We start from the raw sequence: 70,751 nt of genomic DNA on the forward strand, positions 1-70,751 counted from the left end.
CATTTCCTTCTCCAGCTCATTTTACAGATGAAGAAAAATGAAGTAAAGAGGGTTCAATTCAGATTTGAATTCGAGTCTTCCTGTCTCTAAGCCCAGCCTTCTATCTACTGTGCCACCGAGCTGCCTCACTCATTATAGGATTGTATATTTTAAGTTGGAAAGGGTCCCAGAAGTCATCTAGTCCCAAGATTCATTCTACTGGTAAGGAAACTGGGACTCAGAACATTTAAGTTCCTTGACTAAGGTCACACAAGTAGTAAGGCTCAGAAGGAAGGTTAAAACCTGGTTCCACGACACAGTAAACACTCCTTCTACAAGGCAATGCTGAACTTATATTAGAATATAGATAAATGAAATATTTATTACTGCTCTTTTTGTATTGACAAAGAGTCGAAATCGAGGGGATGTCCATCCATTGGGGAATTGCCAAACAAATTGTGGTACATGATGGTGATGGAATAATATTGTGCTATAAGGAATGATAAACAGGAAGGTTTCAGAAAGAGCTGGAAGACCTATATGGACTGATGCAGAGTGAAGTGAGTGAACCAGGAGAACATTATTACAGTAACAGCAATATTTTGGAATGATCAATTGTGATAGACTTTGCTACTCTCAACAATACAGTGATCCAGGACAATTCTGAAGGATTTAGAACAAAGAATGCTTTCCACCTCTAGAGAAAGAACTGTTGGCATCAGAATGCAGTTGAAAATATATGATTTTTCAGTTGGTTATTTGGATTTATGTTTTGGGATTTTGGTTTTATGACATTACTCACAAAAATGATCAAAATGGGAAAAAATAAAATAAATGAAATAAAAAAATAATATAGGTACACCTGATGTTCAGGGACTTCGTAACCAAAACTCCATTAGGATCTTAGGAGAAGCTGAAAGTGTCTAGCTTCTCAGTTCTGAAGTCCCTGTGCCTTCCTCAATTTTCAGTAAAATATGTATTCCCTAAAGCCAAAAATTGTCTTCTTTTGTTTTTGTTTTGGTCTTTTTGCCTAGTATCCAGTGTGCATTGCACATGTGTATAAATGTATTTTTAATTGAAATAACTATGGAGTGGTATAAGTATTATAGTAATGCAAAAAAAAAAAAAAAACTAAGCAGAGCTGATTGCTATTTCTCTATGTTCAGAATGTATTTAAGTGCTTTAATCTTGGAGCCTGCTCTTTCTTCTCTAGCTGCTGTTCCCCAAGTTGCAGTTAAATAGCAACTATTTATCAAGGGCCTAATTAATGAATTAATGTGCTCAGAACTAAGTTAAATAGAGGAAGGAGAGTAAATGGAAAAGTAGGCTCTATAGTGGTAAAATTCAAGTTCCCACCCATCGATAGGGAATTTATATACTAGGGGAAAAATAAACCTCCACCACAACATAAATAGTTAAGGAATGGAAAAGTGAAAAAGCTGAAGAAAAAGAAAAAACAATTTCCTCTTAGGTGAGAAAGAGGAAAAAGTAGACCCCAATTGTTGAGATCTCTTTATCATCTCTGATAATCTGATAAGGACAGTTTAGTTGATAAGGAAATGAGGACTGAACAAGGGAGTTGTCTTTTACCTCATGCTTCCAGCTCTGGCTCCAGGAACATGGAGTTTATTATATATATTTCAAGTCTCATTTCACACAAAAGAACCCCGCCGAAACTTTGCAGATGCGCAGAAGTTACAAAATATGTCACATCAAAACACAAAACATTGGCTTCAGAATAGACCAAGGCCAAGGCTGAATTTTGACTAGGTTCTTATCAGAAAGCCAAGTTGGGGAGTATCCCTCTCAGGGTCGAATTGCCCCCGCTAAGATTTTGGCCTTGGCTATACCAGGCAGCAGCATTCCTTGCTGTGTTAACAGTGTTAACCCTTTAAATTCAGGTTTGATAGGAACATAAAGCTTTTCAATAAGGCCACAATACTTTTCAACAAAAAATCACAAGGATCACAAAAGGGGTCAAAAGAGGAGTCTCAGATTTTTATCTATTCTCTTATTGGCTTCCCACACCCAATTTTCTTTTTAAACCTTTACCTTCTGAAACAGAAAAGTAGTAAGGGCAAGGCAACAGAAGTGACTTGCTCAGGATCACACAGCTAGGAAATGTCAGAGGCCACATTTGAACTCAGGACCTCCCAACTCCAGGCCTGACTCTCCTCTGAGCCACCTAAGCTGCCCCTTGACTCCAATTTTGGGGGTAGGGGAGGAATTAAAATACAAAATTATAAACTTATTTGTATCTGTGGCTTTCTTGATTTAAAAACATAAAAATGTATTTGTTATGACTTTGTTCATAATATTATTTCATATAATAGATTTAAGTGTAATTAGATAATTCCAAATGTTCTTATTCAGTTTGTTTTTTTTTTCCTCCAAAAATTCTAAAGTCCCTCATTAAGGCCTGAAGATGACCCTGGCTTCTGAAAAGGTATATTAACAAAGAATAAACTCTGGATGGGTCTTCTGTCCTGAAGTGTTTGGGTCTACTGTGGGAGTTCTGATCTAGCTGATGCCAATTGGCTCTTTGGTCATGGAAACCAAAGAAAGAAAGGAAAGTTTTTTAAATGGCCCTCTTTTGATTCTGTAATTTCTGGTAGAGTACCAGGAGAGAAGGCAGAGAATGCTAAGTCTCAAACAGTTGTAACAGATTCTAAATGGGTAATAATTAAATTTTAATGTTTGACTAAAATATATGAAAATCAGAAATAATATGGTAGTCGCCAATTCAAAGTATTATTGCTCAAAGTCAAAATGACCTTTAATAGCTTTTATTTACAAAAGAGGTGGAATGAGTGAAAGTAGAGAAATATAAAAGAGTAGAGAAGACATTAGTCTATCAAACTAAATATTGTTCAGGTGCTCAACTTAGCCAGGATTCGTTGACCTTCAACCAGAATTAAACTCTTTCCAGAAGACAGGAAGGGAAAACCAGCTATCTACTCACCCAAGTTCCCTCCAAGAGGCAGGTCAAGACAATGATTCGAGTTGAAGGTGATTCCTAAGGCCAACTTTCTTCCTTGAGCTGACCTTCTTCTTAAAGCTGACTTCCCTCCGGAAGTCCAACTTCTTCTTGAAGCTGACTTCTTTCTTGGAGTCACCTTTTTTAGCCCCAGGAATTCAGAGCCTTTTATAGTGGCTTCTTGTCCCTGCCCCTCTTCACAGGGGCCAATCACAGCTTCCAAATTGTCTAGCACTTCCCAGGGAGCAGTGTTTGTGGGAACCACTTCTTACCTTTGGGGGGGGGGTGAATTCTCATCAAAAGGGTTCAGTTTCTGAGGGTGTGAATTCACTAAGTGGTTTTCGAGCTCTTCCACCTAGTTCAAGCTTTTGTTGATTCAATCAAAAGGTAGACAAAGGAGAGTTAATCCTGTCTTCACAATCTAGGGAGGCACTAAGAAGGGGTAGTTAAGTTATTGTTAACCAAAGTGTTAGCTCCAACTAGGCAAAGAGAATAAAGGATTCCCTTTCACTAGTGTAAACTCAAAGAGAACAAAGAATTCCCTTTTACAAATGTGACTCTCCTCTCATGGCCAGTGAATTGACATATTATTTGAAGAACTGAATCCTATTAATACTGATATTCTCCAGACAATCGAGGCCAAAGGAGAAAATAAATGTCCAGCTAAATGGACGTATGACTCACAGATTCTCCGAGGACAGGCAAAAATAGGAAAGTAGGCTGCTGGGGGCAACACAGCCATGAAAATCCTTTTAGATTTTCCATTTAGATCCTTTTAGAAGTTCTCTGTGAGAGGCAGCCTAGGGGCTCTAAGCTCCAACCCAAATCCTGGGTTCAAATCTGATCTCAGACACTTTCTAACTGGGCAACCCTGGGCAAGTCACTTAACCCCAATTGCCTAGTCCTTACCACTCTTCTGCCTTGGAACCAATACTTATATTGATTCTAAGATGGAGAGAGAGAGAGAGGAAGAATAGAAAAAGGAAGAATCACTGACATGAATCTTTCCAAATAATTGCCGAAAAGAGCATTAGTAACTGCTGATCCAAATGCCTATTTTTCCATCTTCATAAAATCTGCATGAGAATATCTGCAGCATAGATATCAATCAATAGGGTCCTTCTTGAAAAAAGAAGCTAGTTAGGCTTCCTAAACAATTGTGCACGACAGACTATATCTTTACAGTCTCACATTGCCTGAAAGCTACAGAGAGAACAAGGTCATGATGTATTTACTAATACCAAACAACATTGGATTCAGCCAAAATAATAATAATAAATTCTTAAACTGCGAACATTTTTTAGGATGTAAATATTCACTCTTAAATTTTTATTCATCCAATTTTTTTAAATCCTTACTTTCCATCTTAGAATCAATACTGTGTATTGGTTCTAAGGCAGAAGAGCAGTGAGGACTAGGCAATGAGAATTAAGGGACTTGCCCAGGGTCACACACCTAGGAAGTGTCTAAACCCAGGACCTCTTGTCTGTAGGCCTGGATCTCCATCCTAGCTGTCCCCCCCCCCTTCAAATATTTTTCAAAATTTTAATGCTTACCATGTGATGATTATGTTATGTTATGTTATATTATATTATTATACAAAAAAGCACTAAGCAAATATGGATTCCAAAGATGTCACCCTATTACAAGTGCATTTTATAGAGGTTACATTTCAGTTAAGTTAATCCATTGCACAAATGCCTTTCTTCTCTTATATGGCTCTGCATGTTATACAATTATGATTTCAAACTTTTAAATTTAATTTCAATTAAATCTCAATTAAATTTTTTTTAAACCCTTGTACTTCGGTGTATTGGCTCCAAGGCAGAAGAGTGGTAAGGGTGGGCAATGGGGGTCAAGTGACTTGCCCAGGGTCACACAGCTGGGAAGTGTCTGAGGCCGGATTTGAACCTAGGAGCTCCCATCTCTAGGCCTGACTCTCACTCCACTGAGCTACCCAGCTGCCCCTCAATTAAATTTTTAAATTTAATTAACTCCTAAAATATTCTAGATAGATTTTCCAATCTTTTACTATAAAAAAGGAAAGAAAGTATCCAAGAAATGGGTTTTTCTTATTTTAGTCATTGACAAGTTGCTCAAATTTAGTAAATTCTTCTAACACTCTACACAGTGAAAAGCTCCTTAGTCAGCCTGAGTGGGGTGAGTATAGGGCCTCCATCATCAGACAACAACCATGACATTAGATAAAGGCACCTGGCAGCATACAAGGAACTTCTTATGACCACTAAATCAGTCACAGCTCTTTGAGCCTATGTAAAAGGGATAGCTAAATAGCATGGTGTATAGGAGAGTGCCTGTTCTGGAGATAGGAGGACTTGGGTTCAAATCTGACTTCAAATACTTCCTAGGCATATGACCCTTAACCCAGATTGCCCAATCCTGGCTCTTCTGTCTTAGAACTGATACTAAGGAAGAATACAAGGGTTAAAAAAAAAAAAAAAAGCAAGCTACAATTGTTGGCGAGGATGAATGCACTTTTAGTAGATATGTAAACCAGTTCAACAATTTGAAAAAACAGTTTGGAATTATAACCAATAATTCACTAAATGGATGTGTCCTTTGACTGAGCAAAACCACTAATAATTATTATTATAATTTATTAAACTACTACAGCGTAAGGCACTGAAGATACAAAGGCAAAAAAAATGAAATAATCTCTACTCAAAAGAAGCTTTGTTCTGCTATAAGGCCCATACTACAAAGTGTCCAAAGACACAGAAAAAGGACCCATGTATTCAAAACTATTTACAACAACACTTTGCAAAGAACTGGAAGCAAATAGGATGTCTATTAACTGGGAATGGGATGGATAACTTATAGTATATGATTTTTTTTAAAAAATGAAATGTTTTTAAGTGAATAAAAATCCATATTTTTCCTTCCTATCATTAAAAAAGAAAAAGAAAACTCTTGTAGTAAATATGTCTAGTCAAGCAAAACTAGTTCTCATATTGGTCACATCCAAAAAATGTATCTTATTCTGTACTCTGAGTTCATATTATCTCTCTGTTGGGAAGCTGAATAGCATGCTCCATCACTGATCCTTGGGAATTGTGTTTGATCATTGTATTGATCAGAGTTCTTAAATCTTTTTAAAATATATTTTTATTTTGATAAATATTTCCTAATTACATATATATTTTTAATTTAATGCTCATTTTTTAACATTTTGAGTTCCAAATTCTTTCCCTCCCTTCCCCCTTCCTCTTCTCCTTGAGAAGGTAAGCAATATATTATTGACATGAATTAATGCAAAACATTTTCCCGTAATAACCATGTTGCCAAAACCAAGAAAAATAAAGAAGGTGAAAAAAGTTCAATCTCCACTCAGAGTTCATCAGTTCTCTCTCTGGAGGTGATTAGCATTGAAATTCTCTTGGATCATTGTCTTGATCAGAACAGCCAAGCCTTTCTCAATGATCTCCTGATACTGCATAAAACTTATCAAGTTTTTCTGAAACTATCCTGCTTATCATTTCTTACAGCACAATAGTATTCCATCATAATCATTATCACAATTTGTTTATATCTTTCTTAAGTGAGGGGCATCCCTCAGTTTCTGATTCTCTGCCATCACAAAAAGAACTCCTATAGATTTTTGGTACAAATAGGTCCTTTCCTTATTTCTTTTATCTGTTTGGGATATAGACCTAATGATATTTCTGGGTCAAAGACTGTGTACAGTTTTATAGCTCTTTGGACATGGTTCCAAATTGTTCTCCAGGATGATTGGATCAATTCACAGGGAGTTCCTAGAGCTTTTAAAATCATCTTTACTATGGTATAAAGTAACATAATAGAATATTACTGAGCTATAAGAAATGATGAAAGGAATGGATTCAGAGAAACCTAGTAAGACTCACATGAACTGATGCAGAAGAAAGGGAGCAGAACAAGGAGAACAATTTATCAATAACTATAGTAATATATAGGGAATAAGCACTGATATATAAGATCTTTCCTCATCTTCTTATTTAACCTTGCATAAATCAAGAAACATCCTAGTCTCATACTCTCATTTCTCTCAACCAAATACTGCTTTCAAAGATCCCAAAGTAAGACTCTGAACAGTGGAAATAGCAGAGGACACTGTTTTCCATTAATGAGATGTTTCCTACATAACAAGGAAAGTTGGAAAGCTATCTTTGGAACTGCTGTATCACCACCCTATTTGGATAGAGAATTTGGAAGACTATTGTCCTACTCCCAACTCCAACCCTCCTAAGGCCTCAGTTAGTTGCACAGAATGTATATTTTTAAACTCTTACCTTCTGTTTTAGAATCAATCCTACGTACTGGTTCCAACTCCAAAGAGTGGTAAGGGCTGGCCAATGGGGGTTAAATGACTTGCCCAGGGTCACACAGCTAGGAAGTGTTAGAGGCCAGATTTGAAACGAGAAGCTCCTGTCTCAAGGCCTGGCTCTCTGTCTGTCAAGCCACCTAATCACCCCCTGGAATATCTTTTAATAAGTCTTTTTTGGCACATGAATCTTATTTTATATATATATATACATATATATATGCAAAATTCATAATCACTCATTTGGAAAGGTATTTGCCACCAAATAAAGGAATAGAAGAAACTGATCAAGTCTCATTTGAAAACTCCTGGTGCCCTCATTCCTGCTGCAATACAAGGATCTGATTTATTTGGTCACATTTGTTTTTTGCCTTTTCTTTTGTAAGATCTATGTGTGTCCATTCTTCTGACTTCTGTGTGTATTTATTGCAGAGTATATCCCAGATCTGTTTCTACTATGTCATTTTGTTAAAAGGCTTTGTTTTTGTTTTTTTCCAAAACCCTTACTTTCTTTTTTAGTAAAAACTCTAAGATAAGAAGTGTCTAAGATCAGATTTGAACCCAAGTGGTCCCAATTGCAGCTAATTGTGCCCTCTGCCTGACTAGAGAAAATGTAAACACATTGATGGGACTTGTGAGTTTTAGTTTTAGGAATTCATATTCACCTTGAACCAGGGATAATTTCTCCCAGGGGATCCAACCTGCAAGTTGAGTTGGGAGGACAATGGCATTCAGGACCTTTCAGAGCCTGGGGGCATTACACAATGTGGAATCTTCATCTGGGGTTTATCTTGCTCGATTTATGCATTTGCAGGAACCCACTGGAAAGAGGCTCATCTTAAATCTCCTTTTTAGGTGCCTTAATTACAGGATTATAAGAATCCACTGGAGGAAAATCAGTAGTTGGTTTTTTTTTCTTTTTAGGTTTAATTAGTTTTTTATGTCTGTCCTTTCCAACCTAGTCCAGTTGCTTTGAGAAAATTTAAACTGAGTCCCACAGAACTTTGATCCTGTGGTTGCCTCAGTTGCCAGCTCCAGTCAAGCTTCGCTTTACCTGATGGCCATATCTTTACCATTTAGCATGGCACCATACTCTGTCCTACCACCCCCCTTTCCAAGTCTGGAGCCACAATCAAATTGACTCTGCCACTAACCCTCTTTTCCAATTCAGCATATCCCTCCTTTACCACCATTTCCTTATATGTACAGTCTCCTATTGGAATGTAAGCTCCTTAATGAAAGGGAGGAATTTTGTATTTGTATCTTTAGCACAGTGCTTGGCTTACTTGGGTTATGCCTTTTTCTCTATTCAATCTCATATGCAGAAATCTATCTTTTTATCTCATCCATTACAAGCATAGAAATTGATATGAGAACTATGGATGTTGCACCCCTAGAAATCTAGGGCTCAGATATATACTTAGAACATCTTGTGGGGGCTCACCTATATTCATTTATTTTTATGTAAGTTTTTTAAACCCTTACTTTCTGTCTTAGAATTGATAATAAATATTGGTTCCAAGGCAGAAGAATGGTAAGGGCTTGGTGATTGGGATTAAGTGATTTGCCCAGGGTCACATAGCTAGGAAATGTCTGAAATCAGACTTTAAAAAGTTTTTAAGTAGATTTGGACAGATTGTCCTGTTGTGGTATCAGTCCAGATAATGTATCTGAAATCCTTATGAAACATTTCTCCTTAGGATAAAATTTACTGGTTGGCCAAAACTCTTAAGTAATTAGCCCTAAGTACTTACTCTTTTATGAAGCCTCATTCAATTTTGGGACTTCTTTGACCTTGATTTCTTTTTCTTTTTGGACAAGTATGGTTTTTTTTTTTAACATTTACCTGCCATCTTTATTAATTCCAAGGCAGAAAAACAATAAGAGCTAAGCAATTGGGGTTAAATGACTTGCCCAGGGTCACCTAGCTAGGAAGTGCCTGAGGCCAGATTTGAACCTTCAGCCTCTAGAACTGGCTCTCAATTCACTGAGACCCTAGCTGCCTTGGCTTGTGTGTAAATTAGCTTTAAGTAAGGCAGAGTTGTACAAAGTCATCCGCTTCAGTCTCTCTTCCAGTCATCTAAGTCCAGCAGCAAGGCAAAAGTCAAGGCGATTGGTGATGGCTCACAATGCAGTGGATGACCTTGACTTCTTCCATGCCTAACCAAGCTTTAAGTGCTTCACAGTGTCTGCTTCAGGCTCCTTCATAGCCAGTGGAATTAATTTTTCTCATCTCCCCATTCTACCAGGGGAAGTCTTCACTTGCCTAAGGTAGGCAACTCCCCTTAACTCACCAAAGGGTTTGAAGACTGTTGGTTACCTTCAGTCTGGTTTATCCCAACTGCCATGACGGTTTTACTGAGAGATAGCCAGTGCACATGCTACCGCTTTTAGGAGCCACAGGTGAGAGTTGGGTGAGAGGTAGAACCAAAGGTGGATGAGCAGCAGCCTTGAAGAAGGCTCAGCAAAGTGTTTGTCCTCCCTGAACACCCCCATGAGCCCCCAACAACTTGTCCCTCAATGTTGTTTTCTAGTAACATGTGGGTATAGGAGAAAAGATGCTACACCCAACAGAAAACCTGCAAGGAGTCTAGCTCTAGAGTATAACAGAGTGAACAGGGACAAGGAGCAGAAAGTTCATGCATAGTAGTATCAGACTGAAAGTTGATTCCCATGGCAAAGAATTGGAAAATGAGGGAATGTCCATCAATTTGGGAATGGCTGAACAAATTGGGCTACATATTGGTAATAGAATATTATAGTACTATAAGAAATGATGAACAAGATGATTTCTGAAAAAGCTGGAAAGATCCGCTGGAACTGATGCAGAGCAAAATAAGCAGAACTGGGAGAACATTGTACAGGATAACAATAATATTGGAAGATGATTATCTGTGAAAACTTGGCTACTCTCAGCAATGCAATGATTTGGTATAATCCTGAAAGACTTAAGAAGGAGAATGCTATCCACCTCCAAAGAAAGAACTGTTGAAGTCATCTTTCCCATCAGTGTATCTTTGGTTTTATTTTGGGGGTTTGGCTATGTATGAGGGTGCTCTTACAATACTGATCAATATGGAAATGTGTTTTATATGACAATTTAAAAAAAAAGTTGATTCCCAAACTGGAGGCAGTGGAAATCTCAGACAAGCCCTGAAGATTAAGCCTAGGAAGCCTTTCCTATTTTGACTTTTGAGCTTTGGAAAATATATACCCCAGTCACTCTGCCCCCATTTTCTTGCCCTCTGAAATAAGATTGAAATTGTAGAGTTATATTAGGATCTTATGTAGCTCTTTATCTTCATTACTCATGTAATTGTAGAATTGTAGAGTTGGAAGGGACCTTGGTGACCCTCTAGTCTCACCCATAAGGAAAAAGAACCCCAGTATAATATAACAACAGGATCTAGGAGGTGTCTTGGAGGTGCAGAGGCTGAGAGAATCAGTTCCCATTCCATTGGGTCCATACCAAAAAGGCAGCTCTGCATTTTATTTTTTAAGAGCTATTTAAAGTGATGAAGACAGCAGCGTGTGCTCAAGCATACAAAATAAAGAAGGATCCAGAAATAAAGTGCTTTGGGTAGAGCTGAAAGTACTTGGAGGATTTAGCACAATGCTTAGAACCTGAGCCGTTAATAAATGCTGGTTGCCTTCGTCCCCTGCCCTCCACAACAACAGACGTGGAGAATAATTCTCATCATTGTACTTCCACAAAAAGTATCTTTGGAAAACAGGTGGCCTGGCAGCTTAACCTGTCCAGGAAAATTTAATAGCCTCATTTTCTTCGTCGTTAAAATGAATCATTAAGTCTTAAGATCTCTTCCTGCGCTAAATTCTGCAATGGGAGAACCCTACAAACAAGCTCTGCGAAGGAATCTAGTTAGTGTCTCCAAAACAGCACCCCACCCTCTAGGAGGCGCCAATCCCTGGGAGAACCATATAGCCCTGCGATCCCGCATCCTCAACCGGTCGGGAGCGCTATGCACGCTGGGAACTGTAGTTTCTTAGTTCGCATGATAAGCCCGGGCCCGAGAGGCCGGGGACTCGCTTTCCCAGCTTGGCGCGCGGCCCGAGGCGCCGTCTGGGTGATTGGAAACCGGGAAAAATGGCGGTCTCCCTGCGACGTTGAGGCCGCGTTGAGCGGTTCAGCTCCGGTGTGGTGAGTCCCGGGCTCTCTGGGAGCGAGGACGAGATGGGGACTCCAAGGCCCCCACCCACGGGGGGGGTCAGGAACGGGACTGGAGCTCGGGAGGGCGGGGACGGGAGGTCGCTTCCGCCTCGGACGCGTGCTGGGCTCTTCGGGCCGCACGAACGGGGCCCTGGATCGCCCTACCCCCAGCCCTAAAGCCGGCTGGAGTTCATCCTTCCCTCGGCGTGCGGTGCCAGGGACGTCTGCTAGGCACTGGCTGGAGGGGAAGTCAGAGTCCATATCAGAAAAGCCCCCCACCCCGGAGCCTAGCCCTGGTGACCAAGCCTAGCCAAGTGCGTTAGAAGCCACTTCCTAGGTAGATCTTGGGAGACTTAAGGAGGGCGCACTGCTCTCATCCAACTTGAGCAAGTTCGGGTACTTGTTGGCCCTATGGGAGGGGAAATGAAAACAAAAGATAAAAAAAAAAATTGATTTAATACAGAAGCACGAACACTGTCTAGGGAAGAGTGTGGCAAGAAGACTTAGCCTTAAGGGATGTCATATCGGCCAGTTTGGCAGGAGCAGAGAGTATGGGATCCTGGAAAGGTATATATTACCGTTGTAGAAAGCGAAAAATGCCAAACCAAGGAGTTCGAACATTATTTGGTAGATTGCATTAGAGAACCTTTGAAAAGTAGGGGAAATATACTCTTATAGAAAGTGGCAAATGCCAGGCTAAAGAGTTTGAGCATCATTTGGTAGGTTGCAAAACAGTCTTTGAAAGGTTTTGAATGGAGATTATGCCCCATCAAGGGGAGCAACACGAAGAATGAATTTGAAAGAAGTGAGAGTAGAGGAAAGACAACTTGTTAGGCTGTAGCAATAGCCCTAGGTCAATGGTTTCCAGTGTTTTTTTTTTTTAATTGCACACTTTTATGAGTAGGTAACTCTAAAGGATACACCTCTAGTACATGTATACTTATTTTAAAATGAAATCACAAAGCCAGCACCTATCCTATTTATAAATTACTTTTATTATATACTCCTTATGCCATGTATTACATACAGGCACATTATATACAGTTATAATAATAAATAGAAATTTTTAAAGGATGACATGATACCAAAAAAACTTTTAGTTCTTACTAAAATATTAAAGTGACATTTTTGGTAATTGAACTGTGATATTCTCCATTAGAATATTGGTTTAACGCTGTAATTTTTGGTTAAAGGTTTGGTTCTGAGTTTAGTGTATTTTTTAAAATTCTTGCCTGCTGTCTTAGAATTGATCAGTTTATAGGCAGAAAAGCCTTAAGGATTAGGCAATTGGGGTTAAGTGACTTGCGTTGGATCACACAGCTAAGAAGTGTCTGATGTCAGATTTGACCTAGGACCTCCCATCTGCAAACCTGGCTTTCACTGAGCCCCCTCTGAGTTCAGTATATTCTATTACTCACAGTCACCACTGGAAATGAAGCTTAGCAAAATGTAGAGATCCACATGGAAGAAGTGCATCACTGGTTGAATTATGATACACATTTTTCAGTCCCTTCCACCTATCATGCAAATATTTTTGTTAGAATTTGGCTAGTAGATTTCCACCTTGCTTGATAGTGATCACTTTTTACAAGCTAATCAGGAGTTATCCTTAGTTATCCTTTAGCCCTCCTAAAATTATCCTAATTTTCCCTTTCCCCATGACTTGTTTGTTTTCCATATAAACAAGTAATAAATTATATGTTTTCTACTCCCACAGTCCTTTCTCTCCATATGGATAGCATTCTTTCTCATAAGTCCCACAGAATTGTCCTGGATCATTGCATTGCTTTTATTTATTTATTTTTGCCTGTGTGGCTTTTTAGAAATTAATTAATTAATTAGACTTAGAATGTTTTTCCATGGTTACATGATTCATGTTCTTTCCTTCCCCCCCAGAACCCACAAGCAAGTCCACTGGGTTTTACATGTATCATTGTTCAAAACCAGTTTCCATATTATTAATATTTGCAATAGAGTGATCATTTAAAGTCAACATCCCCAATTGTATCCCCATTGAACTATGTGATCAATCATGTTTTTCTTCTGTGTTTCTACTCCCATAGTTCTTTCTCTGGATGTGGATAGCATTCTTTCTCATAAGTCTTTCAGAATTGTCCCGGATCACATTGCTGCTAGTAGAGAAGCCATTTACATTCAATTGTGCCATAGTGTATCGGTCTCTGTGTACAATGTTCTCCTTGTTCTGCTCCTTTCACTCTGTATCAATTCCTGGAGGTCTTTCCAGTTCACATGGAATTCCTCCAGTTCATCATTCCTTTCAGCATAGTAGTATTCCATAACCAGCAGTTACTACAATTTGTTCAGCCATTCCCCAATCAATGGACACCCCTTCATTTTCCAATTTTTTGCCACCACAAAGAGTGCAGCTATAAATATTTTTGTACAAGTCTTTTTCCTTATTATCTCTTTGGGGTACAAACCCAGAAGTAGCATGGCTGGCTCAAAGGGTACACATTCTTTTAAAGCCCTTTGCATATAATGCCAAATTGCCTTCCTGAATGGTTGGATGAATTCACAACTCCACCAACAATGCATTAGTGTCCCAATTTTGCCACATCCCCTCTAACATTTATTATTTTCCTTTACTATCATATTGGCCACTCTGCTAGATGTAAGGTGGTACCTCAGAGTTGTTTTGATTTGCATTTCTTTAATCAGGAGGGATTTAGAACATTATTTCATATAATTATTGATAGTTTTTATTTCCTCATCTGAAAACTGCCCATTCATATCCCTTGACCATTTGTCAATTGGGGAATGATTTGATTTCTTGTAAGTTTGACTTAGTTCTTTGTATATTTAAGAAATTAGACCTTTGTCAGAGAATTTTGTTATAAAAATTTCCCCCCAGGTTATTGCTTTCCTTTTAATTTTGGTTGCATTGGTTTTGTTTGTACAAAACATTTTAAATTTAATATAATCAAAATTATTCATTTTACATCTCGTAATGTTCTCTGGACAGATATATTCCCAAATATTTTGTATTGTCTAAAGTGATTTTAAATGGAGTTTCTCTTTCTAATTCTTACTGTTGATTTTTGTTGGAAATATATAGAAATGCTGAAGATTTATGTGAGTTTATTTTGTCTCTTGCAACTTTACTAAAGTTATTGATTATTTCCACCAGCTTTTTAGTTGATTTTCTAATTATACCGTCATATCATCTGCAAATAGTGATAGTTTAGTTTCCTCATTGCTTACTTTAATCCCTTCAATTTCTTTTTCTTCTATAATTGCCAAAGCTAGCATTTCTAGTATAATATTAAATAATAGTGGTGATAATGGGCATCCTTGCCCTTCTGATGTTATTGGGAAGGCTTCTAATTTATCCCATTGCAAGTGATACTTACTGATGGTTTTGTAACTAAATAATACTATTTATTATTTTGAGGGGAAAGGGCCTTTTATTCCTATACTTTCTAGGGTTCTTGATAGGAATGGATGTTGTATTTTGTCAAAGACTTTTTCTGTATCTATTGAGATAATCATGTGATTTCTGTTAGTTTGGTTATTGATAGGGTCACTCATGCAGATAGTTTTCCTAATATTTAACCAGCCTTGCCTTCCTGGTATAATTCCCACCTGGTCATAGTGAATAATCCTTGTGATAACTTGCTATAGTCTCCTTGCTAGATTTTTGAATCTATGTTCATTAAGATGATTGATCTGTAGTTTTCTTTCTCTGTTTTTGGTCTGCTTGGCTTAAGTATCAATACCATATTTGTGTCATAAAAAGAATTTGGTGAGATTCCTTTGCTTATTTTGTCAAATAGTTTGTATAGTATTGGGATTAGTTGTTCTTTAAATGTTTGATAGGATTCACTTGTGAATATATCTGACCCTGGGAAGTTTTTCCTGGGGAGTTCATTGATGGTTTGTTCAATTTCTTTTTCTGAGATGGGATTAAGTATTCTATTTTCTCTTTTGAGGCAATCTATTCCCTAATCACTACACCCCCACATCCAGATGTAGTGATTAGGGAATTGCTTAAGGCAGTGATGGGCAAACTACGGCCTAGATCTGGCCCACGGGGAATAGTTTGCCCATCACTGATCTAGGCAATTTATATTTCAGTAAATATTCATCCATTTCACCTAGATTGTCATACTTATTATATAGCAATAGCTTCTAATAATTGCCTTAATTTCCTCTTCATTAGAGCTGAAATTCCCCTTTTCATACTGATAATTTGATTCTCTTCTTTCTTTTAAAAATTAGATTAGCTAGTATTTTATCTATTTTGTTTTTTATTTTTTCAAAGAACCAATTCCTAGTCTCTTTTATTAGTTTAATAGTTCTTTTTACTTTGTTTTATTAATTTCTCCTTTGACTTTTAGGATTTCCAATTAATCTTTATCTTGGGATTTTTACTTTGTTCTTTTTCTAGTTCTTTTAGTTGCATGCCCAATTCATTGATCTCCTTTTTCTCTGTTTTGTTGATATAATCCAGGGGTCTGCAACCTTTTTGGCTATGAGAGCCATAAACTCCACATTTTTTAAAATGTAATTTTGTGAGAGCCATACAATATGTTTAACACTGAATACAAGTAAATATGTGCATTTTATGTAAGAACAACACTTTTAAAGTACAATAAGTCTCTGAACTATTTTTAATAACGTTATTATGTGCTAACCAATGATGAATAAAGTACTTCTTACCATTAATGTGACTTCTGGTATGGCATGGTTTTGCCGATGGATTTGTAATCTGGTTGATATGTGGTGAGGTTAAGCTTCATGCAGGAATTGAGATTTCCATCTGTTAAATGTGATCTTACATATAAAACTCCTTTACACTAAGAAAATTGCTGAAATAAAGACAGAAAAATTCAGGGAAGAATACTTTTTCTTCTCCCTCTCTCAAGTCAGGCAACAGAAGAAGAAAAAGCTGCCAGCCTGCTGGTTAAGCCATTTGGCCACATAAATTAAGTAGGAAATCAGGAGATTACAAAAAATAACACAAGTTGTGTGCAGACATTAGTAAGTAGTGGGGGAGGAGGGTACCTTTTCATGGAAAACTGGCCAGGACACATCACACACATTTCCTGGTACAGGTGTTTATCAGTGCTGCCTACTCAATCATTCTGTATCAAATGAAACAACTACTGGGGAGAAATGCTTCTCACTAATGAAGCATATGTAAAGATATAATCTGACTATAGTTCCCCTTTAAGAGCAGGTAGAAAAGTTAAAAACGATAACAATCCCACAAATAGGGAGTGCAGACCCCATGAGTAGAGGTAACAAACAAAGCAGTGTCCTCACTGAAAAATCAATATAGCAGCAGAATAGGTAAAACAAGTGAGACAGTTCCAGGGATGGTTTGTAAATGTATAAATACACTGAGATAAAGCCATGTAAATCAGAGGCAGAGGGGTAACAAACAAGGCAATGTCCTCACCGAAAAATAAATATAGCAGCAGAATAGGTAAAAAAAAAAAGTGAGAAAGGATTGTAAATGTATATATGCACTGAGATAAAGCCATGTAAATCAGAGGCAGAGGGGTAGAGAATGTAGACAAAAGTGATCAATCACTATACAGGACCCCAAGATGTCAGTAACAGGTGTGGAAAGAGTAAAAGGAGGGCAGAAGGAGGAACACACAGCACACCTATCAAGCTGAACTAATGACCAGGATTCGTCTTGCGCGGCAATATCAATGAGGGAGCCTTCTATCTTAGAAGATAGTCGCGGTTCCAAAAGGTACGTGATGTCTGTAATAAGAGAATAAAGCACGTGGATGGGGTTTGTGGGTCCCTAAGTCAATAGGTGGGAAAGGAGGGTACAATAGTGGAGGTAGTAGATCGAGGTGGTAGGAGAGATGTAAGGGAATGGCTGAGTTTAGGGAAATATAAGACGTTTAAGTATAATGAGCGGCAAAGGTAGAGGATGAGGTAGTTGGGCAGGCAGCTGCAACAGAGAGACACAGACTGGGTACACAGGCTTGAGACAGAGGACACTGAAGGGAAACAGGCTGAACCCTTTCAGGTAGGAAGGGCACTTCTACAGACAAAAGGTTGGGTCCAGTCAGAAATGGTTTGAAACTAACTAGGGGGCTTTCTAGTCAGTTTCTCAAGTTCACAAAAGAAGAGCCCCAAGGCTCTTCCCTGTCTGTGAAATAGAAGGGCTTCTCAGAGGAAGTATAGAGATCACCACTTCTTCCAAGATGGACGCTTCCAACTCCCCTCAGGACCCAAAGAGAAACTATTCCTTTCTCTCCTTATCCCTCTTATTCAACCAAGATTTAGCAAAAAGTTTGATTAAATAACAACAGGGTTTATTAAGTTTCAGGGTTGATTATAAAGGACAGAGGGATACAAAGTTTCTCTAACAACCACCTAGGGAGAAGCTCCAGGTGGGGGAGGGACACAGGAATGGGGCAAACTGAGCAAGAGCCTGCTCCCACTCAGCCCGGGAGGTTTTGTTGCCTTTAAGTTTAGGGAATACACAATGAATCAGGAGATAATTTGTATCAAGGGTAAGCCCTACTTGTCTATGGGGAAAACCCAAGTCTTCAAAGTTTGATTGCTACCACCCAAATCCACCCTTCTCCCAAAACCCACAGGAAATTAGGAAAGGAAATGGGGAATGGAATAGAGAAGGTCAGGGAGATCAGAGGAATTAGCCAAGCTACAAAATCTCAAGAGAAAAGGCACAGATTCAAGGCCAGGTTTCAGCCCAAAGACCGAGCTCAGTTGACCCTTCTGCTCTGACCGAGCCTCCCGGATCAACTGCCTCTAGTCAGGGTTCTAAACCCTCTCAACTGACAGAAATTCTGCGGTTAGCCTTTTGCAGGTTTGATTGCACCTCTGCACTACACGTCATGACATTGACATATCACGTGACACATGATGTCATGGGTAAACTGTTAGTTACTGTGCTGCAGTTTGTCTGTCAGTGCGCGCTCCTGTAACAGCGCCTGAAAAAAAATTGACTTTATGACTCCTGCAGAAAGAGCCATACGTTGCCGACCCCTGATATAGGCACTCAGGGATATAAATTTTTCCCGAGTACTGCTTTGGTATCCCATAATTTTTGATATGTTGTCTTCTCTTTGTCATTCTCTTCAGTGAAATCAGTCATTGTTTCTATGATTTGTTCTTTAAACTACGAGTTTTGAAGAATTAGATTATTTAGTTTCCAGTTAATTTTTAATTTGTCTCTTCTTGAACCCTTACTAATTATAATTATTATTGCATTATGATCTGAAAAGATTGCATTTATCATTTCTGCTTTTCTGCATTTGTTTGTGATGTTTGTATGCCTTAGTATATGGTCAGTCTTTGTATTTGTACCATGTGCTGCTAAAAAGAAGTTATATTCCTTTTTATCCCTATTTAGTTTTCTTTAGATATCGATTAAATTTAACTTTTCCAAAATTTCATTCACCTACCATACTTCTTTCTTATATATTTTTAGGTTTGATTTATCTAGTTCTGAAAGGGGAAGGTTGAGGTCCTCCACTAGTATAGTTTTACTATGTATTTCCTTAAGCTCCTTTAGTTTCTCCTTTAAAAATCAGAATGCTATATCGTTTGGTGCATATATGTTTAGTATTGAGATTACTTCATTGTGTTTAGTACCTGTTTAGCAAGATGTAATTTCCTTCCTTATCTCTTAATCAGATCAGTTTTTGCTTTAGCTTTGTCTGAAATCATGATTGCTACTTGTAAAAGAGATGGGGCACCAGGGATGTAAATGTGTCCTAATGGTTTGTGGGTTCACACACTGGGTTGAAGGAGAGACAGGACTAACCAGGATAGGGAGACCAAGAATCAAGAATGGCAGTTGGCCTGTCACTCTGCTCACCCTAGGCCAGGGTCTATGGAACCAGCAGGCAAGGTAAAAGTTTTAAACAGTTTAATTGTGAAAAACTAAAAGGATGGGATAGGGGATTCTACACTAAAACCTAAATGGCAAAACCACAGGGCAAGGGGAGGACTTGACTTCTCTAATCTTAGTGACCTAAGCAGGCAGGGCCCAAAGGAGCTGTGCAGGAGTCACTGGGAAGTCTGCTTCAAACCTGGTTCCAGCCAGGTTTGACCAGCACAGCTAACGGGCCTGAGGGTGGCTTTGAGGGTTCTCATGGTAATCCACAGATGATCACAGGATGCCAAAAGCCAAGGTGGTCCAAGGTATCCAAGTAGAGAGAGTGTGTTTGAGATGCTGTCCACCAGATCCCAAATTCCTCCTCCACTTGGTGCAGCTCTGCAGTTCTTGTCCACTTGCTAGATGCCACCACCACTCAGGATCCCAGGGAGTCTGGATGCAGGGTGTCCTTAACTCTGAGATCTTCCAGGGTTAGCAGCAGTTTGTGCCAACCACTAATGGAGTCTCTTTCAGAGCACATGCCACTTCCTGCTCCTTCATTCCATCTTGGAATGCTCCAGCCCTTCCTGCTAGGTCCAACCTTAATACTTAATTAATTACTAACTAATCTTCCTCACAACATACTCCTGCTTTTTTAAATTTTAGATGATACATAATAAATTCTGCTCCAGCCTTTACCTTTACTCTGTATGTGTCACCCTGCCTCAAATGTGTTTCTTGTAAACAACTTATAGTAGGATACTGGTTTTTAATCCGCTCTGCTATCCACTTCTGTTTTATGGGTGAATTCATCCCATTCACATTTAGCATTATAATTATTAACTGTGTATTGTACTCCATCTCATATCCCCCTTTTGATCTTGCTCTGTTCCCTTTTACTCTCTTCCTCACCAATATTTTGCTTTTTATCACCCCCCCCATCCCCTTCCCTCCAACTACACCCTCCCCCTTCCCTTGTCTTATTCCCCTTCTACTTCTCTGTAGGGTAATATAGAATTCTATACCTTACTGAGTGTGGTTGTTATTCCCTCTCTGAGCCAGTTACGATGAGAGTAAAGTTTAAGCATTGTTCATCACTACCCTCATTCTCCCCTCCCCTGTAATAGTTTTCATGCCTCTTTATGTTATATGATTTATCCCATTCCATCTCTCTCTTTCCTTTTCTCTCAGTGCAATCCTCCTTTTCACCCCTTGATTTTTTTTGTATATCATATCAGCAGCAGCAGCTTATTCTGTGACCATCCCCCATCTAGGTTTATTCCTTCTATCTGCTCTACTACTAAGAATAATGTTTAAGAATTACACATATCCTCTTTTCATGTAGGAATACATATAGTTTGACATTATCGAGTCCCTTAAATTTTCTCTTTCTTATTTACCGTTTTAAGCTTGGATCTCGGGTTTAGACTTCAGATTTTTTGTTTAGGTCTGGTTTTTTCCTCAGGAATGCTTGGAAATCTTCTATTTTATTAAATGACCATTTTTCCCCCTGAAAAAATATGCTGGGTTTTTCTGGATAGGTGACTCTATCCTAGATCTTTCCTCCTTCCTGAATATCATATTCCTTTAATGTGGAAGCCGCTAAGTCTTTTGTGATCTCAATTGTAGCTCCATGGTATTTGAATTGTTGTTGTTTTTTCTGGTTGCTTACAGTATTTTCTCCTTGGCTTGGGTACTCTTGAATTTAGCTGTTATATTCCTGGGGGTTGTCATTTGAGGGTTTATTTCTGTTGGTGATCTGTGGTTTCTTTCCATTTCCATTTTATTTTCTTAATTAACAATATCTGGGTAGATTTCTTTGATAAGTTCTTGTATTATGATGTCCATGGGGTTTTTTTTGTTTTTGTTTTTTGTTTTTTTAATCGTGGCTTTCAGGTAGTCCAACAATTCTGAAATTATGTCTCCTGGATCTATTTTCCAGATCAGTTGTTTTTTCATTGAGATAGTTCATATTCTATTTTTTCATTCTTTTGATTTTGTTTTATTGTTTCTTGATGTCTCATGAAATCATTAGCTTCTAGTTACCCAATACTAATTTTTAAGGAATAATTTTCTTCCATCAGCTTTTGAGCCTCCTTTTTATTTGGCCCATTTCTTCTTACATTGCTTTTCTTTCTCTTCCCCATTTTTCTTCTGCCTCCCTTAATTGATTTTTGAAATCCTTTTTGAGCTTTTTCAGAATCTTAAGTCCAATTCATATTTTTCTTTTGGACTTTGTTAGCTTTGTGTTAGCTTTGCTTTCACTGTCCCCTTCTGTGTCTGTACTTTGCTATTTGTCTCCATAAAAATCCTTTCAACTTAGGTGCTTTTTTTTGTTGTCTGCTCATTTTTCCTACCCTTTTTAAAGGTTGGCTCTGTTCTCAGGGAGGTTAGGGCCCCTTCTTAAACTTCAGTCCTTCCTTGCTGCTACCCTTAGCCTTATTTCTGGGTTTCTGGCAGTTTTAGATCTTCCAAGATAGTTTGATAGTCTGAGGGCTGGGAGCTCTAAGGACCATTTCCCACTGCTGATTTGATAATGCCCTGAGACTGCTGATAGCTCAAATTCTAGCTTCAGGCTTGGGTGAAGCTTTTGATCTTACTCTGAGCTTGATTGGGTCATGCACAAGCAGACTGCCCTGCCCTTGAGCCTTTGACAAGAGGCTCAGGGGGGCCAGCTTTTGGTCCACCAACTGCCCCAAACTGGAATCTGTGTCCTCACCACAGGCCCTGGCTGGGACTCCTGGCCTCCCTCTGGACCCACACAGATCATACTGCACAGCACAGACTGCCCTGGGCTGGAATTTCAGTCCTCACTGAAGGTTTGCTTGGAACCTCAAGGGGTGTTGGGTTGACTTGGACCACTATTTGCCCAGGCAGGGTCTTAGGATCTGAATGTTGGCTTGGGCTTAGGTTCTGAACCTGGGACAACAGATGTGGGGTGGAGATGTGTAGCTTGCTCTTGGCTTTCTCTTTATTTCTTGCTAAAGTCTTACTGACTCTGCCCCTTCTCATCCCAGTGCCCCAGATATTTTTGGCCTACCTTTTGGGTTTTTCTCTTCTTGAAAGTTGTATCACTCTGTCTCCTTATTGGTTCTTTCACTATTGCATTCATTTTGCGATGTTCAAATCAACAATACTTGGCAACTTATAATTATGAAAGAGGGAAAGAATCAAGAAGTCACTGACATTCAGGAATGTTTGTTGGGTGTCCTTATGGCTCTGAAGGAGGCCACTTAAAAACTCCTCTTAGGGGTCAGCTGGGTGGCTCAATGGATCGAGAGCCAGGCCTAAAGATAGGAGGTCCTCAGTTCAAATCTGACCTCAGACACTTCCTGGCTGTGTGATCCTGGGTAAGTCACTTAACCCCCATTGCCTAGCCCTTACCACTTTTCTGCCTTGGAACGAATATATAGTATTGATTCTAAAGCAGAAGGCAGAGGTTTAAAAATAAAAATAAAAGCTGTACTTAGTCCAGGACCCAGCTCCCCTGACGTTTGCAGAAGCAGTGTCACCCAGAAGGTTCAGAAAGCTTGAGAGCAGGAGGGCTTTGTTAGGGAAGGGATTGCCAGAGCCATCCTGCCTGAACCACTGTTGAGTCATATGGCTCTGTGGAGCACAGGCTACTTCACTTCATGCAAGGAGAGAACCCTTTGAACCAGAAGCTACCACAAGAATCTTGCTTGGGGTTACATAGAGCTAGATCTGAAAGGACTTCAAAGACCATCTTGTCTAGCCCCCCTATTTTACAAATGTGGTTTAGAAGATGTGAGAGGCACCACCATACTTCCTTACGTTGTTAATAGATTTTAGTATAATAGACCATGTGGGAAATTATCCAAGTTAAAAAATATCATCAATATTATTCAGAGTATTATTCATTATTTTTCTTTTCCTTGCCTGCTACATTTATTGACACAAAACCCCTCTTGTTTGGATGGATGGCATGAAATGAGCCTGAAAAGGAACTTTTCATTTTACAATCAGAATTTAGAGAACCAACAGTCCTGACTCATAGAAGATTCCTGGTCTGTGAGAACATCTTTGGGGTCTTCAGAGCAGATCCAGACTTGTTATCAGTATGAGTGCTTGGGGTGGGTTTTATAGACCAAGTGGCATTTGGAAATACTGAGCCACAGTGAATAAATGTGGCAATGTTGTTCTCTTTAGGTTGGGACTTGAGAGTACCCCAGGCAGAAGGGGGAACAGAATCACTTTTGCTCTGCCCTTCGGTGAGACAAGGTAATGCAGACAGGATGGCATTTGGACAAGACTGTGAGATCTGTTTGGCCCTAATAGCAGTATTACTTTCCAAGTCTCAGGTCCTTGAGGGAGTATGAAATCTGTTTGAGTATGGGGAATAAGATCCCAGGACTCCTGCATGGTACTGTTTTCTTAGTCTGATCTAAGGTGAGTTGTAGTATCCCAGACCAGATTTCTTTATAAATCAACAGCATTATGGATTTTAATTCCAAACCTCTTAAGTTTTTCTTTAGATCTTGGCATTTGGGTGGTAGGATTAAGTACTGGGCTTGGAATCATGCAGACTTGAGTTTAAATCCTGCCTTAGATACATTTTAGCTATGCAATGGTGTTTTTTCTCATCTCTAAAATAAGTATAACATGTAAATCCACCACCAAAGGTTGTCACAAGAATCAAGTGAAATTTCATATATATTTATATGTGTGTATACATTTCTTTGTAAACCATAAAGCATTATGTAAATGTTAACTATTATTATTACTATTTCTCCCTCTCAAGCATTCTATTTGGACCTTAGACATGTATTCAGGTCTGAGAATGGCTAGCAGATGCAACATTGTTCTTGGATGTTTAATTTGAGATGTTTTTATGGTTCAGTGTACTCCTCACCACCAGTCCTTGTTTATCAATAGATGGCAGGAGAGCTGGCTGATAAGAAGGACCGTGATGCTTCACCTTCCAAGGAAGAGAGGAAAAGGTCACGATCCCCTGATAGAGAGAGGGAGAGGGACAGAGATCGAAAGTCTTCCCCATCTAAAGATCGGAAGCGTCACAGGTCAAGGGACCGACGAAGAGGAGGCAGCCATTCTCGTTCACGTTCCAGGTCCAAGTCCACAGAGAGGTAAATGAGCTCATTGTGGAGGAAAGAAGAGGAGATCCCAGCTATAGCCCAGCCTAGCCCTTGGGATGGCTCCCATGACTCCACATTGCATTTAGACAGTTAGGCCTAGAATAAGCATCAAAGACCTGATAGGCTGTGACAGAAGGGGATGAGGAACCTTTTTTAATATTCTTTTCTATAAATGCACATTTTAAGGCTAGAAAATATGGTTGTTTCAAAGACCCACAGGTAAGGTTATTTTGTGTAAAGTTTAATTATACATGTTAAAATGAAGATTCAGTACCTCTTGTGGAAATTAACACCAGTAAGAATTTAAATCTATTGAACTCAATAAACATTAAGAACCAGCTATGTACAAGACACTGCACTAAATAGTTGGAATGTAAACAACATTGGACATCCTTTCCTGTCCTGAGGCTGTTTAGAATAGAGATTTCTCTGTTTGATGCTGCCCACTACAAATGAAGTGATACCAATGTTTCTGTAAATTAGATTTTATTGCCATGTACTTTTTGTACTGGGAGAATCAGTAGGAAAAGCAGATTGGAATGTAAAGACTATAGACTGAGTAATCATTGATACAGAACTACAAAATGTATTCATGTCAATAATGTGACCTGTAATTTTGCAGCCATTAATGCAAAGAAAGTATGGTCGTCATTATTAAAGATCTATAAATAACTAATTTTTTGTGCCATTCTAAAATTGAAATAAACTAGTCTTTTAGCATCTTTTAGAAAAGGTGAAAAATTTCAAGCCTTGCCTACAGTGCATATATTCCTTCACCCAGTTCTATTTCTACACATTCCCATACTTTTACCCTAGATCATCTTGTGGTCATTGCTATGACCAATCAGTTGTTGCTTGTTATTTGGCAACTTCTCAGTATAACAACAGACCTACATAACTCCTTCTGATCTCCTTTGTGACCTCCATGATAGCCCTATCTCCCAGTTTGAGAAAATTTTCTTTAGGATAGTAAAGAAAGGAAATATGGCTTGAGGTAGAGGAAAAGAAAGAGGAAAAGGAGACTCTTGTGATTAAAGTGGGAATGACAAGTGATCTCTTAAATTTGTTGTCTTTTAGGGAAAGGAGACATAAAGATCGAGATCGGGACAAGGATAGAGATCGAAACAAGAAGGACCGGGACAAGGATGGACATAGACGAGACAAGGACCGTAAACGATCCAGGTATCTGAGAAGTGGAAAAGGGACTACAAATGAATTCACCTGGCCCTTTGCATTTTGTAATGAATGGCCATTCACAGAAAAGTAGATTTAAATTATTAGAGAGTAAGCTCCCTTCTTTCTTTGCAGAGTTGGCAATTATGAGTATGGAACATTTCCTATACTGTCAGGCTTAGTAGGTGTTTCTCTTTTCTTTGTAGCAAGGGATGGCTTGCTGGGTAAGGGAATGGGGGGAATAGTTTCAGAAATGGAAGTAAAAATATAAATTATCAACAAAACTATCAAAAATGAAAGAAGCATTTAACCTCCACAGGTTGGTGACCATTCACATGTTACTTTTTTTATTTAAAAGGCACTTGGGGCAGCCAGATGATCCAGTGTTTAGAGAGTCAGGCCTAGAGATGGGAGATCCTGAGTTCAAATGTGGCCTCAGACACTTCCCTAGCTATGTGACCCCTAGGCAAGTCACTTAACCCCAATTATTAGCCCTTACTGATCTTCTGCTTTGGAACCAATTCTTAGTATTGAGTTTAAAACAGAAGTAAGAATTAAAAATAAAAAAAAATTTAAAAAGACATGAAATTGTGCAGTGGCTGCTATTAAGCTCCACTAATTTAATCTTTTGGTGTATATGGGAATATTTCTGATTTTGACTTTCTTTGGATATATATCTTGCATTGAGATCTCTAGATCAAGGGGGAAGGACATTTTATTCACTTTCTTTGCATAATTTCCAATTGCTTTCCAAAATGACTGGACCAATTTGCAATTCCACCAGTCTTTCCATAGCTTCTCCAACCTTGATTTTTTCCATCATTTATTATTACTGTCAATTTGCTGAGTGAAGTGAAACCACAGGGTTGTTTTTACATTTCTCTTACTTTTAGCAATTTGGAAGTGTTTCATATGGTTGTTAATAGTTTGAACTTCTATTTGTTCATGTCCTTTGGCTAATTATCGATTGAGAAATGATTCTTGGTCTTGTATTTTTTTGTTTGTTTGTTTGTTTTTTAACCCTTAACTTTTGTGTATTGGCTCCTTGGTGGAAGAGTGGTAAGGGTGGGCAATGGCGGTCAAGTGACTTGCCCAGGGTCACACAACTGGGAAGTGTCTGAGGCCGGATTTGAACCTAGGACCTCCTGTCTCTAGGCCTGGCTCTCAATCCACTGAGCTACCCGGCTGCCCCTTGGTCTTGTATTTTTGTGTTAGTTCTCTACAGCTCTTAGAAATCTGACCCTTATCAGAGATATTCAATACAAACTTTTTTCCCCACAACCCATTATTTCCCTTTTATTCTAGTTGCATTGATTGTCTTCATTCCAAAGATTTTCAAATTCATATATAATCAAAATATCTATTTTATTTTAAAAGATCTATCCCTTGTTTAGTTAACAGTTCTAGCCAGAGTCATTGGGGAAAATTGCCTGATCTTATTTTTTTCTAATTCTAATTCTAATTCTAATTCTAGTTTGACCTTTGATAATCAGATCTAGTTTCCATTTTATACTTATACTGTATATATGTAAGATGTTGGTCTAAACCTAATTTCTTCCTTTGTGTTCCAGTTCTCTGAACGGTACTTGTCAAATAGAGGCTTTTTCCCCCAAGTATTTTTGTATTCCTGATTTTATCAAGTACTGAGTTATTACATTTTAATTTTTTCAGATTCTTCTTATGTAGTCTTTGACTTTAGATATAATTTTGGAAAAAAATACAAGTCTATTATTGATGAATGAATATAAAATAAGGCTATCTTGGCCCCTCTAGATACTTTTTTTTCAAGTTCTGCAAAGCAATAAGTATATAAGACAGAAGAAGAATAGTACATTAAAGAAAGGCTGATTTTTGGAGGTTATTTCAGATTCCTCATAGCCTAAACTCAAGTGTAGGTGAAAAAGAGTGAGGCTAGAGGAAGAGGGAAAAGGACCCTAAGTGTGACTGGGTGAAATGTAACAGATTGTTTTTGTCACTTGGGTCATTTACAGTTAAGTATAGGGTTTTTTCCCTAACTATAACCAATTTGGAGAAAATAGCTTTCATATTTATAAAAGCCAGTTGAGGACTTATTTCTCTAAGGAGAGAAGAAATTGAAGGAGAACTGAGGTCCAGTCCCTGTTCAGTTGTAGATAAGCTAAGATTCCCTTGAGAGGTGGTGATCCGGCAGATCTTGTTACATTCTGACTGTCATTTGGCTTTTCCATCATGCTCTCTCTGGGGCTCTTTCAAAGGCAAAGGCATGATGTGGAATTTTTCTCTTCTTTCCCCTTGAAGTTTATCCCCTGGCAGGGGCAAAGACTCTAAGTCCCGAAAGGACAGAGATTCCAAGAAGGATGAAGACGATGACCATGGAGAAAAGAAGCCAAAAGTAAGATTCCTTTGCATTCCCTAGCCATTAGATCATCAGAGAAAGGAGAATTCTAGGTACAAGTAATGGGTACCATTTGTGTCTCCAGGCCCAGCCCTTGTCTCTGGAGGAACTTCTGGCCAAGAAGAAGGCTGAAGAGGAAGCTGAGGCCAAGGCAAGAATTTAAAAATATGGATTAATTCTTTCTTCCTGGAGGTCTTAGAGCCCCTTCCTTTCTCTGCATCAGTCAGACAGTTTTTTGCCTTTTTTGACTGGGCTCACTACTCTTACAGCCCAAGTTCCTCTCCAAAGCAGAAAGAGAGGCTGAAGCCCTCAAGCGGCGGCAGCAAGAAGTGGAGGAGAGACAGAAGCTGATTGAGGAGGAGAGGAAGAAAAGGAAACACTTCCAAGACCTGGGCAGGAAGATGCTGGGTGAGGGTGCTGCATGGGGGTCAGTGTGGACTGGCCATCGGGGAGGTGAGAGAAGGGGAGAAGAACCTCGTGAGTCTTGATAGAAGAACACTATAAAGTGGTTGATCTCCCCAGAAGCTAATGCTTCCTGGGCTGGGACTGTGTTGTCCTCCTTTTTTCACTTGTATCTGTGCTTATTTTCCTACTCATTTCCCCTTCCTTTTGTCGTCTTCTGCCCTATAGAGGACCCTCAAGAGCGGGAGCGCCGAGAACGTAGGGAGAGAATGGAGAGGGAAACAAATGGCAATGAGGACGAGGAAGGGCGGCAGAAGATCCGAGAAGAGAAGGACAAGAGCAAGGAGTTGCATGCCATTAAGGTATGAGCGCCAGCCCTGGCTCCGTCACCTCTTCCCACCCTGAGCAGCCTCTCCTAAGAGGGTGACAAGAGCCGGTGAGCCGGGCCTCATGAGCCTCTGTCTTCCCTGGCAGGAACGTTACCTGGGTGGCGTGAAGAAGCGGCGTCGGACCAGGCACCTCAATGACAGGAAGTTTGTCTTTGAATGGGACGCCTCTGAAGACACCTCCATTGACTACAACCCACTGTGAGTGACTTTGGGCCAGACCCTGGGTGCATGTACGTGAAGATGCTTCTCGGAGTGGCAGCGGTCAGGAGCAAATGGAGGAAGGAGGGCCAGGGCTGGTGGTGGGAGAGAGAAGAGAGGGGAAGGGAGAAAAGGAGGGGGGGGGCAGGGATGGGGACAGGCCATGGTCAGGGAGAGGAGCTGAAGCGGTAGCGCTTCCTTGCTGATCGCCTGCTTCCCTGCCCTTTCGTTCTCCCTCCCAGCTACAAGGAAAGGCACCAGGTGCAGCTGCTGGGCCGAGGTTTTATTGCCGGCATTGACCTGAAGCAGCAGAAGCGGGAACAGTCGCGTTTCTACGGAGACCTGATGGAGAAGCGGCGCACTCTGGAGGAGAAGGAGCAGGAAGAGTAAGTGGCCAGTGCGGGCTGGGGGCTGGCGCACCCACAGAAGTGTGGCCAACGTCCCGGCTCCTCCCCAGGGCTCGCCTTCGAAAACTCCGGAAGAAAGAAGCCAAGCAGCGCTGGGATGACAGGCACTGGTCACAGAAAAAGCTGGACGAGATGACGGACAGAGACTGGCGCATCTTCCGGGAGGACTACAGCATTACCACCAAGGGTGGTAAGATCCCCAACCCCATCCGCTCCTGGAAAGACTCTTCACTGCCCCCCCACATTCTGGAGGTCATTGACAAGTGCGGCTACAAGGTGAGTGGAGCCAGGGAGACCCTGCATGGTGCAGCCACTTAGCAACCATGAGCTCAGCCCCTCCCCTACCTGCTGCCTCTTCTGACTAAGGAGCCATTCTCCTTCGGAGAGCTTTGGCCTTTCCTAAGCCCCCTGACCTTAGACCCTCACATGGTGAGTGCAGCCTCCACCTGAGCCCCAGCCCAGTGGAGTGATCCTGGGCGGTCACCCATCCTTCCTTGGGTCTCTGCAGGAACCAACACCCATCCAGCGCCAGGCAATTCCTATTGGACTGCAGAATCGTGACATCATTGGCGTGGCTGAGACCGGAAGTGGCAAGACAGCAGCCTTCCTTATCCCCCTGCTGGTCTGGATCACCACCCTTCCCAAAATTGACAGGTGGCATCAGATGGAGTGGGTGAAGCGGGATGGAAGAGGGCAGAGGCAACAAGTGCACTCTCTGAATTCTTCTTTCTGCCTCTTCAGTGAGCAGGCCCCTCTTTAAGCACAGGCCATTTCATTGAGGTCTAGAGCAGAGGACTCGCACTGCAGACAGGGTCACAGAAGTACAGTAGGGCCCCATTTCTACAGTAAATATGTTCCAAGACCTGCCTCAGGTGGCTGAAACTGCAGATATAGGCAAGCACCCACTGACCCCCATGGATGTGTTTTCTGCCCCTCAGTTTTGTGGATGCTTTGTGGCCTAACCCCCCCCCCAAAAAAAAAAAAAAAAACTAAACTAAAAAATGAAAGTGGAAGCAGAAGAGACCACCACCTGGGCAGACTTTCTATACTTGGAGGTGGGGAGGGGGACTTAGAGTCCTTTGGGTTGACCTTTCATAACTGAAACTGTGGAAAGCAAAACCTCAGATGAGGGGATTTTATCCTATGTAGGATTTTATTATCCTAATTTAGTCTAGCTTTTATTCTTCAGATAAGGAACTGAGGCCCAGAGGGATTAAATAGATTATCCAGGGTCACAAACCTGAGAATGAGAAGAACTGTGTTTTTCTACCTCCTACTCCAGGACTCTTCATGACAGCCCACTCAGGCATGGTGAAAGGGGCTGGACTGTTCACACTGCCAAGGGATAAGTTAATAATTGTTTTCTAGTTTGTGAAGGGATATTACACAGAGGAAGATGAACAGCTGGTTTCTATTTCTTCTAATAACTGAACAAAAAGAAATAGGCTTCAAGTACCACAGAAGAGATTTAGTTTAAACATGAAGAAAAATTTCTTGGCTTTGTAAGGTGTGAAGCACTGGAATAGTTGATGAATAAAATCTTAGTATCTTCTATTCCAGTGACCTCAAGAATAGGAGAAATTCCTAGGCTAGAGCTAGGCCTGTCCTGCCCAAAGACAGGTGAGAAATTAGGAGTTGAAGAATCTTGCTGGTCTACAGCATGATCCTTAATCCCCTTACTCTAGCTTTCTTTAAGGATGATTGTACATCCTTAAGATCTGCCTCCTGATCAGGGAAGAAGGGAAGTAATTAAGAGAGAAAGGACCAAGGCAGATGACAATGGGGTGGTTTCATTTGTCACAGGATTGAAGAGTCAGACCAGGGCCCCTATGCAATTATCTTGGCTCCTACCCGAGAGTTGGCCCAACAGATTGAAGAAGAGACCATCAAGTTTGGGAAACCTTTAGGTATCCGTACTGTGGCTGTCATCGGTGGCATCTCCCGAGAGGACCAGGGCTTCAGACTACGCATGGGCTGTGAGGTTGGTTTGTTTAGCTAGCAAGTCATCCAACTGGTGCAGAGGAATCTAATGTATGAAACTTGGGTTCTCTTTTGAGAGCTCCTTCTATGGGCGTTTAATGGAATTAAGAGTAATATGGCTTATCTGACTGATTGGCACTGTGTGTACCTCTAACCTCACTCTGGGACTAAGTTGGCAGATTTAAAATGTGGAGAATCTTGTGTTTCTCCTCCCAGAGTTGGAAAGGGAAGCATGAAGCATCTCTTTAGAAGAATTAGGGTGCTGAGACCAAGTTTCCCCCAGTGCCTCTGCCTTTGATTGCCTGCTTCTCACTCTCTTTATAGAATTGCCCCTTTGTGTGCCCTTTTCCCCTTAGAAAGTCCCCCTGGATCTTATCTCTGCTTGCCCTCCACACGTTTAGCCCATTCTTTCTTAGAGAGATCTGAGGTGGCCATGTAGAGGCATAATCTCTGGTCAGCTTGCACTGCCAGACATGGGGGAGCAGGATTAATATGCCATTCCTCAGGGAAAATACACTACATGAGCGGAAAAAAGTTTCTTCTTACAGATTGTCATTGCCACCCCTGGGAGACTCATTGATGTACTTGAGAATCGTTACCTGGTGCTGAGCCGCTGCACCTATGTGGTCCTGGATGAAGCTGACAGGATGATTGACATGGGCTTTGAGCCAGACGTGCAGAAGATCCTCGAGCACATGCCTGTCAGCAACCAGAAGCCAGACACGGATGAGGCTGAGGATCCCGAGAAGATGTTGGCAAACTTTGAGTCAGGCAAGCATAAGTACCGCCAGGTAAGGCTGGATCTCTGGACAGGGCTCAGGGGGTTCGGGCATGCTCCAGGCACCTGCCTCATCCTTAGGGTACTTTTTGCCCAAGTCAGAGGCAGAGAAAACTATAAACCATACATAATGCCATGGTGGTGAGGACACAGTTAAGCCGTGGGTTGTGGACTAGAGCATTTAGGGTTTTTCACAGCATCCAGCAAATAGACTCAGTTGTCTGAAAGTCAGAGTCCCATGAGAGCCATGAATCTTAAATAGTCCTTAATGGACCTTAAATGAGAGGCAGAAGACATGTTTTTCAATTTTTTTCAGCATTTTAAGGCATAAATGTCACTTTGAAGTGCATCCTTACGCATACAACAGTCCCACATCCTAGGTTAAACTCTCAGTTGGGAGAGACAGGATTGAAGTGGTAGCCTTGTGTTCCTACAGACTGTCATGTTCACCGCCACCATGCCTCCAGCAGTGGAGCGTTTGGCCCGTAGCTACCTGCGGCGTCCAGCTGTGGTGTACATTGGCTCTGCGGGCAAGCCTCATGAACGTGTGGAGCAGAAGGTGTTCCTCATGTCAGAGTCAGAGAAAAGGTACAGAGGGCAACCTCACTAAGGCAAGGTGGGGTGGCAAGGGGCTCTGGAAGGCCTCTTGTCCCGTCAGGGTGGAGCATTGATGGCAGGTGGAGTGAGGAAGGGACTGAGATAAGGAATTTCAAGAACCAAACTAGTAAAATGGGGTTGCTAGCTCTGCTATTTCTCCTTTGGCAGCTGTTAGAGCCAGGAGCCTATATGGGAGTAGAGTCAGTTGTTCCATTGTGGGCATCTTTCCTATGGCTCTGGGTGTCCAGTTGGTGGGTTGGAAAGCTCAGTTTCCAGATCCTGCCTTCTACTAATCTTTCTCTTTTTAACCCAGGAAAAAACTCTTAGCAATATTGGAACAGGGCTTTGACCCACCTATCATCATCTTTGTCAATCAGAAGAAGGGCTGCGATGTATTGGCCAAGTCTCTAGAGAAGATGGGGGTGAGTGCAGAGGGGCAGAAAGAAACCTAGACTTCTGGGCACTGACCACACACTGTGGGATTCTTTTCTAACCCCTTCCTGCCCCTTTTTTCAGGATCCTAGGAGCCAAAGACAGGGATGGGGGAATAATCTCAGGTCAGCCTAGCAGTGGCAACCACAGCAACCTCTAGTTGAGTCTCATTCAGATTTAATAGGACTTGGGAAGGCTCTTTGCCATTCTGCTTGTCAAGAGACTGGGGATGCAGATAGAGGAGGCCTCTAAAAGTGTAGAACTAAGTTGTACGGTGTGGTCTCCTTCCCTCTGATGGTGGTGACGGAGGAGGTTCCTTCCACTGAACACTTAACTTTCATTAACTCAGCCACTCCAGTATTTGCTTTTCCCATCCCTTGCCTGTGTATCCCTTTATTCTTCGGCTTTTCTTCCTGTCTTCACCCCTACTCCTTATCCTGATCTCGCCTCCACCTATTCTGATTTTGTTGCTCTCTTGTCATTCCTTCTCCTGGCCCTCCCCCTGAGAATGCTCGGGTATTGGGTTCTACCCCCCATCCTCCTCTAGGCCCCTCCAGCAATTCATCTGTCTTTTTCTAAATGAAGTACTTTCTCCACAGTATAATGCGTGTACACTGCATGGTGGGAAGGGCCAAGAGCAGCGTGAGTTTGCACTCTCCAACCTCAAAGCTGGTGCAAAGGACATACTGGTGGCCACAGATGTGGCTGGTCGTGGTATTGACATTCAGGATGTATCTATGGTTGTCAACTATGATATGGCCAAGAACATTGAAGGTAAGGAGGAAATTAAGTGGCTTCAATACAGATTATACTACGACAGTCTCCCAAGCCCTTTGTTCCCATTTGGCCAGTTACTTTCAGGGCTAGCATTTAGTGTCCAAAGAAGATCCTTGTCTCCAGCTTTTCCTTCTGAGACCCTGCGTTTGCCCCTCACCCTGAGAAGACCGTCAGCCCTTTTGCTTTCATGTCACAGTGATCTGTGCCCATCCATCAGGAAACGATAAAGAGTCTGTAGGCCATTAGGAGAAAGAGTGAGGCAAAGGTAGTGGGATGTGGGAACAGAAAAATCTTAAGTTGTGTCCCCTGGGGCAGTCAGAGCCAAACAGTCAAGAAAGTGAGCCCTGGACAAGACACAGCAATTCCCGATGTGAGAAGAACGTGTGACTGAGAAGGGAGTCTTCAGATACTCCTAAGCCAAGGGATGGATATTGCCGAGACGTTCTTGAAACTACTAATAACCTTGTCTCCAACTCCACAGATTATATCCACCGTATTGGACGTACCGGGAGAGCAGGCAAGAGTGGCGTGGCCATCACCTTCCTCACCAAGGAAGACTCTGCTGTTTTCTATGAGCTAAAGCAGGCCATCCTAGAAAGCCCAGTGTCATCCTGTCCCCCAGAGCTGGCCAACCACCCTGATGCTCAGCACAAGCCAGGCACCATCCTCACCAAGAAACGCCGGGAGGAGACCATCTTTGCCTAACCCCACAGCTCTCTCCCTGGCATCAGAGATGCTCTGTGGCTTCCTGCTCCTTTACATCTATTTTCATGCTTCCCACTGGGTGATGGAGGCTAATGGACACATTTAAGATCATACTGCTTAATCCCTTGGACAGGTCCCCGGGGCTGTGATTAGGGCCATAAGGGGAGGTGACTGGGGGAGTTAAAGTGGGAATGAACTAAACGACTGCAAACTGGCCTCACTCTTACCCGTCTGTGGGTCCTCCTCAGATAATGGAGACTTCCCTCTGGCAAGTTGGACATTGGGTTGGCATTTTCCTCTAAACTGAACAGGACCCTGGCCGCCTGGATGGAAGACTTTGGGACAGTCTTCTGCCTGCACTAGCCATAGCAGCATTGCCTGGAGTGATCTGGGGGGCTTGAGGGTTCCCTGACATTGGCAGCTTCTCTTCATGGTCACTTTCATCACCTTTTCCCATGTGGCTCATAAAACAAGTTAAAAGCATTTGACTTGTGTATAGCTGCTGTGCCAGGGAGAAAATGTTCTGCATACACTCCTGGCCCTGGGGAAGTTTTTTTTTTTTTTTTTTTTTTCTTAAATGCTGTGGGGTCAGAGTAGGACCGGCTGTCTGTCTCTCAATTACTAGCTGTGAACAGTTCTGTTTTCTATTCTCTGAGATGAAAGTTTGTATGTTCTGGGAATAAATATATAGACATTATGTATGTGTTTGGTCAGTCCCAGGTCCTAGCTCACTCCTCAACATTGGCTTTACATTTCAAAGATAGAAACAAAAGAAGAACCTAGTTTCTAGATGTATGTGGGAGAGCAGGGCTCATTTTTTACAAAATTCTTTGGGGTAGAATCTTTGGACCACTGGAGATCCAAAAAGGCAGTGGGGGGCTGGGAGGGTGAAGCATAGAGGACAGGTAGCAGGGGAGCACTGATGACAACCTGTTACTTCCACGATTGTACAAAGCATCCTGCGGGGAGCTTTGCAAGGTAAGGGGACAGCCAGCTCATTGGGGCACTTTTGAAGATGGGGATGGTTGATCCTCAGGTCGCGATCCACACTTGTGTCCTTTTAGCCTTCATGGTTACCTAGAGTTCTGTGCCCACAGGGAAAAGTTGTAGAAGGGGGAAGCAGGGGCAGGACTGCCTTTTCTGGCCAATCATGAATTCCATGTAGTGAGAGGCAGACCTGTACCGGTTCTGGCAGTCCAAAGTAGAAGAGTGTGATAAGCCCAGAGATACAAGATCCTGGGTTCAAATGTGACCTTAGACACTTTATAACTGTGTGAGCCTGGGCAAGTCACTTAACACAAATCACCTAGTCCTTAACCACTTTTCTGCCTTGAAACTGATACCTGGCATCAAATCTGACCGAAAGTAAGGTTTTTAAAAAGGTGGCCAACATTCTAGGAGAAAATGGAGGCATGACTAAGGGACCACTTGAGAAATTAATCACACAATCTCGATACCAAAATGGACTTTGGAAATCATCTAACCCAACTATCACATTTTGAGGCGCAGACAACATGAGATGATTTGCTTGTGAGTTACCAATATCGGCAACACAAGAATCCTGCTCTGTGACTCCTCACTGTTATGCTGCTCAGAATCTAAGTTAAGAATGGATCCTAGAAGAGGAAGAGGACCTTAGAGGCCATCTAGGGTCTGGGAATCCTGAATCTAAAGAAAAGGAATTGGGAAATAGAGTTGGCCCAGATCCAACCTCCTTCCCCCGCCCCCCATCCCCTTGGGTTCTGTGGAATACTCCTTCCTCTAAGCTCGTGGATATAGGAGTGGGAGGCCAATTTAAGCCTCATTTCTCTTCTCTTCTTCCACTAACCCAGTGGACTCTGAGGAAGGCCAGATAATTTTTTCATTCCACTTCAGACAAGCCAGGGGGTGTAACAGACTCGGCACAAAAGACACTGACTCTGGGAAGGATGGGGTGGGGTGCAGTGGGGCAGTACGTGGCGTTTATTGGTGATGACAGCAGGGTGGCGGCCATGACCATGGCAGGCACGGTCTCAGCGATACAGCCATGTGGGACAGATGCAGTTAGGATGCCCAGAAGCTAGAAGAGATTCCCCACCTCTGCTCCTTTTCTCTTCCCCCAGCCTAACTGTAACTTAAATAGGTATGTAGATGAGGCAGGAAGGAAAGCTGGGGGGGTCCATGGCCCATGTTGGTCATGACTGTGCAGAGAAGAACTTAAAGGAGATTCAGGGGCAGACGAGGGGCCCGAAGAAGTGTTCGATCTTCTCCATGCTGCTCCTCCCCGTCCCCCAAACCTTGTTTGACCTCTGCATCCTTGTTCCCACTTCCCCTCAGAGCCCAGTTCTGGGAGGGGGAACATTCAGATTGGGAGAATCCTAAAAAATGTGAGGACCTGATTGTCTACTCCACCCCAAGATTTCCAAATGGTCCTTTCTCCTCAACATAATTTGCCGATTGCTCTTGTCATCTCTACCCCTACCCAACCCCCACACCTCGCTGACTGAATCGATGAATATAAGCATAATTCAGGTGTGGATATGGGGTGATTGTCTGATTTCCTATGTGTGGTTTCAGGTCTGAGAGGGGTCCTGGAGGACCCCAAAATCTGAATCCCTTGGCTGATGGAGCAATGGGACCCTTACGCTCTCCAACCTTGGCACTATCTCTTGCCTTGGCCCCTCCTCATCTCCCAGTCACCTTTAGGGGGGACATCCCTTTCCTGAGCCTGGAAGAAATGGAAAGCCATTTCTACAGGAATCTTGGACTTGAGGGTGCTGCCCAATGAGGGCAGCTTGTGCAGGAGAGAGGACGAAGGTGCCAGGGGTACAGAACCGTATACAGCTAGTACTTGGAAAGTGGAGAGCATTGGGGGTCCTTAGCCCAGAAGGTCAAAGGGCCACCTAGAGCTCCTGGAATATTGGGATCCAGAGCTGGGCAAGGGGACCTAGGGGGCTAAGCCTAGTGCCAGCCTAATGCTAGCTTAACTCCAACCTGCCAGTTAGCTCGTGCCCTGCTATTCCCATTTCCCATTCCTCTCCCTTGGACAGACCCAGGCAGGGCATGAGGAAGGAGTTCAGTAGCTGTCCTTAGGCCAAGGTCGGTTGCGTTGCCAGTTCCTTTCATTGTAATTATGCTCCGAATTCCGAGCCAGGAGCCTGTCTTGAGGGTCCTGTCCATTGGCACTAGGCAGCCCTGACGTGTGCTGACGATGTGGCTGGTACAGGTCTTGATAGACGTCAGTGTACTCGTCCTCCAGGTGGTGAGAACTGCGCTGAGAAGATCCAGTCCAAGCTTGATGGGAGCTCTCACTGGCCTCGTCTGAAGGCATCAGGCTGTCCCGCTCCAGGGGTGAGCACTCTCCTCCTCGCTCCCCGAGCAGCTGCTGGTTCTGGGCAGCAAGGCACAACCCAACCTGACTTCCCTCTCATCCTCTCCCCAGACCCATTCTGGACTGGCAGAGCCTAAGATTGGGGATGAGTTTCTTCCTGACCACACTTGCTTTCTCAGAAATGGGAGACTGGAATCTCTTCTCCCATCACTTCCATAGCACTGTACCCAAGTCTATAAGGAGATGAATGCTATGTTTTCTTGCCTCCCCTGCCCATCAGAAAGTCCCTTTGTCCTGTCTTGCTTCAGTTCTTTCCACTGCTCATAGAAATTAATTGCTGAAACAACTCACCATCCCTTATCCTCCAGAGGCTTGAAGACTAACGCATCTGCCTTGGCAATAGTTTGGGAAGGGAATGGTAACTAAGGCATTTGGTCTGAGGGGAGTCTGCTGAGTGTCTGCTTACCTGAAGGTCTGGGATGGCACTGGGTGGGCCTAGCAGGCCAGGCCCTGGGGCTGGGTAGTGGGTAGCTCTCCAGTACACTTCCAAATACTCAGCCAGGTGCTCACAGGCATCTTCCAGCTGGTTTTCATCCAGGATCACATCAAAAGATTCCTAGGGGTTTGGGGGAGGAAGGAGAGGAAGGGAGCAAGCCTGAGAGATCTTAGTTCTAGAACTGGAAGGGACCTCAGCTGCCATCTACTCTAACTCCATCATTTTATAGATGAAGAAACTGAGGCCCAGGGAGATTAAGCATCTTGCCTAAGGTCACATATGAAGATGCAACCTGCTGCGTCCATACTCCCCACAATCCATCTCAACTGGCCCCTCAAAGTAGGAGAGCAGAGCTCTGGCACTCACTGGTGGGCATTGTACCAGCTTGTCGTACGCCATCATCTGAACATTCACATGTTTCATCTGTGACTTTCCCCGGGAGCGGATCAGCCGGTGAAGCACCTAGGGGACAAATAAAGATGGGTACGATATGTCTTGGGAGAGAGCATGAATAAAGTTGGGCATGATGTCATTCAAGGAAATGGGGGGGGGCGGTTCTGGGTATGCTGTCTTCAGGGACATGAGTGGAGCTGGGTATGGTGACTATGAAAGGCATAAGGGAAAATAAGCCCAGCTACCAGTGGGCTGGAAGAGAGCACAGCCGTGCTCCAGACTTAGGCTGTGATAACAAGCTAAGCAGGATCATCCCTAGTAGATTTGGGGGACCCAGATTGGCACCATCCCCATCCCCCTTGCACCTCCCTGCTGACCTTGGGTGAGGACACTTTGACATATACGATGATGGGGGCCAGAGAGGTCTTAGCCAGCTGGGCAGGGTGGTTGATGGTGTCGGCATCCAGCACTACCAGCTGCAGGGACTTGGCCAACTCGAAGATCCGCTCGATCTCACTCTGCACCTCAGCTGTGGGGGGAGTGGTCAGCAGGTTCCCCCCACCCCCAGAGGGGGGAAACTCCAGGCCTTTGGGAGGTCCAGAAATCTACCTTCCCCCACACTGCCTTGTGACCACACATGTTCTTGGAGATCATAGATTCTTTGAGGGCAGTGGCTATCTAATTTCACATGTGAAGCTCTAGCACCAAGCCCAATTCCGTGTATACAGTAAGGCTTAAATATCTGTCAAGTTGAATTGAAATATTTCTCAAAGACATCATTCTGTTCCAGCTTTCCTAAGGACTCAGAGTTAAGGTACCTTGGTGGGGATGGGTAATGGGGTGGCATTGTAGCATGGGAGGAGCAGCAATGGGATGTGATGAGGTTGGGAGCAAATGGAGGGGGTCGAAGGAATAAGGCATCTGGAGACTAGGAGGGGCTTGTGTACTGGGAAGGGCTCTCACCAATGCTGGATCGGGCTGTGGAACGTTCAATTATAGTTCTCTTGCCTGGGTTGTTGAGCACTGAACGCTTAGCTAGAGAGAGGTCAGCTGTAACTCGAGTAATGGAGATTCTAGAGAGTAGGCGAGATGGAGGAGAGGGTCATGGCTGGACTCTAACACCAATATGGCTTGATTTCCAATATCTCTCCAAGTCTAGCCACCCAATCGTCTCCTCAAAAATTACCTCAGTTCAAACACAATGGATTAGAGGGTATCTAATTTCACTCTACAGGGGAGACTCACCTGCCATCAAATCGATGCTTGAGAAAGTCGAAGAGTGCCTTCTGCATCATGTCTGTGACCTGAAAGGGGTAGAATTAGGGTATGGAATACTTTGGTTGGATGTAAAACCCCTTGGGAAAGGGATAGCAATAACACGGTCCCTTCTCTCCATGTAGCCATCATTTCCTTGGGTAGAGGACCAGATCTCCTTGTTGCCTTTGGCATTCCCCGAGAGCTTGCCATGGGGTCCACGCCCTGCACAGTAGCTATCTCCAAGGGACTCGGGGCACGTGGTCAGGATAGTTGGACTGGAAGACTAATAGCTCTACTTACCTCATAGCCTTTCAAGGAAGGCCCTACAAGCACCACGGGCCGCATGGAGGGTACCACATCATATGGGGGCACATGTTCAGCCTGAAGAGGGTACAGAACATCACAGCACATGGGGTCCCATCATTCATGAATGGTCGCTTCCTCCCTACTGCACTATGTATGACTATTCATTGGACATGGGTAGGTTTTCCTTCCTTGCTCTGCCCTAAATTCTCAGCTACTTCCTCACTATCCTCTCCTCCTCAGGGAGCTCCTGGATTACCCTCCCCCTAAATCTCTCCTGAATTGGACAGCTGACTCAACTCCCACTTCCTCTGTTCTGGCTTGGAGGAGAGATTGGGGAGCCTGGTGGGGGAAATTCTAACAGTTCCCCATAAATTCTGAGCCCCCCTAGCCCACAACCCCATCCTTGCACTCACCTGCTTTTGCTTCTGTTTGGCTTTTTGGAAAAGGAAATAAGAGACTGAGGTTGGTGAGGGGGGAGGGAGCCCTGGGAGAGACATGGTGGCCCCTGTCTTCCCCACACCCACACCCGCACTACACAATGGGGTGAGGATGGCTCCACTTTGTGGGAGAGGTGCCAGCTTCCCCCAATATTATGCCTTTCCCTCCCCCCATCCTATTCCCAATTACTCATTGAGGAAATCTCTCCCTCCCCTTTCCGGCCCCTTATCCACCTGAGATGGGAAGGAGGGAAGTTACCTAGAGATGGGGGAGGGGAACGGCGGTTGCCAATGTCACCAGAGGGGTTCCCAGATCTCCTGAAGTTAAACCAGAGTGGATGGATGGTTGAAGAGTGAGAGGAGAAATGGAGAAAGTGAGTGGCTCCTGCCTTTCAATGCACTTAGCAACCACACACACACATTCCTGCCTGCCCCATACCTAGCCTTCTGCTCCTGCTTGAGGCGGATGGTTTCCAGACGCTGAGGGCTGGGGATGAAGGCAATGTCCCCGCCCTCCTTCACTAGCCTCCCAATCCACCAGTCATTGCTGTATTTCTAGAAGCAGACAGGGAAGGCAATTAAGGAATTAGGAAAAGGGTGAAGGAGGATGGGGCAATTCTTTCCTCATGTCTTCCCCATAGTTTTAGGTACTAAGTTTGTAGGCACAGGGTAGGTCAGTAATTTGGCCTACGCAGAACAGAAGAAGGTAATGGAATTTATAAAAGCTAGCATTTATGAAGCACTTTAAGATTGTAAAACTCATATATTACATTTCATTTGATCACAACATTAATCCTAAAAAGTGTTTTTATTCCCCATTTTACATATGAGAAAACTAAGGCTAAGAAACCCTGTCCAGGGTCACACAGTATCTGTTACTCACCTCCCTCCCCAGGCTCTCCCTCCTTTATATTACTCCCCTCCCCACCATTCCTTTCTTATTCCCCTTCTATTTCTTTATAGGGTAAGGTAGGATTCTATACCCCAATGAATCTGCACACAGCTAGTATCTGAAGTCATTGAACTCATATCTTCCTGATTTCAAGTCCCTAGCTTATTCCCCTGAGCAACCTAGCAGCCTCCAAGGGAAAATGAGGGTCTAGGAGGTTTGCCCAGAACCTCGACCCCTTCTCATCCCAACAGGAGCTCAGGGTTCCATCACCTTAGCCCTGACTCCTTCCTCAAAGATGGGGAAGGAACTGAAAGGTATTCTCCATAAGTCTTCCCTAGGAACTGGGAGAGGAGAGGAGAGGAGAAAAGTTAAGGAAGGAAGGGAGGACAATAGTAAGAGTTGGTAAGTTTGAGGACCTAGTCCAGTGATGGTGAATCTTTTAGAAATGGAGTGCCAGGCTTTTTCCCCACCCCACCTCTCAGACCAAGTGCCATGCCTCTCCACCAAGTGCTGGGCTGGCCCTGCTCCCTCCCTTACCCCCACACAGGGAAGGGAGAAAGTGCTCCCATTGGGCTGCTGGGCTGAGGGGTAGGTGAAGTGAGGAACATCCTCAGGGAGTGTAGAGAGGGGAAGGAGAGTGGTCCGATCACTCTGCTCCCCTCCAGTTCTGCCACCTGTGAGCCACCCACCTTCCCCTCCGTGCACTCCTATTGGGCTTCTGGGAAGAGGGCAGGGGATGTGAAAAAAATGTCATCAGGTACAGTGGAGAGGGGGAGGGGAGCAGCTCCACCCAAGTCCTCTGCCTTTCTAGTAACCAGCTCTGAGGGGGAGAGGGCAGCTGTGTGGCCACAGAGAGTGTTCTGCATGCCATCTTTGGCACCCGTGCCATAGGTTCACCATCACTGACCTAATCTCTGGAGATTGGAGGGTTAAAGTCGGATGGTCATTTGAAAGTATGTAGGAACTGAGATCTTAGAGGAAGACCTAAGAAACTGAGGACACTCAAAATTGGGAATAGGTCAAAGCTCACCTCTTTGATATGCAGGAAGTCTCTGGCTTCAAAGTTGACTCCAGAGCCCTGGACAGGGCACTCCTCATCCAGCACCCCACAGTAACTGACATTGGTCCTCACAGCAAATGCCACTGGTTTGTGCTAAGAAACAGATTTGCAAAGAACTCATTTGAAAAGAGGGAATAAGGAAACCCATCTCAATTCCTGAGTTACCCTTTTTCCCTAAGTAAAGAGTGAAAGTAAGATGTTTGGGGAAGGCCAAAGAATTTGGAGTGACAGGGCAGGTGCACACACTGGATACCTTGGCCCTCTCCAGCTGCTGCTGAGCCTGGCTCTCCACCTCTCGTCGGGCACTCTCCCTGTCCTCCTCCAGGGAGACGTCAGAGTCCAAAGATGGTCGGCTAGTGTAGGAATCTGCTGAACCCTGGTGGGGAGAGAGGCAATGATCTCAGGGTCAAGCACAACTAGAAAGCATATACACTTTACAAAGGTGGCATGGAGACTGCAGAAGTCAGAAGAGTACCCTAAATTTGTTATACTCTCCCTCTTACCTCTTTCATGGGGAAGGAGAAGTGGAGAACTCCAGAGCTGGTCAAAAAGCCACCAAAATCTGTGTGTGTGTGTGTGTGTGTGTGTGTGTGTGTGTGTGTGTGTGTGTNGCCACCAAAATGTGTGTGTGTGTGTGTGTGTGTGTGTGTGTGTGTGTGTGTGTGTGTGTGTGTTTAAACCCTTACTTTCTGCCTTAGAAACAACTCTATGACAGAAAGGCAAGGGGCTAGGCAACTGGGGTTTAGTGACTTGCCCAGTATTACACAGGTACAAATTCGAATCCAGGTCCTCCCAACTCCAGACCTCCAGACTCTATCCACTGAGCCACCTAACTGCCTCTCCAGTCTGAATTTGACAGGATCAAGATCCACTGTGTCCATCCCCCACCAGAAGTTGGTCTTGAACTGCTAAGCTATCCTATTGTACTATCTTTATATAATAATATATTTATTTAATTTAAAAATAATATAATAATATATTAAGTAGAAATTTAATGATTTATATAATAGTAATATTACTATATTTCCTTTCCCCCCTCTCCTCCTCTGTTCATCCTGTCTTCCATGGCAAACAGAAGAAGCCCTGGATATAAGGATAACACCCAGAAATCTTGTCCCACTCCTAAAGATCTGATTGAATAATATCCTTTCAAGATACATGACAGTCACAGAGAGTAGAGCAAAAATAAAAAATAAAAAATCAGATATGCTTGGCATTGATCCTTACTTGTCTACTTATACCCATTTTGTCCCTGGGCACTGAGATCTCACTCTCTTCAATTCCTGCCTCCTCTCAGGTTGAAAAGGGAAATAATGAGTGCCAGCATCTGGTAGTCACTTCTTGATGTCTCCTCCCCTACTTGCTAAGGCAAAAAAAGCTGCTCCAGACTAAGATCTTGACACAAAGCTGTCCGTTTTGGCACCAGCTCCTAAGCACCTGTAAGGAAAGGCCCTGCCTATACACCTGAATTTCACTGACCCACGTCCTTCCCAATCCCAGAGGATGCGAGGCTCTAGAGAGAACTATGCTGGTGCCAGGCAACTCAGGCAAGAATCAGGACCTGTTTGAGGAATTGAATCACTTCAATTCTATGAGGTTCTAAATGCAGTGTTTCCTTTCTCTAAAAGCAAGGGTTCTTGAATGTTAAGGACAGTGAGTGGCAGACTATTGAGTGTACAAGATTTCTTCTTGGATGTGAGAACAAAACAAAAGAATAGAAAATGGGAGCTAAGTGGACTCTGGAACAAGTGCCAAAAAATTCTTCTATATTAGTTTCCCCCTTTATGAAGGGAGCCCCTCATAAAAGTTTTGAATGGCTTTGTTCAAGAGATTAAAGCTAGTATCAATAATCATAAGAGAAAATGTTCTAAATCCCTCTTGATTAGAAAGATGCAAATTAAAAAAACCCTGAGGTACCACCTCACACCTATCAGATTGGCCAATATGACAGTAAAGGAAAAAGGTAAATGTTGGAGGGCAATGAGGCAAAATTTGGAACACTAATGCATTGTGAACTGATCCAGTCATTCTGGAGGGCAATTTGGAACTATGCCCAAAGAGCTATAAAACTACATACCCTTTTGATATTGCAATACCACTATTGGGTCTATACTAAAGAGATCATAAAAAAAGGGGGGGGAAGGATCTACTTGTTCAAAAATATTTATTGTAGCTATTTCCGTGGTGGCAAAGATTTGGAAATTGAGGGAATGTCCATCAACTGGGAACAAATAGTGGTATAGGATGGTGATGGAATACTAGTGTGCTATAAGAAACAATGAGCAGGGTGATTTCAGAAAAAGCTGGAGAGATCTGCATGAACCATACAGAACAAAATAAGAAGAACTGGGACAACACTGTGCACAGGAACAGCAATATTGTACAGTGATCAACTGTGAAAGACTTAGCTCTCTCTTAGCAATTAACTCTCAGCACTACAATGATGCAGGACAATTCTGAAGGACTTAGGACAATGAATGCTATCCACCACCGGAGAAAGAGCTGTGGGAGTCAAGTCAGATCAAAGCATACTGTTTTTCTCTTTAGTTTATTTATGGTTTTATATGAATATTCTCTTACAACAATGACCAATATGGAAGTATATTTTGCATGATAATACATGTAGAACCCAGACTGAATTGCTTACCATCTCCTAGAGGAGGGAGGGAAAGGAGGAAGCGAGACAATTTGAATCTTATGATTTTGGAAAACGTGATAAATAAAAATTGTTATTGCATTTAACTGGGAAAAGAAAATATCTTTGAATTGAAAAAAGAATTTAAAGCTGGAAGGGACCTTAGTGATTACAGGACCCAGAAGTGCAAGGGACCTTATTCCTTACCCCCACATAATACAGATGAAGAAACTGAGGCCCAGGGAAGAAACAGTATATGGTTACATTGATAGTAAGTAGCAGAGCTGTTAACTGAACTCAGGCCTCTGACTCTGAAGTCAATGCTCTTAGCTTTACACCATGTCTCCATCTCACTACCTTGAAATGCTTCTTTGTATCTAGAAGACATGAAATCTTGAGTCTGATTCTATCCAAAGGATGGAAAGTCTAGATAAGAAAGTTTCTGGAGAGAAAAGATAGAGATCAGATCAGCTTCCTGGATAGTCCAGGCTGACAAACATACCCTCAGGACTCCTTGTCCACCTTAAAAACCACGACTCTTACCTTTTGTCTTAGAATCAATGCTATGTTTAATTCCAAGCAGAAAAGTGGTACAGGCTTGGCAACAGGAGTTAAGCGACTTGCCTGTGACCACACAGCTAGGAAGTGTCTGGGGCTAGACTTGAACCTGTGACCTCACACACACAGTGTCTAGGCTTGGGTTCTCAATCCACCAAGCCACCTAGCTATCTACTCAGGTCTACCTTTAAAACTAAGAATATTTTTGACAGAGGGAGCCAGAGCTATTTGATTGTAGACAGGAACCACCTAAGTATGAGAAGAAACCACACTTGGGACACAAATTTGCCCTCCCACGAAAGCTCTCCATTCCATATCAGGGCAGGTCAATCTTGGTCCAGTCTCTAGTCTTAAAAAAAAAATAGGTGGCCTAGAACCATGGAAAGAGGATGACGGAGAAGTCTTTGATTTTACATAGAAGAACCACCTGCTCACTATAATCCACCTTCCCTGAGAGGAAAATAATAGACTGGAATTCCCATTTGCTCATTCATGTAATAACTATTTATTATATCCCTGGCTGTTAGATGTGTTCCAGGTTTTGAAGGTAGGACTGATTGTGCCAAGGGTTGAGCTATGGGATCGTCCTTCAGTCTTAGCTGTTCTAAGGCTCTTTTCTATCCACATCACATCCCCCAACTCCCAGGCATTTAAGTTCTCTCTCCTCCCTCTCAGCCCCCTGAGCAGAACCAGGAAGAATTATTGGGGTGTTCTTATTGAGGGTCAGCTCCATCCTTTCTTTCACCCACCCTCAAGTGTGAAATGACTTCTCTTTTATCATCCGACTTCATATAAATTTATCTGCTTCTTCCTCCCCTTTGAGAATATCAGCAGGGATAATATTGTATTTACATCATGTGCCTCCTCCTGTACCCAGTTCATATTTGTGTCACTCCTAGTGTTCAATGCGGTGACATAGTAGGTAGCACATAATTTATACATTAGAGTTTGGAGGGTTGTTACCATTCGGCCATTTTCAGTCATGACCCCATTTGAGTTTTTTTTGGCAAAGATGCTCACTTTACAGATGAGGAAGTTGAAGTAAACAGGATTAAGTGACTTACCTAGGGTCATACAGCTATTAAGTGTCTGAGGATTAGAGGATTCTGATTCATCCTTATAGGTAATTTCCAGCAGGAAAACTCCCTCCAAAATGCAAATCAACAATTCATCTACACTCAGCCTCCACCTACCTACCTGTTTGGGGCATTGAAATTAAATCATATCTCTTCCTCCCTTGTCCCAATTTATGGAGAAATGAATTACTTTATGTTGACTTAGTGTTGTTATGAATGTCTCTGACAAGACAGGATTATAGATAAAAATCTAGAACAGGAAGGGGCCTCAGAAGTCATCTAGTCCAACTCCCTCATTTTACAGATGAGGAAACTAAGGCCCAGAGAGCTCAAGTCACTTTGCCTGAAGTCATTCAGGTAGTATCAGAGGTAAGATTTGAAGCCAGGATCTCAAACGTTAAGGACAGTTCTTTTTCCCGTGTCCTATGTCAGAGGCAACATGGTGTAGTTAAAAAAATAAAAAGAGTTTTGGATTTATAGTTGGTAGATCTGGGTTCGAATCCTGAGCTTGGGCAAATAATTTCACCTCTTTAGGCCTTTAATCTATAAAACGAGAGTGTTGGACTAGATTTTTTCTAAGGTCTCATCTAGGATCCACTCTTAGCACACAGATCTAGCATCCTGCCATTACCTTGGAGAGGGCAAGGCTGTCTTGCCAAGCCAAATCTTGGAGACCCAAGTTCTTTCTTTCCCCTCACACAAGGCAGCCAGAGGCATAGTGTTGTGGAGCTGCTGGGAGTTGGCATGATGCCCTGGTGGTGCCCCCCTTGCTTGGTGAGTGTGTGGGCAGGCTGCAGCACCACTCTTTCCTGGCTCAGGGAAGGGAAAGAAGGAAGATGAGCCTGTGGATTTATTTAGAGCCCGGATCTGCCTCCTACTGCTTCAGTGGGGACCCTGGAGAGAGGGAGGATTGAAGTCGGTGGAGGGCACTGGGGGAGGAGGTGATAGATCTAGGAACCAGAGTGGGGGAGAGAATGGGCACAGGGCCAGACTGGCCAGGATAAAGGCTTCTTTCCTTACCATCCCCACCAAGTTCTCCCTCTTCTTGTTTTTATTCCTCTTTTCGGAGTGACATTTCTCTGCCACTTGGCTAAGCTTCTCTAAGAAATCCTCTGCTCATTCACCAGGGATGAGAAAGACCTGCCAGGTCCCTCTGGGTCTCAAAAATCCCTTCTCAGGCACAAGCTGACACCCTGGGCTGTGCCAGCTGCCCTCTCAACAAACATAACAGATGAGACCCATAAGGCTTTGGACAATGAATCAGAATGCCAGACAATTAGCCCCCTGTGGTGCAGCCTAGAACAAAGGGAACCCCAACTGGGAACATCTTGGATGCCCCTTGTACTCTTACCTCTCCTAGCAGGATCTACCCCCTGGATCCCTTAGGCCACATCTAACCTAGGGTTTGGCTGGGTCTGGGATGGATGGGAGAAGACTTGCAGGTTGCCCCTTCAAAAACCTCTTTGACTTAGACCCTAAATATCTGTTACCTCCACCTAGAATTCTAGAGACACTTTTTGGGACATTCAGGAATTTTCTCCATGGGATCAGGAGAGAAGGGAGAGGCAAGCATCCAGGGGGCCCAAACCTTTTGCTCTGACCTCCCCAGCATTCTTCACCTCCCCCCACCTTTCCCCCAACCGTCCCACCTTCCTCAGATCACCAGAATCCTTGCCTAATGAGCTGATTTGTCTCCAAAGAGTCAGGAGATAAAAGCAAAGATGAAAATTAAATATTTATCGGTCGCCTGTTTCCCTGAGCAAAAAGCTTCCTCCATCCTCAGGCCCTCCATCCTCTGGCTTCCTCAGCCCCATCACCCAGATTTTTTTCTGCTGAGAAAGCAAAGGAGTCATCTGGCACCAAAGTGGTCATGTGTAGGCAATCCCAGGAATCTGGTGGGCAACTCCAGCTCTGGCCCACTTGGCCCAATTGTGTGTGCAGTGCTCAGGTCTCAGCCTTTCCCAGGAGTTGGAGCAGGAGGTGGGGAAGTTTGGGAGGCAGTCGAGAAGCAAAGGCCTTGGGGGGTGAGGGCAGGAAAAGAGCTGTCTCCACTTTGGAGTCCCTTTGGGAGAATCCCCCTCACGGGAGGTTCGTGACCACGTTTTGGCCAGAGGGGGCTCAAAGCCCCAGGAACTCCCTGGCCACCCCCCAGGGGTTTCCATATCCACCGAGTTGCTCCATCTCTCCAAAATTCATCCAGAACCCGATCCCACCGATTTCTGACTTGAGGCTCTCCTATCCAAGCAGTTGCGAGCCCGTTAACTCTTTCCTGGTGTCCTGTTATCTCTCTCGAGTTCGTCCTCCCAAGCCTCGTCGTGCCCCACGTTAACCCTTATCCCTAACGCCTCTGACTCTAGTGGCATCCCTCTTCAGGGGCTGCTGACCACTCCGAGCCTCCTTGCCCCTCCTCCCCCCCGGGATCTCCAAGAGCTTAACTGTTCCTGTGCTCACGTTCCTTCCCCCACCCCAGCACCAACCCCAGAGTTCAGAAGCCCTTGGAGCCGGGTGGGGGGTGGAGGGGAGGATGGGAAAACAGTAAGCGGGAAAATCGCCCTCCTTCCTTTCCGACAGTCCCTTCCCCTCTCCCACAGTCGAGCTGTTTTTCAGCTCTCAGAATGGGAGGCGGAGGGGGAAGGGGTGATGATGTCCCTAACTTCCCCACCTCCATCAGCATGGGCACTCACCGCCTCCGAGTCCTCAAACCCGGGCACGTAGGAGTCGTCATACATGGGGGAGTCCGGACTGGGGAGCGCTCAGGGCCGCGGGGGGAGGGAGGGGACAGCCCGGGGCAGGGAGCGAGGGCAGCGCCCGGGCCTGGGAGATGTCACCGGAGCCGGAGAGCCGGGCAGGCGATGAGGGAACCAGCGGAAAAGACCAGCTGCCAGGAGCTCAAACCTCAGCTCTCTCTCCCCGACCACCCCCTTCCCCTCCCTCTTCCCAGCCCTCTCCACACACCAGGCTGGTCCCACCCAGAGCGCTGCCGAGGAATCCGGCTCCGGCCCCTACAACAATAGCGCCCGCCCACCAGCCTCCCCCCTCCCCCAGCTCCTGGGAGGGAGGGAGGCTTGGGCGGGGTGGGGGGTGGAGGGGAGGAAGACAGAGTGGGGTGAAGAGGTAGGGTGGATCCCTAAGCACCTATCCCGCTAAAGGGAACGTGGGGGAGTGGGAGGGTGGAGGAAGGGGAGGAGGGCTTGGGAGAGAGTTGGGCGGGGCGAGGAAAGATGTGGAGACAGACACACAGAAACCCAGGAAATACTCCTCAGGGAAACAAAGGGCTGAGGGGGAAGGGAGGGGAGACAGAGAGAAAAAGAGGCAGCTAAGCAAAGGAGGAGAGAAATATCAGAGGAAAAAAGAGGGAAGGGAGGCTGAGGAAAAGAACAGAGCCACAAAGTAGAGAGGCCTAGACAGTACAAGAGGAAGGGGTGTGCTCACGGCGCGGGGAGTGGATGGAAAAAAGGGTAAAAGACAGGAAGAAGGAAAGACAGCAAGAAAAGGCATGTGAGGGGGTTTGGAATCTATTGAGGACTCCAGGTCAAAGCCTCCAGGTTTTGCCTTTTCCCCACCCCTCCCAAAGCTCAGCAGGTGTCTGAAGGATGAGGAGCTGAGGCAAAGGACCACACTTCTCAACCCAACTCGAGGACTACTGAGTGAGTGAGTTGGGCACTGCCCCTCGGAGGGGATGCAACAGATGTCACAGAATCACTTTTCTGGGAGAGAATAAATGCCCCCCCCAACTCCCTCTGCCCACCCAAAAGTGGGCCAAGAAGTATGTGGGGAAATGGGTCATTTGGTTAGTCCCTGCGCATCCTCAGTACCTCGGACAGAGCTGAGGGTTTGATGGGAGGCTGCCCAAGGGGAGGGTGCTGAAACCATTTGTTGAAGTCACTTTTCCTTCAAGGCCCAACTTAGGTGCCTCTTTCTCCAAAAAGACTTTACTTCTTGCAGCTGCCGGGAAACTGAAAGTGATCTCCTTTTTGTTAAATTTCCCATAACACTTTGCCTGGTGTTCTTCTTTGAACTTTTTACGCTTTCCCTTGTATCACAATTATCCCTCTGTGGTGTGTATGGATGCATGAATGTATGTATGTATCTAGCTTGCTAGCTCCCTTTATTGTAAGAGTTTTTTAAACTGTTAAGCTAGGGAGCAACTAGATGGTTCAGTGGATGGAGCACCAGGCCTGGAAATGGGAGAGAGGTCCTGGATTCGAATGTGGCCTCAGAGACTTCCTTGTCATTTAACCCCAGCTGTCCAGCCCTTGCTGTTCTTCTGTCTTGAAACCAATAGATAGTATTGATTCTGAGATGTAAGGTAAGAGTTAAAAAAAAAAAAAACAAAAACAACCCTGTTTTAAGAGCATAGTTGTATCTATCTTTACATACCCATTACCTAGAATTACAACTTGTACCAAGCAGCTGCTTAATAAATAGTGTTGAGTTGGATGATTAAACTGAGGAAGAAAGTGGGAATATAGCTTTGGATGAGGGACCTGGGAATGAATGTAAATCAGCATGCCCTGTGAGTATCAGGGCTGAGTCTCCTTATCTCCACCCAGTCACCGGTGCAGATGTCACATTCCCTCATTCCCACAGAAATTGAGGTGGGCAGCACATCTCTGAAAATATTCCTCAACCTCAAAGCATTTAGGAGCTCCTCCAGATCCTCTGTCATTTTGGCTCTGTCCTCTCCCCATTCTCTGGGCATAATAAAGAGGAAAAATCATTTGGATTTGCCTAGACACAAATTGAAAACTGTCATCTTGAAGGAGTCTACCCTGAGGGGACAAACTGAGCCAGAAAGGGAGAAAGAGCTAAAAGAGAAACCCAGGCATTCTGACCTCCAGATCCTTGACTGAGAGTGTAATTGTTCACTTTCCCATTTTCCATTTCTCCCAAGGAGAGTGCACTAAGGAGCCTGTCAATCCAATTCAGTCTAAAAAAGCATTTATAAAAAATCTACTGCTATGTCCTTCCTCTTTCAATAGTGGAAAGGGGAATAGAAGTCGGTGGTTGGAGGAGGAGAAGGAGACAGCAATGGATGTATCAGCATTACAGTTTTTCAGTAGAGGGGGCAGGATTTCAAAACTAATAGGGGCACCTGAGAAGCAGGGTTGAAGCAACCCTAGGAGGTTGGGAGGAGACATTATGGTGTGAGAAAATGAGTAGTGCAATGGGAATCAGGAAAACTGGCTTCTAGTTTTGCCCTTGTCTCTAACTAGTAGTCGATCTTGGCCGAGTCACTTAGTCTTATCTGTGGGCCCAAATCTCCTCATCTGTAAAATGTGGGGACTGGACAAGATAATCTTTAAGGCCCATCCAGCTTGAACAGTCTGAGCCTGAGAGTTTGTCATACAGGATTCTGTGTTTTAACTTCAACTCTGCTATTGATTTCCCTTTCCATGCTTCAGTTTTCCTGCTCTGTAAAATGTTCTTGAGCCCTCCTCTCATATTCTTTTAGCAGAATATAGAGAAAGAATTGAGGTTGGAAGTAGCAAGACACTCTGAGAGAAAAGCAGGAGGTAGCATACATATGCTGGGCAAGTCAAACCAGCACCAGCACCAGTCTGACCACCATCTTCCCTCAGGCCCTGACAGAATCAGCCTGGGAACCTGGGCACAAGAGCTTGGGAATAGTGGTGCTGCACCCTCCCCAAAACCACCAGACCCGCTTCCAGCCCAGCCTGTATAGCCACTGATATGGTGAGAAATCATTGCGGAGAGATGGCCCACCTTCCTCATCATCACCAGAGACAGTTGCTGACCAACTGCCACCAACGGGCAGAGGAAATGGAAACCCTGAGAGTGGCAGCACCCCGAGACCACCAATCCTGCTTGCAGCCAAACCTTTGAAGCCATCATCTAGGAAGTTACCTCCTATGGAGGAGAGCTGGTCATCCCCCAAAACTGTCCATTGACTACCACACACACAGGGCAGGCAAGCCAGACAAATGGGAGTAGCAGGGCACTCGAAGGAAAAGAGAGGGAGTAGTGTGTATCTGTTAGGCAAATCAGACCACCGCCACTACTACCTTGACCACCGTCTCCCTCAAAACCTGACGGCTACAACCTAGGACCCTGAACCCAAGAGCCCTGAGAATAACACCACTCACTTCCAGCCCAGTGCCCACAGCCATCATCCTGGGAAGCAACCCCTGTGGAGATGCAGCCTGGCAACTGCTCCTGTAGGTGTTACCGCCACAGCTACTAAAGACTCAGAAAGCAAAGTTCTTGCCACCTTGGCACAGTCAAATAGTTCAACATCAGAAACTGATGGGATTAGATTGATGGAAATGATATTAAAGAAGCATTAAGATCTCTTTTGTCACTGGGACCTTGGAGCTAAAACCTTCCAGTGTGCTGGCTCCTCCATTAGAATGGGAGCTCTTTGAAAGCAGAGACAGTCTCACTTTTCTGGGTATATCCCCAGACTGAGCACAGTACTTTGCACATATCGAGGGCTTAATAAATGTTTTATTCTTTCATTCAAAGACAAATTTCACCAGGTTCTCTGAGCTGAAGAATGGGCCTATCAGAACAAGATCTTTCCCTCCCTCCCTTGAGCCCCTTTCCTGGCCCTTTATTTCTCCTCTTGTCTCTAGGGAATAAATAACACATTCAGAGGCAACAAAACATCAGGGTATATAGCCAAAGTCTGTGAGTGTGAGGAGATGGCAAAGACTAGCTTAAATATTGCCAAGGGCAGTTGCTTTACTAGACTTTTGGTGTCATTAACTGTCCTGTCCCAACATGGATTTTTGGTTTTGTTTTGTTTTATTTATTGATTTTTAAATCTTTACCTTCTGTCCTAGAATCAATACTAAGTATCAGTTCCACGGCAGAAAAGCAGTAAGGGCTAGGCAATTTGGGGTTAAGTGACTTGCCCAGGTCACACATCTAGGAAGTATCTGAGATCATATTTGAACTCAGGACCTCTGATCTTCAGTCCTGGCTCTTTATCCACTGAGTCACCTAGCTGCATTCCCCCTCCCCCGGCCACCCCCTACAAACCTTGTTCTTAAAAGTTGGCCCTCCCCAACTCAGAGTACTGGGGACAGAAACATACTAACCACTTATTAGGCCATAGGTCCATGCCCTTCATACCTACACCTATCTTCCTGGCTTATACTACCTAAACCTATCCTCTCTCAAGCCTACTCTGTGCCACCCCAGGCACATTAAAAGGGCCCTGAATGCTGCAGTTTTCTAGGATCATAGAATTTAGAATTGGAAGAGACCTTAGAAATCATCTAATCCCAACCCCCTCATTTTACAAGGAAGGAAACTGAGACTCTGGGGTAAAGTGACATGTTCAAATCACAAAAAATGACAAGCCTTAGACCTTGGATTTAAGCCAAAGCCATCTCACTCCCAAATTGATGCTCTTTCTAAGACATTAGGCTTCTTGGAAGTACATTTTTATGATTCTAAGTTGCATCTGTTACTCTGAAGGCTCAAAATCTGGGTACAGTAACACATCAGGTGGGAGGAGGAGTGACAATTTTCAAACAGGAAAAGGATGTTCAATTTTCACAACTTGCCTAATGCACCTAAATGTCTTGTCCAGGATCTGCCCTGGTTTGCCAGCCTTTTTACCATTTTTACCCTTTCATTCTCCTCAGTTTCCTACCACAACCCCATGTCTGCTTGATACAAACCTAAAAATCTCCCTGTTCAACATGTAGGTTATTCCTCTAAGGGCTCACTTTGCCAACAACATCTATTATTCCCCATGGAACAGCACAAACAGATTAGGAGGCGAGAGGTGAAGACATAAGAGCACCAAGGATCCCCTTCCCCAAAAGGGAAATAGGCTGAAGGAGGGGGGACGGTTTGACTTTAACTCCCTGCTCTTTCTTAACTCAGTAATAAATGACAACCGACCAATCACAGTTGGTGAAATGTCACCTACCAGCTTTTCAGGCATCCAAAAGGGCAAAGCCCAGGCCTGGGGAAGAGGGGTGCAGGTGAGCCCTAGGCATGGCTCTAAAAAACAACCTATCTTCCCCCAGGTGCACTGGAGAGCAGAACAGGATACCACCCAGAGCACTGATCAGGAAGTTAAGGTAGAAACTGTTGGCATCCCTGGACGCCATCCTACTCAGCTGCCTCCAGGATCTGGACGGAGCCCCCAGCCAACTCCCAGGTGAAATTCGGAGACCGTGGGGGAGGGGCACAGCCGACCATAGTCCTCCTCTCCCTTTCCCAGCCAACTCTGACCCCTGCCTCTTTTCCCTTCACATTCTGTCCTCCCCAGCCCGGAACTCGATACCAGCCCAGTTACAAATACCCACGTTTCCCCCTGCTCTGGCCCCTTCCTTTCCTCTGCCCACACCAGTGACTGATTCTGCCATCCCTCTTCTGGCTCCCCAACGCTACTACCTTTCCCAACAGAGCACGTCCACCCCGCTCGGGGCAGCTTATACCGAGATCCCCCCTCCCAGACCTGTCCATGGAGCCCGCTGGCTCAGGGCCGGGGTTACCTCGTTCAGCAGAAACGTTGCACTGGAGTCAGAAAAAGACATAGACAGGGTTAGCGGCGCCCCCGGGCCGGCAGCTCAGAGGCTGGAGCAAGACCACCGCAGGCAGCCGCCGGGCACAGGCACACAAGCTCTCGCTTGCTTGCCTGGCCTCACCCAGCACCAGTCGGGACCCGCTTCACCAGCCTCCTCCTCTTTCGGTTCCCTCCCCTTCTCCTCCCTTTTCCTTACTCTCTCTCTCTCTCTCTCTCTCTCTCTCTCACACACACACACACACACACACACACATTTTCCATTTTGCGCTCTGGCTCGGTCAGTCTCCGGTCCCTCTCTTAGTCTTATCTATTGTTTTCAGGTCCCCTCTTCCTCTGCCCTTCTTTTCTCCCTCCCTCAGGCAACATCCCAATGAAATGGTCCTTTAGATCTCTGACCCCTTAGTGCCAGAAAACTAGCAGCCATGCTCCCGTCTCCTGCTATACTTTGGGGGTAGCTTAGCCTGGGGGGAGGAATCAAGGGGAGAAAGAAAAGAAGGTGAGGGAATTAGGACTGTAGGAAGTAGCTGGGGGCACCCACAACTCCTGAATCCCAGCGGTGGACGATTCCTCCCTAGTCACCTACTTCTAATAGCTCTCTGCAAACTAGCTAAGCCTTTGCTTCTAGAAAGGAAGCGTCAAGGCTGCACGCAGCATGGCTACAAATAACAGCAGAGCTGAGAGCTGAAAAGAAACCATTCAATTGGCATGTTACTTATGAACAATTTTCATGGCTTCTTCTTAATGCTGAAATCGACTGCAATCCCATTCTAGTTCCCCAGTTTCCTGCTCCTTCCTCGCTGTCACCTCCCTTCTATTCCCAGCCCCCCCCTGCCTGCCCCCAGCTTCTTCGGGATCAGTCTGGTGACAACCCAAGTTACTAGCTGGGCTTCACGTGGGTGCTCCCACTTGGCCACCCGTTTGTCGCCTCTCTGGCCTCTTTCTACCTCTCCAGGTCCCAGGGTTTCAGGGTGGCCGTCCAGTCCTTGCTCCCAAACCAACTGCAGTGTACTCTCCCCTCCACTGCTCTAGACCAGAGGTCCTCAGGGATACTAGGCGGGGTGGAGTGCGGCTGGCCGGGGAAGCTCAGAGGGGCAGTTCATCTTTAACGGTGTTTTGGAATCCCTTAGCCGGGAATGGGTAGGGAACTCCGAGGGCTAGAGTGGCCCTAGGCCAGCAGGAGGCGCCACCTTGGGGCTCTTGACTAGAACGTTAGCCGTAGGCGATAAGACCCCAATACCCAGCCCTTCCCGATCCTCCTTCTGTGGAACCCAATCCTTCCTCCTTCCTCTGGTTCTATCGCTTCCAGCCACGACCCCCGCTCTGGTTCCTCCTCTCCAGGCCAGACTCTCTAGATACCTTCTCCTTATTTCCTCCCCTCCCCTGCCCGGGACGCCCAGACCATTAGGACTGACTTACCTCCATCCTGTTGGCCCCGCCGCCCCCTCGGAGCACGCCCGTCCTCTCCGTTCCTAGCAGAGCCAGACCGAATCCCAGGACGTTACTGCCAGGCTAGAAGACAGGAGTGGCCGGAGCAACGGGGACCGTTCCCCGGGTCAGCACCCCCACACACACACACCCCCTTTCGGCTGGCACGTCAAACAGGACAAACCCAAGTCCTGATGGGGGGGGGAGGGAGGAGGGAGAGAGAAAGGATGGGGGCAGGGTAGTAGTAGTAGTGTTGCTTCTGAAGCCTAAGTCTAGTTGTCTTTCTGCCCCCTCCCCGCCAAGAGCTTACCCAGTCCCTCTTCATTTCCCCCATCTTCCCCCACCCTCCGAGTTTCCGAGTTTCCACCCCCGCTTTTGAGGTCCTCTACTGCTACCACGGAGGGAGCCCTACCTCCCCCAGGTATAGAGCAAGCAGGCAAAGTGAACCAGGACCTTGGTTTCACCCTGAAACCAAGATTTTCCCTTTACCCCAAGTCAACCTGCTCCTCACCCTTTACCATCCAATCACATCACTTCCCTCGATCGTTTGCCAATCTGGGGATCTGAGAACTTCCCTCTCTCTACCACTGAGCTCAAGATCACCTGCCCAAGAAGTCAAGGCTTCCTCCGCCGCCCCCCCCCATACACCCAGCTCCAACACCCCGACCCTCCCTTCTATTCCCGGGGGAGCTGGGTTGGGAGAAGAATGTCACTGAGAATGTTAGATCCCTCTACGTTTATCACCTGGTTTTCATGCTAGCCCCCTTCCCTCCACCCCCACCCAAACCTCCAACTAAGAAATCTGAAAGAGTAAGGTGGCCAAAGGTTTTTAAATCTCATCTCCCTCCCCCCTACTCCACCAATCGAAAGCACTGAGGGTGTTCATCCCTCCCCCCTTCCCCAATTATTCAGCTCCAACTATTCGGAGGAATGAGGTTTTGTGTGTGTGTGTTTCCCCAGGGTTTTACTTTGTATATGTTTGGAGTGAGCAGGGATAGTGCCAGCCATTTGGCAATGTGAGCTGGAGGAGAGTCGGCCCCCCACCACCACCTGCTGACCACAGCTAATGGAGTGACTCCTTTGGGCCTTGGGGGCATCTTGAGTTACCCAGGGAGGAGCTTTGAGGTGGGGGCTGGCCTGGTTAGAGCATTTGCCCCCCCCCCCTTTACTCTCTCACTCCTCTCCCTCTCTCCCAGAGCCTACAGTCTAGAGAAATGCCATTTCCACTTCTCCCCACCCCCTTGCTTTTAAATAGAAACATCAATTGTTTCTTTCTGAGCCTGAAGGGGGGGGGGATTGGGGTGAGCAGCCTAAGAACTCTACCCCTCCACTGTTCTCCTCTCCCCATACCTACTCCAGACATCCCTTTAGAGATACCCTCCTTTTGTCAGAAAGAGGGGAGGGGTAAATGGAAACTTCAGTCTAGAAGCCTGGCCTGGAACTTCCCCTCTCTTTAGGGTCTCCAAGGCAGGATTACTAGCAGTTCCGTCACTGCCACTGCCCCCCCCCCAACTCCATCCTAGATCCAGATCCCTTTCTGCCCACCTGGAATCTTTTCTTCCCCCAGACATCTCGGACCCCGGCCCGGTCACTGACCTCCCAGATCTTGGGATGGGCTGGATACTCCTCTTGGGGGTGTGCTAGAGACTGGGGTAGGGGTGTTGGAAAGGACTCTCAACACATCCGTGTTCTTACTGGAACCAATAAGCTCTTCCCTCTACCCCACCCCCCATCTTCTCAGCAGCGAGACTCCTGAGTGTCTGGAGGCATCAACGGTGCCCTCCCCTCCGCTTCCTTTAGTCTGGCCCAAATCAAGACCTCGGGGAATTGCAATCAGTACCAAAAGGGCAGCTTAGGGCAGAGAACGGAGGTCACGTTGTCCATCCCTCTATCTCTAGGAAGAAACAGCCCAGCTTAAAACAAAGCTCTGTTTCTTGTGTTCTGAGAGGTCTTTAGGGAGGGAGTTTCCACAAGCGTCCTCCCTGACCAACTACAGAATATCAGAGTAGGGAAGTTCTTCTGAAATCTAACCTCAGTCCTTCCTGTTGTAAATTTATCCTCTCTCTTCTGGGCTCCTCCTCTGGGCCCACGATGTTATTCAATGCTTCCAGGCAGTTTCAGGCTCCATCCCCTGACACAGCACTTGCTATAAATATGTCTGGAGAGGTTCTTGCTTATGGACCCAGCATCTGGTGAATGCTCCCATCCCCCATCAAATTCTCTCTGGGGGACTTGGGCTGTGGCTTAAAGACCCTCTCTGCTGGTTCTGTGGCATCCAGGCTGCTCAGTTTGGGGGGGAGGGGGTGCTCTTAGTGTCTGAGGACAGAGACAGAAGAGGTATCTGGATTCTTCTCCCAAGAATCCTCCTTCACTGGCTGACTAGACTTTGCCAGAGGCCTAAATATTCTTTAGCCTCTTTCTAGTTTGTGCTCTGGGTCGGAATGATGCTCTACCGATTGTGAAATGCTTGAATTTGAAGAACCAGAGAAAGAATAGAGATGTCCTGTGGTCAAAGTGCTAGTAAGAATACTGGGTGTGGCCTTCTGGGTTTGCTAGATGAAGGGTCCTCTTAAGGGGATGGAAGACCTCAGCTTGACAGCTGCCTTCTCTACTGTAAACATTTACCTAGTTTATCCTAGTCTTTGGGGGCCCTCTGGCACTTCCTGAAACTCAGAACTGGAGGAGAGGCAATAGTTTTCAAAATTTTCAGGCAATAATGAGGCACCTTTGTGGTGACCTGGAGTCAGGAAGACTTGCCTTCAAATTTGAGTTCAGGCACTAATTATGTGACCTTGGCAAGTCACTTAGCACCTTAATTTACTTCCTTTTCCTCATCTGTAAAATGGGGATGACAAAAGGCTGAGATATCTGTTATTATTATCCAAAGTGGAATAAATGAGGGCAAAGCAGATGAGACTGAAACCAGGGATCCCAACAAGGAACAAGGAGTGGGAAAGGGGACACCAAGAAAAGGAGAGGTCCGACAAAAGGATAGTGAGTTGGGGTCTGAAGGATAGAAATCTCCTAGTGAAAGGATTTTCCCAGGGAAGGGAACAGAGGGGACCTCCAAGGACTTTGTAAAGAGAAGGACTGGATCTGGGAGATTAGAGGCTCCAATTTTGCTCTATGGGGGTTGTGGTACTACTGATGGGAAGCAGGCAGTTTGGAGAAGATACAGAGATGCTGTGGGGAGAGGTTCTGGTACTCTCAGCTAAATGTGTTTGTGAGGGTGAAGAGAATTTCTGTTTTGATTCCTTATCTGTTTCCTCCTCCCTCTGCACCATGGATCTCGGTCTCCTGTAATTTATCTCTCAATCAGCAGCAACATTAACTCCATATCACCTTGAGGTCTCTTTAAAAAATGGGAGGCTGGGTTGGAGGGACCGGAAAGACCAGGTCCCCTCCACCCTCTTTATTTCAGCCTTCTCCATGTCCCCATAAGGATCCTGGTTGCAACCTCTCCAGCTCAGAATGAGGGCATGGTGCTGGCTAGCCTCCTCAGGCATGAATTATTAAAGAGGGTAAGGGCATCATGCTCACAGCTGACTGCCCCTTGGGTCCCCCATTGCCTTTCACTTCAGTTCTCACAGTGTTCTTCCAGCTCCTTTGCAGACTGTAGGGAACCTGGGCACAGTGGGCAAAGCAGGCAGAAACCAAGAGGGGAATTGGGAAGCAATGGGCGGGGAAGGGCCTGCAGGATGAACGAGAACAGCTATACCAATTCCATTCACCAGGAGAGACTCTTTAAGATAGAATATGGGGGCAGCTAGATAACACGGTGCCTGGAGTCAGGAGAACCTCGGTTCAAGTCTTGCCTCGGACACATCCTAGTTGTATGACACTGGGCAAGCCATTTAACCCCAACTGTCTAACCCTTGCTCCTTTTCTGTCTTAAAACTGATACTAAGACAGAGGGTGAGAGTTAAAAAAAAAAAAGATAGAATATGATCACTACCACCTAGGTGTTGAACTGAAGGGAGAGGCAATAGAAAAGGTTTATTGAGTTTCCCAGATTATATTAGCGTAGAGGCCACCCTAATACTTCTGCATAGTAACTGAAGTCGAGAAGGTGTCTGGGTTCTGCATTTTCCATTCTTTGGAGACTGTGTTTGAACACATGATTGAAATCTTACAGTCCAACAAGAACCCATTGTTAGAAAACTGGTGGGTTTTTTTAAGTGGTCTCTTGTTTGTAGGAAAAGCTTCTGATAATTAAATGAGTTTTGCTAGTACTTGAAAGCAACCCAGGCCACCTAAAATTTCCACTAGAAATTGGGACAGGGGACACCAAGGAGTTATCATGCCAGATAAGTAATGATGCCCTTGTTCAGGAACACTGGAATTCTGCTATCCCAATCCAGAATGGACCATCTGTTCTAGAGTTATTCTAAGTGTGTCCTTGCAAAGCATTAGTATTGGGAAGCATCCCAAGTACCTAGCACAATGCACAATGCACATATACTCAAATTCTTCCACTCAAATCCCTGTTGGAAGAGGTGGAATGTGATGAGATAGGAGAGGCATTGAAGTATAATGGAGAAGGCACTGGACTTAGAGGCAGAAAGACCTAGATTTAAATACCACTTCAGATACTTAATAGCTCTGTGAGGATCATATGACCTCCCTGGGTCTCAGTTCCCTAATTTTTAAAATGAGGAAGATGTATTCAATGACCTCCTAAGGGTCCTTCCAGCTCAAAAAATCTATGTTCCTTAACTAGGGAAAAAGATTTGTAATCTCACCATTGTATATGTTTCCTCTCATGATGAAGCTCCCTTCCCTGCCCTCCTGTGTAACTCTTCCCCATGTGCCCCTCTATGTTTGCCATGGTGGGTCTGCCCAGCATGAAAGGGGGCTTTCCTCATTTTCTTTTCTTTAAAACCTTTAATTTCTGTGTATTGGCTCCTAGGTGGAATAGAGGTAAGGGTGGGCAATGGGGGTCAAGTGACTTGCCCAGGGTCACACAGCTGGAAAGTGTCTGAGGCTGGATGTGAACCTAGGGACTCCTGCCTCTAGGCCTGACTCTCAATCCACTGAGCTACCCAGCTGCCCCTTTCCTCATTTTCTCATGTTATCTCAAGGATACCAATGAAGCTAGTTGACAGCTCCAGCTGTTTACCTGTCATCCCTCACCTTCATCAAATGACCAGTCCATCTTCTCTGTGCTCTTTCTGATGACACCTTTTACTCCTAATTTTTTTGAAGTTCCTCCTTGATTGTTTTAGTTTATTAACAACCATCTTTTGCCCTCTGTGTGATATTCATTTCCATTCTTTGGAGGCTATTGTGTTTGAAATCTTATAGTCAAACCACAAGAAACCATTGATAGAAAACTGTGGTTTTAAAAAATGGTCTCTTGTTTCTAAGAAAATCTTATGGTAATCAAATGAGCTTTACAAGTGCCTGAAGGCATTCCAGCCCATTCCTCCTCTTGCTAAATTCTAGACCCAACTCATCCATTTCACTTGTCTGTCTCATATTTACAACACAAACTAATGGACATATTCTAGGTCATTCAATCTAATCGAATCATAATCTGGCCAATAAACATTCTTCATCCTCTTGGTATTTCCTGTGTGGATAGTCAGACCAAATTTTTTTGTCATCATGCATCTTTTCCAGGAGGTTCTGCAATATTTCAGGGCTTGATTTAATTAGTACAATGCCATCCAGTTTATAGCGCTAAAGATTTTTAACTAAAGGTGTATACAACGTTGCAGTTTCTAAGGGTAAATTACAATAATTTGGGGATAAAGAGAAATAAAAGAGAAAAAAGCAAAAAACAATGATTGCTACATTGACAAAAAAATAAAATTTGGGAGCAGTCCCCTTTGGCATAAAAGTATACATTCAAAACAAATGCATTCAACCCTCCACAGTTCAAATCACCACATCCCAAAGTTCACTCTGGATCTTTTGGTGTAGCATGTGGTTTCTGCAGGCATCTTCATGGAGCCTTCTCCAAACAGTTCTGAATTTGGGGAGGTAGCACATTTCAAAATTACTTTTAAAAGAATTTAAACTTTGCATTATAGGATAATAATACAATCTCCCCGAGGAGGATATTGACAAACACAGGGATCACTCAGGGATACATGACTGACTTATAAGGTATATGAATCAATAGTCAAAAGAAATCAAAAACATCAAAAAATCCAAATAAAAGAGAAAAATTAAATTCTGGATAAAATATAAAATGTCTTATGTATAAAAATTCTAAGTAAGGAAAGAGAAACTTATAACAGGTCCTTGTTATATTTAAAAATTAATATCTACCACATTCTTATTTTCTATAAAGTTTATTAATAATCAGTTGAAATAGAAAAGATAGATAAGCATAGATTTAAATTCCCTTACTCTAATTCTGTCTGACCACGTGAAGCTCTGCCTGTCAAGATTCTCCATCCTCCATTTTTCCTGCCTGCTCCAGGAAGTTCTGAGCCCAAAAAGAATCAGGTGGGCTCCATCCAAACCCTTTTATCATGTAGAGAATGGGATGGATCAGGTAGGTAATCAAGGACGGGGGAGGGAATGAAATTCCTCTGCACATCCTTGAATCAGGGCCCAATTAAAGTGATTTATGTCCCACAAGCCTGTAGTAGCAAGTATGCACTTACCTGATCAGCAGCAGTAGAAAGTTTCCACACTATGAAAGACAGAAAAGGGACTAGATTTTAGCAGCAAATGGAAAATAGAATTCCCTGATCTGATTGTACCTTTTTGTTCAGGGATAGTGGAGCCAGCATTATAGCTAGATTGAGATACTTTGTCTGGATCTGGCACAGGGAAGTCTTGCTTCCAACATATGTCAAATAGCCACAACCTTGAACCACAAACAAGTTCAAGTCCCATGTCTTGGTGTAGAATCTCATCAATCCCACCAGGATTGGTTGGCCTCTTTGACCTTAGGCTCGTTGGCATTATGCAGGTTAACTTTTTACTTCTTTGGCACTGTGCAGTGGCTTCTATGTGTTCCCTTCTCCTGGAATCAGACACAATTATTATTCAAAGTCCCATAATTTTTAACAAGCAACGAATGACAGATTTCCATAGTCTAAAGCTTTTGGATATGCATTGGCATTAGGGCTAATAGACATTTTAAACCTAAGCTAGTGCAAAATCAAAAAACCTTGATACTGGTAACGTGCTTCAAGTACAAAAAATGAGAGAAAAAAGAAAACTCAAATACTGTATTGCATATAGAAGGAGAAAGAATAATAAAAAAATTTTTTTAAATCAAAAATATATAGCATACAATCAGTGACACACTGTGTCAGCCAAGGAAAGGTAGAATACAAAGATTTCTCACCCAAAAATGATATCCATTTCCTTTTTAACTTGGCTATGATCCACAGTGTGAGTGCAAATGATTTTCACCAAGTAACAATTGTTAATATGAAAAATGATAAAGGCTTGTATAAATATATAAATTAGTATTTTAATTAAAGCCATGTTGATAGATAAAATCATTAGACCACGAGCTTGTAAGCATTCAAAACTGCCGCCACCTCCATTTTGTCTCCTGTTTCCTGGAAGCCCCTACTCGCCAAAGAGCGCTTACTGGCAAAAGAGACCACTCCCTCCTAACCCACGAGATTTAAGGGCTCCCCTGCGTCAAGACGTCGGAAACGGAAACCAGTTGGACCATGTTGGATCACGGGAAATGTAGTTTTGATACATTTCCCTTGTCCATAGAAATATATATACTTTTAGATGGTTTTTCCCAATTTCCTTTTTACAATTCCCCGTGAGGTCCGGCAAAAAAAAAGGTTAGTCCTTTTTTCTTCACTGGACCTGTAAAAATAGACAACTTCTAAATTTTTCAGGAATTTTGGGGATAAAAGAAATAGATGAACAAATGGTTAAAATTAGACGCATTGACAAAAAAAAACAATTCGGGGGGCTGTCCCCCACTGGCACAACAGTGTACAATTTAAAACAATACATACAACTCAATTTCAACTCCCCATAGTTCAATCAACTGCACCCCAAAGTTCAAAGTTTGGTCTTCATGGTACAGTGAAGGCTTTTCAGACATCTTCATGGTGTCTTCACCAAAACAAGTTCGTCATCTGGATTCTGGGGAGATGGCAAGATCCTTATCCTGAAATTATTCTCAAAAGAATTTAAACTTTACATTATAGATTATAAAACATACATTTTCTTCTAAGATTTTATATAATTCCCCATGAAATTACTCCTAAAAGAGTTAATTAAATATACATATATTTTTACATTATCGAATTTTAAAAACAGATATCCCCGTGAGGTAAATCTTAAACACACCTTTTTTCTAAAAAAGGGTACCTCAGGTCAGCTAAGGATGACAAAATACAAAGAATAGAATTCAAGAAAAAAGGAGAAAAAATTAACTTGTGAATGAGATGTGCAAAAATCTGGGGAAAATAAACTTAGACCTTTGATGAAGGCCTAATTAAAGTGAATTCAGCAATGTGCAATTACCCATCCAGGGCCCAGGACTTAAGGAAAATGTCTCTCTCTGATCTGACTTATCATCAGCTTTTTAGGGAAGTGAGCCAAATAATTAACCAATCTTAGGTGCTTCTAGGAATCTAAGTTGAGGGGACCCACGTCCTCTAAAGTTTTAGAAAAGACTGGGACTCCAGGACTCAAACCCCAACTTCCAAGCCCGAAAGTATTGGCATAGAACTGCTATTTTGCAGATCTTAGTCAGTCAAGTCTCTGACCATGTGCTTTCTTTAGCACTATTAATGGCTTTCATATTCCCTTCTGGAATCAGAGAGGCAATTAAATCACAGTCCTATAGGCTCAGGTATTTGCTGTAGAATTAGAAAAAGGATAAATAATGATTATATATGTACTTCCAGTACAAGATGAGAAAAAGGAAAAATCAATTGCTCTCATTAGAAAAATGTTTCAAAAATCAAAAATATATATATAGCTTAGAACTAGAAGGGTTATGTTACCCCAAAATGAGACTTTCTGTGAGAGAAAGTGGGTTTTACAAAATAGCAGATTCACAATGCACATTCAGATAGAGTACCATTATTTCCAATAGCACATTTTAAACAATGATGTTTAAAATTATATACTTGTTACAACTTTTAACCCTTGGCAAATGCTGTTATTGCTTCCATAGAAAAAGAATATACAGGAGCTCCTTGACTCTCTGTATTTAAAAAAATCCTGGATAGGAATGCGTCTACCCATTTAAGGAAAATAATATCTCTTATAATAAAATATATAAAAGCTTCATCCTTTAAGACAACAATTCTTAAGGATTTAAAGTAAAAGTTAAAAAATATCTCATGTAAAATTACAAGGTAATATTCAAAGCATGGAAAACTTTCAAGGTTCTTTGCAATTACCAAGACAGAGTAAATTTTAAAAGACATGTGCTCTATAAGATGTTCATAGGTGGTACATATAACCGCATTGTTTCTGATACAGTAAGCTTTAAGTAAATTAGGAAATATAATAACATCATAAGCAGAAACTTCATTAGCGTAAAATGATTCAGTGCAACAGGAAAATCAACGAAATAAGCAGGATTAATTAACAAAAGTAATTAGCAATATACAGTAAGATACAGTCTTTTTAAAACAGAAATAAAGCTCATTCAGTTCCAAGGTTTTAAAAGTTCACCCCTGATTTCAATTTAAGATTCTTTTGATTGAGTTCTGCTGAGTTTAAGGTTTTTCTAAAGTTCAAAGTTCTGAGCAGGTATGGGGGTGAATATTTCTTCCCCTGAGTTCAGTTTCTGAATCACAAGAAAGTCTGAATAGGCCATTCGGCCCCATTAATAGTAAACGCTAGTTGCTAGGTCCAGACCCTATTGTCCACGTGGGCTCCGGGTAGTGGAGAAAAGCTCAGGAAAATACCCACGTGTAGAGTCTGTGTGGGTGTTGCCTAATTAGGTCTTTAGAGAAAACACGTGGAAGGCTAGAATGCAGGCCATTACCAAACCAAGAGAGGGGGTAGCGGGGACAATACCAAATCCTAAGGAGTAGTGGCGGAGGTCTCCGAAGATCTCGGCAAAAGCGGCAGGTCATCGCTGTTGGGGCTCGGGGTTCTAGGCTGGAAGCGGCATCAGGATCAGCGATCACAGGCACTGGGACGATGGTGTAGGCTTGTAGTCAGGAGATCAGCAGTAGGAATGGAGATCAGCAGCAGAGAGCAGTCTGGCTGGGCTCCGGGATTCTATCAGAGCCAGCAAGGGCCACCAGGCCCAGGGCATTGAGCAAAATAATTCGCAGCCCAACGGCAATTAAAACCATTGTCTCTCTTCCCCATAAAACAGCCTCTAGGCTGGAGAAAATCAGGAGAGGACTGGGCAAGGAAAAAAGTCGCTTCTGAGACTCTGGGTCCCAGAGCCGCATGGCTTCTTCTTAGGCTCTCTAGAAAATTGAGAGTTCGAATTACTCCCGTGTGGTTCGCCAAATTGTTAATATGAAAAATGATAAAGGCTTGTATAAATATATAAATTAGTATTTTAATTAAAGCCATGTTGATAGATAAAATCATTAGACCACGCGCTTGTAAGCATTCAAAACTGCCGCCACCTCCATTTTGTCTCCTGTTTCCTGGAAGCCCCTACTCGCCAAAGAGCGCTTACTGGCAAAAGAGACCACTCCCTCCTAACCCACGAGATTTAAGCGCTCCCCTGCGTCAAGACGTCAGAAACGGAAACCAGTTGGACCATGTTGGATCACGGGAAATGTAGTTTTGATACATTTCCCTTGTCCATAGAAATATATATACTTTTAGATGGTTTTTCCCAATTTCCTTTTTACACAGCTTTGTAAAACAATAGTACAACAGGTGATGCACATTCAAGAAGTACCAAAATTCCCAAAATCACAATAGCCCATTTAATGACAATAGCAAGCAAACTCATTATTATTAGGATTCACATGAGTTGCTGTGTGACATTTAAAAAACCTATGAACCCATGGCTACTTGTTACAAGTTCTCCACATGTAGTCAATCTTTCAACCTTGGCTGATATATTAACAAAGTCTATTACTCCCGTAATCCAAAATTTGGCAGAGGAGCCCAGAAGGAAAAACAACAACAAAAAAAAACCCCCCAGCAACTCTGTACTGCTGATGAAAATCTTTTGGGTCTAAAAGGTCATCCAGAATTTAGATTATTCTGGTAGAAAGGTAGAGTAAGCTAAATAGTTACAAACATAAAAACCCATTCAGAAGCTGCTAGGCTTCCCAGGAAAATCTTTCCCACCTCCCAGATGAGATTATAACCCATCACAAGGTAACCAAGCCCCTTTGGGAAACCTCCATCCCTCTGGTATGAGACTGTAACTGTGTAAAAGACCTGTATCCAATATGTCCCATCCATTCAATGTGGAGCTGAGGACTAAATAATGAAAATCACTTCAGATGTCTCATCCATTACATTTTTAATAAATTTGGAGATGGGGAATACAACAGTGCTACAGCACTTCACTTCAACTACTAAATGGACCCTTACCTCTTGTTACAAACAACTCAGAGGTAGGCAAATGATCAATCAGAGGTATTGATGCTACTAGATATCTGAAAATCATGTCTGAAGACCCCTTAAAATCAATTGAGGTATTTAGCTCATTAAATTCTCCAAAGGTTGTATAAAGGTTGTAATCAGTTTGATGGAGTCCATCCATCATCATCTATGTGACAATTAACAAAGGCAAAAAGGACAAAAGACTGTTAAGGCAACATGTGACCTCAATGGATCTGGTGATAAACCCAGCGTCCATAAGGACCTATGGTTTTGCCACTGAAACAGCTTTCTCCAAGTTAACAATGGGCTTTTACAATGATATTTTCTCCAGCACAGTTATAGGGGAGGTACAAATAAAAACAATGTAACAGAATATTTGGCTAATAGCCAAAACACAGTAGTTGAAAATGGTTCAGTGTAACAGAAGATATTAGATTAGATTAATACATGAACAAACAAAATTTAATTTTAAAGCAAACACTCAGCAAATACAATATATGTGACAGGATACAGGCAGTGAATTCAAGAGTCTTTTCTCCAGTTCTAATAGAGACTTGTTCACTATTTGGAGGGGAACAAAATTGAAAGAGTTAACATCAAGAAAACAATGGAGTCTGAAAAGGCTTCACCTGCAGATCTCATTAAGTTTCCTTCTCCTCCCCAGTATCATCATCCATTTAGATTCCTTTGGTCATCAGTGGTTGCTAATGTTAAAATTAATTCAGGTCCTTCTACAGCCGTTAGGTTTTACAGCAGTATCTGCTCAGTCATTTCCCTTAGAGATAGGGTCAGTTCCACTTGTATGGGCAGAACAATGAACTATGGCTAGGGCTTTGGGTAGCTGGAGAGCAGAAAGAACTTCATTAATAATTTCTGCATTTGCTATAGTTTTTCCAGCTGAGGTTAAAAATCCTCTCTAAAACCATAACATACCCACTACATGACAAATTTCAAATGCATACTAAGTAGGGGCATTTAAGTTAGTGTTAACTCAAGATATACAAAAGAGTAAAGAATTCTCTTTCACAATCCCCCCTTTCATCCTTTGGGAGACTAGTCTCCCCATTGGATCATTTTAAACTACAATAGTTAGAGATAAGAGGGAAATAAAAGAGATAAAGAAATAGAATAAACCAATATTTGCTAGGTGCATTGACAATAAGCCAATTAAGGGGCAATCCCCTTTGGCATACAAGTTTACATTCAAAATACTTGTGTTCAACACCCCCAAAGTTCAATCATTTATACTCCAAAATTCATGATGGATTTTCTGATGCTGTGGAGGTTTCTTCAGGCATCTTCATGGCATCTTCTTCAAACAATTTGTTTTCTTAATACAAAGAGTTATCAAAGCTTCTTTTTCTCAGACAATTTTTAAATTTTGGATTTTATGGCAATTATACACTGCAGTGAGCATAGTGTGGACAAATCCTACATTGGGTATGTTGCAGAAACTGGGCAGGCCAAAATGGCAAGAGGGTTTAGGGAGATGAATCTCCCCTCTGAATCAAGAGTACCCAGGCTAATTGCAAGGACCAGTACACCTACGAACAGTAGGAAGAAAAGACATCCTAAAATCGGGAGCTGTTTGAGCCTTGGTAAGGCTCTCCAAAAACAGGAACTGTTTGAGAAAGGCAGGAAACTGGGCTGTACTTGCAATCGCTACTTCTTGTCTGTAGGTGACGCTACCCTGGGATGCACTAGCTAAGAGCAAAATCCTTACAAGGAATATTTGGGAGAAGAGTTTTGACCCTTCCCACACACAGGAGTAAAACCAGTGGCCCCGTGATACCTTAGTTCCCAGTCAGCTTAAAAATCTGCTTGGAAGCTAGACAGGTACAGGAAGCCATCAAAGCTCATGACATTTGGCACAGCTCAGCACGAGTTCTGGAACCTGCACAGTAGGTGACAGAAGGATGGTAATTCCATTCAGTTTCCCCTATGTGATTTTTTTCTCACTAACATTCCCTTTTATTAGAATTATTGTAATCAATATCCTTACTCAGCCCCAGGGAAACACAGAAAAATAATACAGGCTAATAGCAGAGCCCCCCACAGGCCCCCTATAACTCCTAGGAAATTCTCACCCTTACATGCAGTGATACAGAAATTCCCCTAGAAGTCATTTCACAACAAACCAGCATATAGTGAGATAATGTTAAAGATTTTAAAACTCTAACTCAGATTCCCATACACAAGAGCCTACAAAAATAGGCCAGAATAGTCTCTAAGTTTCCCCTTACCCCAACCTGATTTGGTACAGTAAGTTAGCATAAAAGAACAATGAATGAAATATGGAGAAATTATCTCCCAT

The 70,751-nt window shown here is 43.6% G+C and overlaps 2 protein-coding genes across 5 annotated transcripts; one reads left to right on the top strand and one right to left on the bottom strand.

Moving 5' to 3' along the window:
- Positions 1-11,353: 11,353 nt before the first annotated feature.
- Positions 11,354-35,296, top strand: DDX23 (DEAD-box helicase 23). 3 transcript variants are annotated; one of them, XM_044677377.1, is made up of 18 exons: positions 11,370-11,436; positions 23,444-23,515; positions 24,170-24,378; positions 25,465-25,569; positions 27,838-27,931; positions 28,020-28,085; positions 28,204-28,342; positions 28,565-28,698; positions 28,811-28,923; positions 29,166-29,309; positions 29,381-29,606; positions 29,839-29,984; positions 31,134-31,311; positions 31,859-32,101; positions 32,525-32,676; positions 32,999-33,107; positions 33,717-33,891; positions 34,376-35,296. In XM_044677377.1, exons 3-18 carry the CDS (start codon positions 24,170-24,172, stop codon positions 34,597-34,599), a joined length of 2,457 nt encoding a protein of 818 aa, XP_044533312.1. In that variant the 5' UTR covers positions 11,370-11,436; positions 23,444-23,515; the 3' UTR covers positions 34,600-35,296. The 3 variants fall into 3 exon arrangements, with proteins under 3 accessions (XP_044533313.1, XP_044533312.1, XP_044533315.1); XM_044677378.1 differs by lacking the exon at positions 23,444-23,515 and having other exon boundaries at positions 11,354-11,436; XM_044677380.1 differs by lacking the exons at positions 11,370-11,436; positions 23,444-23,515 and adding an exon at positions 23,668-23,683.
- Positions 35,297-36,538: 1,242 nt separating this feature from the next.
- Positions 36,539-49,896, bottom strand: CACNB3 (calcium voltage-gated channel auxiliary subunit beta 3). 2 transcript variants are annotated; one of them, XM_044679438.1, is made up of 13 exons: positions 49,704-49,896; positions 43,004-43,126; positions 42,721-42,843; positions 41,238-41,353; positions 41,058-41,116; positions 40,775-40,794; positions 40,356-40,436; positions 40,044-40,102; positions 39,762-39,871; positions 39,176-39,327; positions 38,772-38,867; positions 38,376-38,525; positions 36,539-37,969 (listed from the first exon to the last, which is right to left on the bottom strand). In XM_044679438.1, the coding sequence occupies exons 1-13, from the start codon at positions 49,746-49,748 to the stop codon at positions 37,655-37,657; spliced, it is 1,449 nt and encodes a 482-aa protein (XP_044535373.1). In that variant the 5' UTR covers positions 49,749-49,896; the 3' UTR covers positions 36,539-37,654. The 2 variants fall into 2 exon arrangements, with proteins under 2 accessions (XP_044535373.1, XP_044535374.1); XM_044679439.1 differs by lacking the exon at positions 42,721-42,843.
- Between the last annotated feature and the right edge of the window lie 20,855 nt (positions 49,897-70,751).

The sequence above is a fragment of the Gracilinanus agilis genome, chromosome 5, assembly GCF_016433145.1.
Source record: "Gracilinanus agilis isolate LMUSP501 chromosome 5, AgileGrace, whole genome shotgun sequence".
NCBI classification, from domain to species: Eukaryota; Metazoa; Chordata; class Mammalia; order Didelphimorphia; family Didelphidae; genus Gracilinanus; species Gracilinanus agilis.

What these genes read in the sequence shown, in the direction of transcription:
- DDX23 (XM_044677378.1), top strand. Translation starts at nt 24,170, where the DNA reads ATGGCAGGAGAGCTGGCTGATAAGAAGGACCGTGATGCTTCACCTTCC. An exon ending in CCTGGGCAGGAAGATGCTGG is followed by an intron (nt 28,343 to 28,564) that starts GTGAGGGTGCTG and finishes TCTGCCCTATAG; the next exon opens with AGGACCCTCAAGAGCGGGAG. An exon ending in TATGGCCAAGAACATTGAAG is followed by an intron (nt 33,892 to 34,375) that starts GTAAGGAGGAAA and finishes CCAACTCCACAG; the next exon opens with ATTATATCCACCGTATTGGA.
- CACNB3 (XM_044679438.1), bottom strand. Translation starts at nt 49,748, where the DNA reads ATGTATGACGACTCCTACGTGCCCGGGTTTGAGGACTCGGAGGCG. An exon ending in TTCCCCTCCCCCATCTCTAG is followed by an intron (nt 40,795 to 41,057) that starts GTAACTTCCCTC and finishes TTTTCCAAAAAG; the next exon opens with CCAAACAGAAGCAAAAGCAG. An exon ending in GTGCCATCCCAGACCTTCAG is followed by an intron (nt 37,970 to 38,375) that starts GTAAGCAGACAC and finishes CTTGCTGCCCAG; the next exon opens with AACCAGCAGCTGCTCGGGGA.